The sequence below is a fragment of the Xyrauchen texanus genome, chromosome 22 (assembly GCF_025860055.1).
Source record: "Xyrauchen texanus isolate HMW12.3.18 chromosome 22, RBS_HiC_50CHRs, whole genome shotgun sequence".
Lineage (NCBI taxonomy): Eukaryota > Metazoa > Chordata > Actinopteri > Cypriniformes > Catostomidae > Xyrauchen > Xyrauchen texanus.
Window position 1 is genome coordinate 36,047,010 of NC_068297.1, and position 61,529 is coordinate 36,108,538.

Here is a 61,529-nt window from a genome sequence, read left to right on the forward strand (position 1 = left end):
GACTCCTGCTTCCCAGGTTCTCTCTGTTGAAACAGTACAAATCTCCTAATTCCCTCAGACCCTATTATCCAAATGCTTTAGCTGGCTTGTGCGCAGCTATATGCTGCTTTTATGTGCTTTTTGGAGCGTAAAAATTTTGCCACCCCTTCACTTACATTGAATGGACCTACAGAGCTGAAATATTCTTCTAAAAATCTTAATTTGTGTTCTTCTGAAGAAAGAAAGTCATACACATCTGGCATGAGAGTGAGTAAATGTTAAGAGAATTTAGATTTTTGAGTGAAATATATCTTAAATAGCACATGGGGGCCACGTTGTACTCATTTTGAGATACAATATTCAACATTGATTTAGTTCTTGTATCTTTTCAACCCAGAAATATTTTTGTTCTCATTCTAATGCATGATGCACGATTTTCTTAAGTTTGTGACTGGTGGAATATTCTGCTAAAACAACAAATAAATCCCATAAAGGAACGCGGACGGGTCGAAAAAAATCAAAGCCTGCGTACCCCATACATAAAATGAGAGGCAGAGACTCCACTGATAAGCGCATGCTCAGCCGCTATAGTGGCAACATTTAAGCAAACCCGGACCCAAAACGCTCTTGCAAAAAAAAGATGGCCAAAACGACGTCACTAACAGAGGCCGAACCCGATCCTCCAGAACTCTCTGCAGAACTGCGTGCAGCAGACTGATCAGTGGAAACATGAGGCCGAATTCGATCAGGCAATTGTAAAAAGCAGTCACTCTGAATGTATTTACAGCAGAGGATACCAGATAAACCATCTTCCCTAGCATAGAATGGGGAAGAATGTGCGAACATGGAGGGGCACTGAGACCAAGCATGCTCGCCACAATGGTTCAAGCTTTCTTATGGGGGGACAATGTGTGGTACTTATGTTCACTGTGTGTTTTGTGTACATTTGTGCTTGATGAACATCGAATTCTGTTATGCATGTCTCGAGACCCTCGGTCGTGGAGACAGAGGCTGAATTCAGGAAGTGGTTTTTTTATATAATGTATGCTCCCCAACAAGCTGTGGGGGAAAACTGAACCATATTCTGGTTGTCGGACGTTTGAGGCACGTACAATGGCGATTCTGACCAAAAGGCAAAAAGGAGAGAAACGGATATGTTTATACTGTCCAATTTCATTCACTGAATATGGGCTCATCCTTCATTACACAGCAAGCCCGACAGGCTTGTGTGTAGACCTATTTTTTATCATACATTGTGTATTACGCATGCTCCCTTGGTCATGAGACAGAGGCAAAACTCCAGCTGAAAAATATTCCATGCTTGTTCACCAGTGTAAATTACAGGGGAGACTGCGCTAAATTGGTGTACTGTAAAAACGGGTTAGAACTACCGGTCCCAACATATAATGGGGAAACAACGCATACACAGATAGGGTGAAACACCCTCGTGAAAAAAGCATGGCCTTGACCATCTCGTTTCTCAGCACAAGCTATTGGGGAAAAACAAGTGAAATTCCAAACGGAGCCGATATAGCGCAAAGTCATTCCTTAAAGCGATGCACTAGGTTGGACTGCAAAACCATTGTGTGTAGATCCAGCAGCTGACTGAAAAGAGCAACATCTATGTCGCCACCGAAAAATCAAGCAGAGATAGCAGACTCTTGTCTCGTCGAACACCCGTGTGGTCCACAAAATGTTTTTTTTTTTTTAAATACCTTGCATCTCTTGACAGCATCCCGAAAGAATAATGGCACTGACGAAACACTCACTGTTTACCATCACTTATCCCCTATGCTGCTTTGAACGGGGAGGAGAGATAGAGAAATGTAGAGGCCACTCCTTCATTACCTTATTCGTGTGCATTCACCCAGAACAACAAAGAAGACAATAGGGAAAATGGGGCCATTTTGTTTCCTTACCTTCAAATGATGAATTCTCTAATACAGCATTTTTAATAGTGACAGTTCAAGACGTGCATGGTAACTGTTTTGCACGCTTGTTCATCAGAAAATGGCCGCCTCAAAGCTTATCTGACGAGACTTGCGCTTTCACTCAAGGGAAGGGCGATATACAGGTGAAACTCGAAAAATTCGAATATTGTGCAAAAGTTCATTAATTTCAGTAATTCAACTTAAAAGGTGAAACTAATATATTATATAGACTCATTACAAGCAAAGTAAGATATTTCAAGCCTTTATTTGATATAAATTTGATGATTATGGCTTACAGCTTATGAAAACCCCAAATTCAGAATCTCAGAAAATAAGAATATTGTGAAAAGGTTCAGTATTGTAGGCTCAAAGTGTCACACTCTAATCAGCTAAACACCTGCAAAGGGTTCCTGAGCCTTTAAATGGTCTCTCAGTCTGGTTCAGTTGAATTCACAATCATGGGGAAGACTGCTGACCTGACAGTTGTGCAGAAAACCATAATTGACACCCTCCACAAGGAGGGAAAGCCTCAAAAGGTAATTGCAAAAGAAGTTGGATGTTCTCAAAGTGCTGTATCAAAGCACATTAATAGAAAGTTAAGTGGAAGGGAAAAGTGTGGAAGAAAAAGGTGCACAAGCAGCAGGGATGACCGTAGCCTGGAGAGGATTGTCAGGAAAAGGCCATTCAAATGTGTGGGGAGCTTCACAAGGAGTGGACTGAGGCTGGAGTTACTGCATCAAGAGCCACCACACACAGACGGGTCCTGCACATGGGCTTCAAATGTCAAACGTCTTACCTGGGCTAAAGAAAAAAAGAACTGGTCTGTTGCTCAGTGGTCCAAAGACCTCTTTTCTGATGAGAGCAAATTTTGCATCTCATTTGGAAACCAAGGTCCCAGAGTCTGGAGGAAGAATGGAGAGGCACACAATCCAAGATGCTTGAAGTCCAGTGTGAAGTTTCCACAGTCTGTGTTGGTTTGGGGAGCCATGTCATCGGCTGGTGTTGGTCCACTGTGCTTTATTAAGTCCAGAGTCAACGCAGCCGTCTACCGGACATTTTAGAGCACTTCATGCTTCCTTCAGCAGACAAGCTTTATGGAGATGCTGACTTCATTTTCCAGCAGGACTTGGCACCTGCCCACACTGCCAAAAGTACCAAAACCTGGTTCAATGACCATGGTATTACTGTGCTTGATTGGCCAGCAAACTCGCCTGACCTGAACCCCAAAGAGAATCTATGGGGCATTGCCAAGAGAAAGATGAGATACATGAGACCAAACAATGCAGAAGAGCTGAAGGCCGCTATTGAAGCATCTTGGTCTTCCATAACACCTCAGCAGTGCCACAGGCTGATAGCATCCATGCCACGCCGCATTGAGGCAGTAATTAATGCAAAAGGGGCCCAAACCAAGTACTGAGTACATATGCATGATTATACTTTTCAGAGGGCCGACATTTCTGTATTTAAAATCCATTTTTTTTATTGATTTCATGTAATATTCTAATTTTCTGAGATGCTGAATTTGGGGTTTTCATAAGCTGTAAGCCATAATCATCAAAATTATATCAAATAAAGGCTTGAAATATCTTACTTTGCTTGTAATGAGTCTATATAATATATTAGTTTCACCTTTTAAGTTGAATTACTGAAATTAATGAACTTTTGCACGATATTCTAATTTTTCGAGTTTCACCTGTAAATCACACTTCTGAAAGAATCTGATGTCCGTTCACACTCCAATCTTCTCAGAAATCCCAAACTGTCCCCGCACACAGAGCTGCAATCTACAGGCCGTGGAACAGGAACAAATGGGGATAACGCTTCAAGGTGAGAAATTGTGAGCCTTGAACAGCGCCACTGTCTCTGTTGGACTCTTATAATGTTTTGAAAAAAAAATACATAAATATTTCTCAGAAATTATGCTGTATGAAACAACGTTGCTTCTTAAATTCCATCCTGTGTTGCTACTCAAAAGGGAGAATAATAATGATCCTCGATTCGACGCAAGTCGTTGGTACAACATGGCAGGGCCGGCCCAAGCCTTTATGGGGCCCTAAGCAGAATTTGATTTGGGGGCCCCTCGGCGCCGCCAATATGATTGAATATTGTCAATGCTTGATTATTCGCACACTATAAATCTAACACACCCCTTATCAATTTTATTAGTTGTAGCTGTGTTGCTTACAACATACCAATGTCTGCCTGGCATGATTTTACCCTTCTATGATTTTAATTGTAACAGTAGCACACCTATATTTACACAATCTTGTTGTCCCTCTGTTACCAGTTTTGTGGACTTCCTAGAGAACAATTTGCAGCAGAAGCTGTAGACTGCATCATTTATTTTTGAATAAGTGAGCCAGCTCCACTTACATTATTTCCCCATTAATTAATTTTCTGTAGGTGTAGTGTAGTGGAAGCTTTGGCCATCAGGTTTTTCAGGGAATGTGAAGTTTTCCTTTATAGGCAGTGGCCCTCTGCTTACCAGATCAGTCCTTTCTGAGTCAGACAGGATAGATGACCACTCAGCTGGGTCAACTGGAGGAGCTGCTGAACCATGGTGTAGGCTGGAAGTTGCTAAGGGGGAAGATGTGACATCGATCCCAATGACCACAGAAGTAGAAGGACCTATAAGGAAATTACATTAATAATTATAATTAGAAATATTAATCTCATGATATTCTACAGTAACTGAACAAATACAAAGGCTGCTGTGCTATTAACTTGCCAAATCCACTGAGGTTGAAACAGACATGGAAGGAACAGCAGGATCAGTGGATGTGCTCCTCGCCTGCAGAGGATGGACCTGATGAAAGATGAAAATAATAATAAAAGCTAGCCATGTTAGATGTCATATTAGAAGGTAATGCAACTGTCTGTCAAAAACAAAAAAAAGGTCTCACAAAAGGCATGGTTTATCCATATAAATATATTGATCTGGGCTTGTTGAAAAATCATCATCAGCTGTAGCACTGGCACTTGGGGCAGGTGGCGTTGGTTGTGCCCCACCTCCAAAATATTTCAACACTGCTCCTAGGGAAGTTTCATAACAGTACATATTTGACAGAACAGAATGTTATTTTAATAACAAATTATTATACATGGCAACAAGTCATCTGTACACCTAAACAACAACTCTTAATCTATAACTAGCTAACTGAGGCATAATAATATTGGAATATAATAGCAAAGTCCCCAAAATGGTAGACTAATATAAATAATGTTAAGTTGTTATCAGTACCAAGTTTATGGAACAGAAGCTTTTTTTTTTTTTTTACAAAAATATATACCCAGGAAAGTTATTTTTACACAGAAGACAAAAACTTTTATCTAAAACTAGCAAAGTAATATGTTGTACTATAATATATTAAGATGTCAAGACTATTTACGGATGTTTAATCAAACTTTCCTAAAAAAGAAGATACATAGGCTATGTTAACTAATTAGCCAGCTAATGTTAGCTCATAACATAGCCTAGCTACTTAACATAGCCTAGCTACTTAACATACCTTTATCTTGCTGTTTTATTCTTTTTCCTTTTCTCTGCACCAGAGGGATATGTCCTTTTTTGTGACATTGCTGATTTGCTGTCTGAATGTGCTTGCATCCTGTGTTTTTGTATAATTATCATTGTCCATTGACATAGTATATCACAAAAACAAAAACAAAATCAAGCTGTCATTTCATGTGCTCTTGGGGGCCCACCTGGTGGCCCCGGGGGCCCTAAGCAGCCGCTTAGTTCGCTTATGCGTTGGGACGGCTCTGCAACACAGGCCAGACAAGATCATGCACTGACGAACAGAATATCTAACTTGATTGTGTGAAGCGAGCACCTTTATGGAGCTTCTGAAGTAGCTCCCTAGGGGCGTCACTTAAGCACCATCAGCCAATTAATTGGAGTGATTGTGTAAGGGCTTCAGACCACGTGACACTCAGTGTGTGTCCCAATGTGATTATGTAGCTCAACTTCCTACAAAAGGGAACCGTTCACAAAAAGAGAAACTAAAATTATACAGCTCTCTTTGGCATTTAACATATTTGTTATTAATATCTTTGGGAGAAAAGCACCTGATGTGCATTGCTTAATCGTCAGTCTCCACACAACATCAAGAAATCACACTTCTTGGCACAGGAAGACACTATCTTGCTACTTACACATGCTAACACAGGAAGAAGGGAAGTCAGATGGGCTCTCATTACTAAAACTTCCCCAGTTCCTCCATATCTCAGGAGGGTTAGTATTAGTTTGCATGTTTTTGCCCCACAAAAATCACTCTGTGACACCAAGAAGGGAAGTCAGATGGGCTCTCGTTACTAAAACTTCCCCAGTACTTAGTTTGGGAAGTCAGCCTTCTGGGACGGAAACACTTGGTTACCCCTAGTCAACAGCACTTGTTATCTTGGGATGGTTGGACTGGTGACTTTCCAAAGGTCTGTTACAAGTAAGTCAGAACAAAAGCAAGAGGCACTGCTCTCATTACATATTGGCCTTGAGTCTCATTTTCAGTGCAAAATAAATAAATTTTACTATGATATTATTTGGAACACTATTACACTACTAAATAGTAAATCATGAAGTGGTCATTGATCATTTTTTTATTCATTAATGGTTCTGACATTTAATTAAGTACAGTAGATATTCAGTTGTGCAAATGCCTTGAAAATGCAAATAAAGGTCAAGGTCTTGCAGAGTTCAATTACACAATCTACTAAGAGATTTTGCATGAATCAGTAGTGTGAGTAATTATTTGATTTGGCAAATAAAACAACAAGCATTACTCACATGTCCATTATTGACCAGATAAAGAGTTAAAGTTCAACTAATGTAAAATAATAAAGTAGATATATGGGAAACTGTAGGAGAGACTGGAAAATGGGATTAAGACATTACGTAAGCTGGATTTGAACCCATGAACCCATGAGCACAAAAGCTCATTGTGTGTTGTGAGCACATGCACTAAATTGGTAATTAATTATTACATATATATTTAATACTTAAATAGTCTTCAAACCCTTGGCTTCAAATCAAAGACTGCCCCCTTGTGGATATTAAAAACACACAGGGAATTTAAGGGGATCATCAAACTTTGCACAGTGGAAAATTGACACCATTAAATTGACTGAAAATAGATAGTTAAAAACAAAAGAGCAATTATGAAGAAATGTCTGAATTTATATATTGCTTAAAACAACGTTTCTTAAACTATGGTTTGTGACCCAAATGTGAAGTGCAGTACGGTGAAAATGTTTTTGGCACTTGAAAATTTAAATGTTTAAAAATGTTGTATCGTGAATATTAAAAGAAAATAATAATAATAATAATAATAATAATTACTGTTATGTTCCAGAACGTTACTTGTTTTGTAATATGTTGGGTGCATATATGTTTGTCTGTCTATCTGTCTGTTCTGCTCCTCTAGGATGAGTAGTGGCACCTGTTGCGAATCAACACGATTGACTCTTCTGATTGGCGCCGTGTGCTCTGAAATAAAAGCTCTCTAGTTTGGAGTTACAGGTGAGACATTTTACTACCATCTCTCTTGCTGAGTCCCTTTCTCTTCTCCCAGATGCTGGGTGTTTTCTCTCCGTGTTATATACTGTGTGAGGTATTGTACTTTTGTATAAAATTGTTGTAAGAGGGCAATGTTGCCCTGTTTGCAGACGGACATTCGCTGTTACCCCTGAGTGCAGGGCTTGTTGTAAAATCTTGTTTCTTTATTTAATTAATTCATTATTTTAGGAAGCTGTAGGGAAGTGGGCGCCAAATATTTTGCATATCTTTTTCTCCTGTTTATGGTTAGAGTGGGACTTAGGATTAGTATTGTCTTTTATTTGCATCTTTGATTTGTATATAGATTATTTAGTCGAACTAACACAAGTAGACTCTTTTGTTTGTTATTTTGGCATTGCCCCCTCCTGAGGTTAATTTATTGCTTCCCTGTAAGATTCCTAAGTTTCTGTTCCCAAAATAAATATTTTCAGTTCTATTCTGAGAAATTGTGTTCAATGCTGCTGGGATGGGAAAACAGGGGCTCAACAACGCTAGCAAGTAACGTTAAGCCTATTATATTATTTAGTTTCCTTAATTTTTCATTTTAAACTGTTCCTCCTCTACCCTAGACAGGGGAGGACATAACATTACATTAATAGTTATTGATTATTAATTAACTTTGTATAAATTTCAGTGAGCATAAAAAAAAAAAAGCTAAATGAATATTTTGTGTTATGACCCTTGCCATCAAAACCACATCAATTCTCCATGGTACACCTGGTACAGTTTTTCAAGGTTGTTGGCAGATAATATGTGAGAGGTCTCTTGTAGGTTTTGAAGGAGGAAGAGGGGGGCCAAGTAAACAGTCAACATACCTTTTTTATTCACAAGCTTTTCAGTCTCTACACAAATGTAGCCCAGTGTGTAAAGACGCTGATTACCACACAAGGAGTCACAAGTTCGAATCCAGGGTGTTCTAAGTGACTCCAGCCAGGTCTCCTAAGCAACCAAATTGGCCCCATTGCTAGGGAAGGTAGAGTCACATGGGGTAACCACCTTGTGGTCACTATAATGTGGTTCTCGCTCTCAGTGGGGCACGTGGTGAGTTGTGCGTGGATGCCGCAGAGAATAGCGTGAAGCCATCACGCGTGCTATGTCTCCACGGTAACGCACGCGCTCAACAAGCCACGTGATAAGATGCATGGATTGATGGTCTGAGATTCGTCCGTCGCCACCTGTATTGAGGTGTCACTATGCCACCACAAGGACCTAGAGCGCATTGGAAATTGGGCATTCCAAATTGGGGAGAATAGGGGAGAAAATACATTTAAGAAAAAAACAACAACAACAAAAAAACATACTAAACGATGTTTTTTAAAAGGTAAAAATGTGTGTGTGTGCATTTACATGGCCACATAAGCCACATTCCCCAGGAGATTCCTAGGTATTTAAAACCATTTTACTTTATCCCTTAAACAGTGTAAGGATTCTGCTTTCTGCAAAAACCATGGAATGAGCGGTTTTCTAATTTTTATGTAAACAGTCATTGGCGCTGTCTTCTTTTATAAGCATACATGATAGGAAACATGATTGTATTTGGTGTGTTAAAATTGTCTGAGTACTATTAAAGACAAACTATTTCATTATAGACAAATAAAAAAAACAGTTAGATTATAGTGTGAACTAGTATGAAGTTGTGTTATACTGCACAAGTGTCAATTTAAATAAATGTTGTTGGAGAGAGTACATCTGCCATTAAACCTTTTTTTCCAAAACAAGATTTGCTTCATTTGGTTCTTTATATTTAACTGTGAATAAAATATTTCTGCTGCCCCTTCCAATAGCGATTGGATGAAAGAGATTTATATTATTGAGCAATTTAACATATTATACTTTTTCACTGTCGTCAAAACCTCTATTCTATTCGATTGCCCATCAAGGGCTCTGTCTGTGAAGCCACAACATTAACAGGAATGCAAAAACAATATAATTTTTTTACTTTTTATTTACAGTACCACAAGTGGAAGCCAAAATATATCCAAATATTTACATGGTTTCCTAGAGATGGAAGAAAATATTCAAAACGGACACAAGCAACGTATCTATCAACGACAAATAATCTAATATTGAGCAGAAGCCGTGGAAGTTGCATTGGAGTGACATCACCTCCCCTCTTGGACTGATTGGCTAGAGTAGGAGCTGTCGATCAAGAACTAGTGGACCAATAGGGATGCAAAACAGCCCCTAATTTACATGAAAATCTACTCACAAGCGCAGATCTTGGAAACAAAAGCAAAGAAATATATAGCGTAAGTGTACAAAAAAATTTAATATGAGCAAAATTGTCAAAGAGCTCAAAAACAGTAATATGACCAAGGATGATTTTGGTGGCAATTCTAATGACCTTGCTTTATTTTTCTGTTTTTTTGCAAAATATTTTAAATGTGTTTATATATTTTTGATTCGTGCTTTTTATTTTTTGATCTGTGCTAATTATTTTGATCTGTGCTTTTTATTTTATTTTTGCACTTATTTTGATTTATATTTTCAGATCAAAACTTTCTCTTATATTCCCGACCTTCACAGTCACCAAATCACTGCGAGGAAGTAGTATTATAGTAAATATTAAGAGTAGAGACAGGAAACAGAATGGAAAAAACTGGGGCAAAGAGGGTAATAATCCGGTTTTCCATTTGAAAGAAAAGAAGAAAAAAAAAACACATCCACAGCATCTTTACACAATAAGCCATTAAATCAACACTTGGGGGCATAGTTGGTGTCTAATTTCATTGTTTACATCAGAATTTTTGAGTGCAAACAGCCATACTGTATGGCAGGTGCTATTTGGTTTTATCTTAATCAGAATGAGCTTTATTGCCAAGTATTCTTACACAAGGAATTTTTCATTGTGATAAAAGCTTCCAGTGCAAAGAAAATACAGAACAAGACACATATATATCAAATAATAATAACAATAATAATAAATAATACTGTAAATAAAATGTGGGTGTTGTGCTAAGGTGTTCCTCCTGAAGTACACTATTATCTCCACTATTTTTTGTCCACTATTATCTCTTGATGTTTTGACTGCACCAGTCAGCCAGCTGTGCATCCTCCCTTCTGTAGGCAGACTCATCTTGGATGAGGCAGATGACTGTAATATTGTCTGCAGACTTCAGGAGCTTGACAGAGGGGTCTTTGGCTGTGCAGAAATTTGTTTACAAAGACTATTGTGAAGAGCACACGTCTCTGGGGGCACCTGTGGTTATTGTACAGATTCTGGATTTGAATTTACCAGGTCTTCACCAGGTCATAAGTGTCAATTTTGGTGACAACTGGACAAACTTTGTAGGAGCAGCATAGCAAGAAAACAGCATGCTATTCTGTTCAAAATGGTAGAAAGCCCTATGCAAAATGAAGGAGTTTTTTATATATTTGGTGGCTTGAAGCTTGCATTTTGGCCCACTAATTCTAAAGTTAGAAAAAAAAAAAAGTATATTTTTATTCTGGTTTGGACAAACTTTTTATATAGCACTTTCCTGATACTAAACTCAAAGCACTTTACACAGTGAACAGGGGACTCTTCTCAACCACCACCAGTGTGCAACATCCACGACGGCATCCATAGTGCGCCAGTACGCTCACCACACAGCCAATTAATGGATGGGTATTATTAGGAGGCAATGCTTGATAAGGGCCAATGGGGGAAATTTGGCCAGGAAACCCATGGGTAACACCCATACTCTTTACGAGAAGTGCCCTGGGATTTTTTAGGATCTCTGTTTAACATCTCATCCAAAAAATGGTCCCTTTTTACAATACAGTTCCACATCATTATACTTGGGGTGCATCCTGTTTGATGTCCTCATTGTCAAACTTGTGAAAATTAAATATATATATATATATATATATATATATATATATATATATATATATATGGTCTACATCAATTTTGCTTAGAGCTGTTGGTGGTGCTAGAGACTTTGAAAGAATGACAACATAATTAATTTAAAAAAAGTTCAGACCCTCTCCAATCAGTGTGCCAAATTTTACCATTATATCTGGTTCTATGGGCTGAAATAGACTAACTAGCCAGATGAAGAATAATAATAATATAGAGCACTTACAAAAACATTTAATGCCTACACACCTTCTGTGCCTGGCCCAAAATAAATGGCACACACCCAGCTTCCCAAGTGATTAGCTATAGTATTTACAATATGTGCAAAGTAATTATGTTGAATTTAACTATCATAACATTTTATTTTCCATTATTTATCAAATTTATCCATTTTAGGTGTGACTGGGTGTTTAAAACAATGCCTATATAAGTTTAGACACAGTGTTCTTAAAAACTGAAGGTCAAAAGGACTCCCTAATCTTAGAGATAGTGATAAGAAACTGGCTCAGGCAGAAATGTAGACATAACCCAAATAATGACAACAAAGTCTTTAAGAGCCATGAATATTGTCACAATTTTTAATGTAAAATATGAGTGTTGAACATCAATATTTCAATTCTAAGATATATGGCAGAATACAACATTAAATGCAGTGCTTTTTTTCCCTCAGAAACTGTAAAATGATCTCTACAGTATATGGCTGCCCAACAAAGACATATGGCATGCCTTAAATAAATGTGAATATAATGTTGACATATGTAGTGAAGCTTTTAGACTTTTATCAATCCTCACAAACACAAATATTCATCTTCAGTAGCTTTATAACCTTGTTTTGGCGCATGGTCTAAGGTTGGCCCAAAGATTTATTTATAAGAAGTTAATATTTTATATTTATACAAGACTGTTAATGTCTGGTTAAATATGAGTGTGGCCCACAGATGAGATAAAGACAATATTGCTTTGTCACACTTTTCAGTATCTTATAATCGTCATATACATTTTGTTAATTGTGTGTATAAAAATAACATGCGTGATATCCTAAATTAACATTACGTGCCTTACAAGAGTCCATAATTAATACAAATATTTTATTTCATTTAAGAAACTCCAAAAATTAAATTTTGGGGAATAATATTAGTATTTGGTTTTTAGTATTAAAGTATTAGATTGTAAAGCAAGTCCTTGGTCATCACTTGGTCATGTTGTTTTGGATTGTCTAAGAAGTTATTTAAACTATCTACATTTAAAATCGAATTTAATAGCTTAAAGAGAAAGCTAGCAAACTTTATCATATTGACAAAGTTTTTAGATTGACTGATTCCATGAAAAGTGAAAGTAGTCAGTGAAAACCAACTGCTGAACATGAAAAGTGTGGCCAGCTACTTTTTTTTTCTTTTCCACTGAATCAGTGTTCATACTGGTGTCAATGAGTACGAGAGGTGTGAAGGGGTAGAAACAGATTATCTGTTCAAGAATGTTCAAGTCAATGCCAGAAGTTTAGTGCTGAGTCCAGACTTTGTCTATGCTGCAACCGAACTTAACACAGCTGAACTTGCAAGAGACATTAGATCAATTTAATGACGTCTCTTAGCTTTCCCCCAGATATATAGTCATAACTTGTTTAACATGACTCAGCAAATCATGGCAATTTTTAAGTAGACAGAATGGAAAGTTCTCTGACTAATTATATTATGGCAAACACTCAGTCAGTGTTTATTTTGTCACACAATAACACATAATAGCAGTGATGATTCGGCAAACAGGAATACAGATATGCAGAAACAAAGTTACAGAGGGAAATTAACTACCTGAATGACGTGTTACATAACCTGTTACGGTCCGATTTTTTATATGAAAGGAAACACATTTACAAATGAAAACTATATAGGTCTGGTTTTGGAGAGTGTGGCAGGGCAGGGGCTGGCCATGATTTCGCACACCCAGTGCCTGAGAGGGTTAAAGGTGACCGGAAAAGGCAGTGCTACAGAGAGAGAGAGAGTTACGGGCAACGGCCTGATACCTGTGTGTGTTTGTCTTTTTGTTTACGTTTTTTATTCAAATATTATTTATATTGATATGCCGGTTCTCGCCTCCTCGTTTCCATTGAAATGTGTTACACTGGTGCCCTGCCACAGAGAGCTTTCATAAACAGTGCTTACACTTATTCATCTTGCAGACATTTTAATCTAAAGAAATGTACACATTGTTATACATATGAATACAACTTATTCCAGGTATACATTTTATCAGTATCCTTCATCACTCCTTTATCAGTTCCTTGGGAATCAAACCGACTGGTAACGACTATAGTCGGCAGGGCACCAGTAGCGCTTTGTTCTACCTGCTGAGCTCAATTAATAACGCAGCAATAAAATGGTCTATAGGTTTCAACCATACAATTTCAAAGACAGAAAAGGTCATTAACAATGAATTAATTAATTTAGAAAATGCAATGTGGAGTTCATCTTGATGTATTTTTAAATATAATTTTGAAGATGTCGTATCATTTCAATCCATTTTGCAGCCATGTAATCATGACACTAAGGAAAAATCTGATGAAATTCAGGTCAGGGTGTGTTCTCCAAACGTCACAACTAATGAAAATGTAGGCGTGAGTGTATACGCTCATCCGATTGGTCAAAAGTTTCACTTTTAACACGGACGTTATATAAATCTCCATTCAGACGTCGCAAGTATGAGCAGAAACCAAATCAGTCGAGGACAGAAATCACAGAGTAGTTTGTTTCATATCAGGAAGACGAGAAGGTTTACATAACGTGGTGTTATATTTCAGCATGGTGGACAGTGTTTACCGCACACGTTCTCTTGGTGTGGCTGCAGTCGGTCTTCCTGATCAATATGCCGACGGGAAAGCAGCGAAAGTGTGGCAGTTGTACATCGGTAACACTCGGAGTAGGACAGAGGAGTATAAGAGTTGGGTGCTGTCCCTGCTCAGAGAACACGGGGTTCAGATGGTGCTGGATGTTGCATGTGGCACAGGGTATGACTTCTATTTAAAATAATAATATAATAATAATAATAATAAATAAAAACATGTAGGATGCGTTGTCTCTCTACAAATAAAGGCCGACCGGAGATAAATGTCAGTCTTGTTTACAGACACACTCCGCCACATGCTGGGATATTTTCACAGGGTGGTCTTACAAGGATATCCATTACATCTGTAAAACTATTTGATTAGTTATTAGACATTACCATAGTTGTATTATAGTTAATACAATAATACTGCGTTGACTTGGCATTTGCCACCACTGTCATAAAGAAAGAAAGGAATAAATATACTGAAAACGTCTTACATGGTTTGAAGGAGATGCATACAATTATTGTTATGTATTATGGTTATACAATAGTAATAATAACTGTGGTAACAATTTGTATTGTAAACTCTATCAGGCCAATATTTGTGTTATTATTATCGGTTTATTCTTTTTACCCTATAAAACTATTTTCAGTTCTAAAGCAAGACAGACATGGTGGGTTGAGCTTACATAGTATTTGGTATTGCACTAATCTCGGCCACGGGGTTTGACAGTGAATCTCTTTGAGGCCGAATGCAATTTTGATAGTGTAGCACAAAAGCCAAGTTGCAGTCAGAGAACAGATGATGAAAACATGCTTTTTTTTGTTGTTACTGTTTTGTTTTTTGCTTTTTATTAGCTTTGTTGCATCAGAGGCTTTCTTTACATGCTGAACTGATAGAAACGACTTTGCCATAAATGCACAGAATGGTGATTCTAAATCCGCCTTTTCAATGCAGACGATAGACCGGAAGTCATTCATTTTCAATGGAGAGTCGCTATGTAAACAATACTTTCTGTCTTCCCTAATTCAGCAAATATGAATCAGAAATACATAGATGTGATTTTAAATATGTAGGTTTTGAGTGTGCAGAAATAAATGACACACGTAGTCCTATACATTTAATCTCACGTTTACTGTAATTAAAAAAGTGCTGAATTAGGGTTGATGTTGCTGTTAGTTATCATAATATTAACTAGAAAAACAGTAATAATTATAAATGATACTATTAATAATAAATAATGAGTGAATATTAATCCTGAATTTTATCTGCTTAATAAAATCACACACAGTAGGCCTAATGTCATTCTGAAAATCCATTGCGAGCAAAATGACAATTCATCGCGACTGCCACTAGGAGGAGAAATACGACAGTCATATTCGAATGTCGGATACAGTGAAAAGGCAGCTTAAATAGAGGACACTGACTTTTTTGAACTTTCATTCAGATAGTGTCCTTTACATTAAAGCTTTAATTTCTGTGCCACTATCGTCACCAAACTGAATTAAAATAAAAAAATGTAAACATCCTTCCCAAAAATACTTCTCTGTCTTCATTACAAAAGAACAGATTGTCCCATCTGAAACTGATGGCAATGGTTAAAGGGATGAAAAATCTGAAAAATAAAAAATATCTTATCATTTACTCACTCTCATGCCATCCCAGGTGTGTATGACTTCCTTTCTTCTGCTGGACACATTTGAAGAAAAATATTTTAGATAAGTAGGTCCTGAAAATACAGGTGGATGGTGATCCGAATTTTGAAGCTCCAAAAATTACAGCCAGTCAGGGTAAACATCATCCACAGGACTCCAGCAATTAAATTAATGTCTTCTAAAGTGACACAATCACTTTTGGTGCAAAAAAATATCAATATCTAAGTATTTTTTAACTATAATGGATCACTTCCAGTCAGCGGCAGTATGCGTGTGTGACGTAAACGTGTTGGCACGTGCGACACATCCGGATGAGCATGAATGGTGTACAGAAGCTTTGTTGGTTTTGGTTTACATCTGTATTTGTATCTGATTGTTTACTCACAATGGCACGCTTGTGTGCTTATCCTGGATGTCTCAACCGAGAGAAAAACGTGAGATTACGTTCGTGAAATTCCAACGAGAATACGTCACACGAGACCACGTGAACTCGGCGCTCAGGTGACTGGAAGCGATCGTTTATAGTTTATAACTATTTATTTATAACTTAAATATTTATCTTTTTCACACTAAAAGCGATTGTTTTGCTTTAGAAGACATCAATTTAACCACTGGATTTGTGGATGACATTTTTGTTGACTGTGATTTGGAGCTTCAAAACTAGGATCACCATCTACTTGCATTTTAAGGACTTACAGAGCTAAGATATTTTTCTTTTTTTCTTCAAATGTGTTCTGCCAAAGACAGAAAGTCATATACATCTGGGATGGCATGAGGGTGAGTAAATAATTAGAGAATTTTCATTTTGTGTGAACTATCCCTTTAAGACAATGTTGCTGTTTCAGTATGGCCAGGACGCTCAATAAACAGAAATGCAAGATAGTGCCACAGTGTATACACTGTTTTTGGGGAAATCAGCCTCCAAATGACTTGATTTTAGTTGTCTGCATATTAAGCTGGTATAGGATAAAGTACTTTGAGTATGTTTAAATGCACACCAATATGCTGATAACTACTAAAAATCAACAAAAAAAAAATCAGACTAAGCAAGTCTAAGTATTTACATGAGATTTGAAATAACCAGGCTATTCTCTGCTTTTGACATCAAATTGTAAATTGGAGCCGGTAAGTATGCTGGTAAAGGTGTTTACATGCAGGGGGAAAATCAGAGTAATGGGCACTGATAACTATTTTGTCAGCTTTAACTGTTTATACTGTTACATTTACATTTATGCATTTGGCAGACGCTTTTATCCAAAGCGACTTACAGTGCAATTATTACAGGGACAATCCCCCCAGAGCAACCTGGAGTTAAGTGCCTTGCTCAAGGACACAATGGTGGTGGCCATGGGGTTAGAACCTGTGACCTTCTGATTAACAGCCCTGTGCTTTAGCCACTACACCACCACCACTACTGTTGCATTGTACACATGCTTTGTTGGTACGGCGTAAGGAGGCGATTGTTGATCACACCCGTTCTAAAATTAGGGCCTGCTTGTGGTGTGGATGTTACAAATAGATCATGATCCACTGAAACGTGTGCTCCCAGCCAATGAAACGCTTGCACACTAACCTGCACTAATAATATCTTCTACTGCTGCTGGACAGTGGCGAGTAGCAGCTATTCACAGGGCAATGTCTGGATGAAGGATTGCTGACTCAGCATAATCTATGATTAACCTATGAATGGCTTACTTATAGTTGTCTCTGCATATTAAGATGGTATTGGAGAAAGTATTTTAACACTGAAGAATTTACATACTTAAACATTTTGTAATTTTGGCCACATTGGAGCATTTATTTACAATATGTAGGATTCTTGTGCAATTAATAATGAATGATGATCAAGGTGCCAGAAAGTCATGACATATTTGTTTGTCAATACAACCATGAAAGTCCACTTTACAAAGTTTTTTTTAATTTTTTTAAGGGTGGATTCCATCATGTTAGTTGAGGAGGGATTCAATGTGGTTAGTGTGGATGCCAGTGACAAAATGCTCAAATATGCTCTTAAAAAGAGATGGGAGAGAAGAAAAGAGCCATCCTTTGATAACTGGGGTAAGTAAAGATTCCTGTTTTTATGTTTATTGCTGGTATAGAGTCTGTAAGATCACTGTTACAGTACATGAGATTCAATTAAATGTTTCTGTGTGATCTGATCTTTTCCCTTCAGTAATTGAGGAGGCCAACTGGCTTACATTACCTGAAGATGTTCAGAAACCTGGAGATGGATTTGATGCTGTTATCTGCTTGGGGAACTCATTTGCTCATTTACCAGACTTCAAAGGTAAGAATATCAAAGCAAATTAGTTTCAGTTTTTTGCTAATTTCTTTTTACTGTAACTATTGACTGACCTCTTTCAACTGCATACCTATATTTCAAAGGGGACCAGAGTGATCAGAAGCTTGCCTTGCAAAACATAGCCAGCATGGTAAAACCCAATGGTATCCTGATCATTGACCACCGTAACTATGACTACATCCTTGAGACTGGCCAAGCGCCCCAAGGAAAGAATATTTACTATAAGGTATAAACCCAAATGTATTATATGTTTACTTAAGGCTACATTGCCTTAAGGAGCAGAGACATCATGGACCTTTATCTGCATTGTCATGTATAGCCAGTTCACTTAGATAAATGTTTTTGACAAAAATGTTTTTGTCTAAAGATCATGCACCAATATGTCTTGTTTTCCAAAGTGTTTCACATCAGGGCTTGTCTTAGTCCTCTCAGTACCCTTCTTTAATTTCATTGCCCAAACTTCAACAAAGATCTTCCCCTACATTCAGTGTAGAAAACATGAAAAAATAGTGCAGATTCTCTTTGGGCCTACTGATAATTATTTTGTTAGCATTAGCTGCATTAACATAAATAGAATATGGTAAAATCGTGTATTAGTAGACACAGCACTGATTTACATCAGCAAAACATGCCACTAGAATGCAACACTAAATATAAGTTACAGGAACTAATAATTATGGCATGTTAGAGAGTGCATTTTCTTTTGACTATAGGTTATATTTTTTCTATATTCTATAATTTTTCTAGTTTTGCATGTGAAAGTGAAACATAACACTGTTGTATTTTGAGTCTCATACACATAATACTTGTGACCTTCAGAGTGACCTGAAACAGGACATCTCCACATCGGTGCTGTGGGTTAATAGCAAACCTAACATGATCACACTGGACTACACCCTGGTTCTGCCCCAGCCAGAGGGCATTCAGACTCTGCCTGAGACAAGGTACTCTGACCTGAGCTTCCAGCTGGGTCAGTTTTTGTTTAGTTGTAAACTTGCAGGGAAATCATGTCCTGTGGGCATTTTCGAATTCAACTTGAATTTATCTACATAAACCAGATGCATTTTTGATATACATGCAAATTAATAAATAGTTACCATTTGGGTAACTATGGTTTTAGATGTTGGACACCTACACCAGTTTCCTGAACAGGTCTTTCAATACCTCACCACATTAATTTTATTTTATTTTTTTACAAATGGAATCAGTATGTATCAGAAGTTGGTTATACATGAAGTTCTTAAGATGATTTCTTTCTGTTTTGTAGTAAATTCCGGCTGTCATACTACCCCCACCGTCTGGAGAGTTTTAAGGAGATTTTAAGAGGATCATTTTTTGGAAAATGCAAACACAGTGTATATGGTGACTTCAAGCAGTACACTCCAGGGCAAGAAGAGGTGCCCTGTTATTTCATCCATGTCGTTCAAAAGACTGCTTAAGGCCACACATTTTCTGTCATTTCCCCTTCACATAGAAATGATGTTTTCGTGTACTCCACTCACATATTTGCTGTTGTCTCGTTTGTTTAAACTTTAATCAAAATAAAGAACCAAAGTGCAAGATGCAAATATCTGCACCCTTTGACTCTGACTGGTGCCTGAAAATAATGACACATCTAGAGGCAGCCCTTACTGCTTAGTTGTCATGCTTTGAAAGTGATTTTAAATTTCATACACATCTTTGTGACTCATTTGAATTGATAAAAGGCCTGCATACTCAAAGGTTCCATTCATTATTAAGTGCTTCACTTAACTAAAATGAAAAATCACTTTGCATTTTGTTTCATTCTCATTTTTGTCATAGCAAGTGTGTGAGAATGTTGTTGAAACACTCTTCCAGACAGTTTCTACAGGAGCTACCTCTTGTCTAAATGTAGAACCACTTTACTTGCCAACAGCCTTTGATTTTGTTTTGATTTTGACACATTAAAAAAAAATAATAACCTACATAAACAAAGGCTTGGTCCCAGGACTGGATTGGCTAATTGGGAGCACTGGGAGAATTCCTGGTGGACCGGTCTGTTTTTTTGGCCACGAGGGCCGGTGTTGTCATGGCACTGGGTTGAAATATGGATACTGTCCCTAGGCTGCCTGCACTCACAGCAGCCCACTCTTTTTTATGTTTTTATTATTTTTTTGCAGCTTTAAAAAAAACATCACTTCGTTGAGGTTGATGGAGGATATAGGCTAAAATGGACAATAGAATGCACAAAGACGGCGCTGAAAACGCAAGATTAAAAAAAAGAAAGCTCTTCAAACTGACACCGCCAAATCTACAAAACTGAGCAGCTTTTTCACCAGCGCACCAAATGAAGACGATAAGAGGGCAGGTAAGCTAACTTTAAGCTAGTTAGGAGCAGTGCAAGATGCTAGTGGCTGTGCAAAACAATGTTGAGTGCAAACCACCGTATGTGTTTATGTATCAAACTTTTTCTTTAAGTTTTTCAGCAGCAGCAGCCTGCAATAGCTCATTGAGTGAATATAAGAATTAGAAGAATTATTGTTAATGAAGAGTATGGTGTAGAGCTGAAACGATTAGTCGACGTTATCGACAACATCGACAATAAAAAATTGTCGACAATAATTTTCGTTGTCGAATTTGTCGTTTGATCTCATTAAGCGTAAAATGAGATCACGATAAACTGTAACGAGCAGCACTGCAGTTCGCGCCTGAGTCTGACTGAGGAAGAATTACACAGATCACCGTCCAGATGCACTCTAAACTTTCCAAACGGCTTCAGGTGATGTAGACCCCAAAGTATTGGGGCATTATAAAAAAATATCCAATAAGAAATACAGAAGCACTCTTGTTGTGGAATAAGTGGAGTGGAGCTGGGGTTCTTTAAAGGAAACACCATGGCGTTACATCTTAAATGCAGATATATTTAATGCGTTATAGCTTTATTAAAGTTCAAATAATACGGAAGCAGGTCTTGGAGTTAACTACAAACTCCAAAACTGGCATTTCTCTATGCGGTCAGCTCCTCTTCTATGAGTTGTGCGAATGTCCCGATCAAGGGGGAGAGATTGAATCTGCACCCGGCTGAGAGACACACATCCCTCCAGCCCGCACTTGCTAAAGCTAGATTATAATATGATGGCTCACGACTTATTGAATCATAATATATGTGTCATTGTGCATTTCTTATTGTGAAAAAAATTGCAGCTTTATTACTAAGAGAGAGTTTATTTGTTTGTGAGTTAAAGATGGATTGAAGTGAACAAAAAGGTGAGAGAGGAAGTCTTCACCCCATTATAAACTGCAAAAAAAATATGTTTTGTTTTGGCTTGTTTTCCAATAAAAATATCTAAAACTCATTTAAAACAATGTAAATTTTCTTTAGCAGCTATACTGCAAATAATTTTTTTTTATCTGAGAATGTTGAATACAATATTAAAAATACAAATATTTAAAAATATATAAAAATCCTTTTGAAAAAGATTAATTCACATGAGAAGCAGCATATGAGATATTTAGTCTTGCCTTCAGAGTATAGACCTTGAATATAAGTATAATTTGTCTTTACTGCACTTGCAGAAGTATAACCATGTGGAAAAAATACACTTATATACAAAATACACTTACTGTATATTTAAGATAAATTCTCTTAAAGCCTTAAAGTCTATCTTATATGTTGCTTCTCACGTAATTGTATCTTTTATTAAGGATTTTTAGACTATTTTAAATGGAAAACAAGGCAAAAACACTTGATAGAAATAGGGTTTTTGCAGTGAATTTCTTTACTGAATTAAAAAAATTAAAAAAGTATTTTTCCCCTTTAATTCAGTGAATGTCATTTAGAGGTATTTTTAAAAGATGATTTTGTCCTCTTTATTGTTAGTAAGCAAGTCAGGACACAAGCTGAATAATCAATTAAGAGCTAATGATTCATCTTTGCAATAATCGCTGAATAGTCGAATAATCATTCTAATAATCTTAAGATTAATTGATTATCAAAATAATTGTTAGTTGCAGCCCTAGTATGGTGTACACATGCTCAATGAAAAACGCCCTGAGATAATTAATGATACCAGATGATTCAGCACTACATTAATGAAACTGACTTGATCAGAAAGCTTTGTAAAAAGGGGAGATTTGTGGTGAGAAATATGACAATTTGTAAAATTTGATTTAGTGTCAGAAGCAGAGCCAGGTCCCAGTTGTAGGCCTATGCAAGAGATTGATGCTCTCACTGTGGAAGACACAGATAAGCTGTGTGAATAAGCAAACATGATCACATTAATTACACTAGGCCTATAAAAACTGTCTATGCCCAAGTGTTACTAGTGACCCATTTAGCAAAAGATAGGCCTAGAAAAAATACAACGAATTACAAGGCTGTAGAGAACAGTGCACTATTGCAGACTTATTTAATGAGGTTTTAATTACATTATTTTAATAGACAGTCGTGAACTAAAGTGGGCCGGTCTAAGGCATGAAACTCCAGGGCTGAAAAATGAGTCACACTCCGGCCCTGCTTGGTCCTTTTTATTTTAATATCAAGTCAGAAATAAAAATGATTTCTTGTCTGACGTCATCTTTGTGCGAGTCTGTCCTTTTTTTTTTAATGATTTTATTTTTTATTAAGCAAACATCAAAAATATTACAACAAAATGGCATTCAAATTACATTCAACTTAAATTTTAACATGGGCTGACACACAAAAATAATAATATAATAAAAGACAAAACATTTTAATAAAACAAAATAATAAATAAAAATTACAACATCATATGAAGTCACCAGGGTACAAAAAAAAATTATATTTTTTTATAACATATTATATTCTTCAATTGTATCTATCAAAATCACAGCTTTTTTATTTTTTATTTTTGATGGTTTTTAAGTATTGAACCAGATAATTCTTGAAAACTACAAACAGGGGGGAGATTTAAAAAAATCTACATTTATGTATAAAATGTTTGGCCAACAACAAAATACTGATAATCAAAAACCCTACTTTGCTGCCTTCTTCATAATTCCCATATTTAATATCTACAAAATACAGTGCATTAACTCTGCACTCGATCCCAAAAAGCATGTGAGAATTTACAAGTGAAAAAAATGTGATCAGTATTCTCTGTGAAGGAATTACAAAATCTACAAAGAGCTTTTTCAATATTAAATCTAATATTTAGAAACTCACTAGAAGGATAAATATCAGCTAACATTTTTAAATGAGTTTCTTTGACTTTAGGATGAATCGGAAGTTTTAAATAGGTGGTTCTAATATATTTAAGAGTTTGCTTGTCAAAAGTTTCTCTTCCCTTTTCGATACTTACCCATCGAAAAGGGTAGAGAATATTATTAAGGTTTTGTCTAATATAACTATTAGAGCATTTTTCACTTGTAAACTAAAATTTCCCAAGGAATAATGATGGTAAACAAGGGGTGATTTGTCCATAACATAACAAACCTTTGAATAATAATTTGATTCCAGAAGGTATGGCAGATATTACCATAAAGATTTGTTAAGGATGGCATGTAAAAAGGGAAGGAGGTATTGCCCCAAGTGAAGGTGTTCAAGTACCTCGGGGTCTTGTTCAAGAGTGAGGGGACAATGGAGCGGGAGGTTGGCCGGAGAATCAGGGCAGCGGGGGCGGTATCGCACTCGCTCTATCGCACCGTTGTCACGAAAAGAGAGCTGAGCCGAAAGGCAAAGCTCTCAATCTACCGGTCAATTTTTGTTCCTACCCTCACCCATGGTCATGAAGGCTGGGTCATGACCGAAAGAACTAGGTCGCGAGTACAAGCGGCCGAAATGGGCTTTCTCAGAAGGGTGGCGGGCTTCTCCCTTAGAGATAGGGTGAGGAGCTCAGTCATCCGTGAGGAGCTCGGAGTAGAGCTGCTGCTCCTATGCGTCGAAAGGAGTCAGTTGAGGTGGTTTGGGCATCTGGTAAGGATGCCCCCTGGCCGCCTCCCTAGGGAGGTGTTTCAGGCACGTCCAGCTGGGAGGAGGCCTCGGGGAAGACCCAGGATTAGGTGGAGAGATTACATCTCCAAACTGGCCTGGGAACGCCTCGGGGTCCCCCAATCAGAGTTGGTTAATGTGGCTCGGGATAGGGAAGTTCGGGGCCCCCTGCTGGAGCAGCTGCCCCCGTGACCCGACTTCGAATAAGCGGTTGAAGATGGATGGATGGATGGCATGTAAAACCATGTTTAAGAGTAAAAGTATTATAATCCATTAACTCACCAGAATCCATACATTTATTATTCCAGATGATGGCGTTGTGTATGTGTGCTAGTTTCCAACGTAACAAGACTTGATGAAATGCAGATAATTTTGGCAGACAATAAAACTCTGCCAAAAATAGAAAGGTCTCTTTGTAACCAATTATTTAAAATTATTTTGGCCTTTTTTTTAACTTATCTATTAAATTAACTTCCATGCATCTCTCTGTGTTTCTCATAATTGTAATACCTAAATATTTAACCGTACCCTTAACAGGGATGCCATTGATTGATGTAAGGTCACAGTGATGAATGGACATAAGCTCGCATTTGGACATATTTAATTGAAGACATTAAGCTTTAGAAAAAAATTCAATTAAAGAGATAGAAAGAGGAATCTGATCTACGTCCTGTAAAAATAAAGTGGTATCATCTGCTAATATGTGTGCAAACATTTTATAATCTGTATTTAACAAAGTTATCGGACGCAAATTATCTATAAACCTGGAGTCTTTATCAGGTTTGGGTAGTAATGTAATTAACCCTTGTCTTTGAGTAGGGCTCAAAAAAGCCCTATTCAATAGACTCTACGAAGGCCTTAAACAATAAACCTTTTAATTAATTCGGACCCGGCGATTTATTTAATTTAAGATTTTGCATAGCCCTATCCATTTCTTCTATTCGCAAGACCTCATCACAAAGATCTCTAAAGTCCACATCAATGCGAGGAATAAGCGGTTGTATTCTTTCAAAAAACAGATTACAATCTACTTGTGAAAAATTGGATATGTATAAATCCTTATAAAATGTAAAGATTTCTCTGCTTATGGATTTTGGGTCCGTAATTTCTACACCATCAATCATCAAGGACAATATAGCATTTTTAGCTTGCCTTGTTTTTTCAAGTCTATAGAAAAAAAGAGACTTTTTTTCTAAAAAAGAGACTTTTTTTCTCCCTCTTCAATCCATTTTGCTCTTGACCTAATATATGCTCCTTCTGCTGTCTTAATATAAATGTTATCTAACATTGTTTGTAAAATAATAATGTGATTTTTCTCATCTTCACTTAATACCTCTTTGATACAATACTTATTAATCTGTTGAATAAGAGAACATTCTTTCTGTTTCCTTATCTTTGCTAGTAATTTGCTATAACTGATATAAGTTCCCGAATTTTAAATTGAAGATATTCCCATCTATTTATATGAGAGACAAATGTTGTATCATTTGTCGTTTTCTCAATTAATTCCTTTATATAAAAAAAAACCATCATTAGTCAATAAATCAGCATTAAATTTCCAATAATTTTTATTTCTTAACATCTCAACTAGCGGTTTAAAAGAAACTGCTACACTACAGTGATCCTTGAGTGGAGGCCGAAATACTACAGTCCCTAACATACGCAGTCAGGTGGTCTGACACCAGATTTGTTGGATCCATGAATACGGTTTACAAGAGGCGTTAAAATGTCTCCATACATCTAATAAATAAAATTTCGCACAAAATTGCGAGATCAGTGCATTGACCCAATGACCCAAAAAAAGTTGAGAGGTAAATTTACATGGACATCAATCATTAGCATCGTCTAGAGAAACATTGAAATCCCCTCCCAGAATAACGTTTTCGGTTTGGATATAACGTCTCCAATTCTAAAATCAACGAAGAAAGTTCTGAAAACATGTGTTGGTTAAGCTTCAAAAGTTGGCGTGGTTTTACCACATGGTGGTGGTATAATACAAAAATGTGAAATTGGCTGTAACTACACAACCGTTAGTGTGATTGAGTTGAAAATCAGCATGCAGTGTCTTTGTCCAAGGTGCCATAACTGTTTATGAGGAAATTGGTGTATCTAAAAAAACTTGAAAGAAATCACACACAGAGTGATGCTAACAAGTTTTACGCCTCAGTAATCATGCTGACTTTCACACATAGGCACAATATGGATATCGTATCTTAGATCTCCTTATTCTGAACAACTTTGCCTCAAGTAGCACTGCTGTCAATCACATTTTTCATTTAATATTCACAATTATGTAAAAAACATACTTTTGGAAACTAATCCTAGGTTTTTAGCTCAAACTCAAATAAAACTAATGCAGTACAATTCTCTGGACTCTCTACGTCAATAATTATAATTTTTTTTTTGGAACTTTACCCTTTGGATAGCTATAACAGGATAATTAATAAAATGGCCGTGGCAAAATATACTCAAAAGCCTATAAATCCTAAAAGAAAAGTCAAAACATCACGAAATAAGGTGAGCACATGCAACATATAATTGTAAAGAAGAATGCAATATTTTATGGAGATTGGAAAATAGGTGGTGCTATAACTGTTAAAAGCTTTAAAAAAACATATTTCCATAGTAAATTAACCGTATTTGCTGTAAATTGTATTTTCCATCTATGACCTAGGTGGTTACATGCTTGCTAAATAAAACTAATTCCTTTTTACGAATGTGTGTAAAGGCTTTAAACCGCTTGAACCCCGTTAATTGCTGCTGGCAGCTATATTTATTATTTTTATTATACCGCCATAAAACTGATCGGGCAGAGCAAACCATAAAGCCTAGAGACTTGAAACTCAGTCAGATGGTAACAGTATTGCTCGTTACTCAGAAACACGGACTCAGCCAAATCGGTCAATGGGGGGGCGCTACAGCGATCAAAAATGCGTAACTGCTCATAACTCCTAGACCGGTTGTCGTAGTCTCAAGTGCTTTATATCATTAGAATTCTAGGCTCAAACCAAACAAAACATATATCCCTGATTTAATTTCCGTCTATAAATTTTATACGCCATTTTGGATTTTTCATAAAACCTACTTTTGCGAACTAGTCCTAGGTTTTTATTCTGATCGGGACCAATCCAGTGACAAACAATTCTATGGTGTCTCATTATCAAAAGTTATCGAAAAAAGTTTGAACTTTCGACTCGAGATGGCTATGATATGCGAAAATATCGGAAGTGGGAGTGCTTATGTAAGAGGTCAATTTTTAGATGTGTGGAAAAGTTGGTGTGGTTTTACCACATGGTGGCACTATAATACCAAATTAAATAACCATGAAATTGGCTGTAACTACTGATTAAGTTGAAAATCGGCATGCAGTGTCTTTGTCCAAGGTGCCATGACTGTCTATGAGGACAATGGCGTATCTAAAAAAACATGGCCGCCAACGGCCAATGAAGTTTGAGCACCTATTAGACAAGGTTAATAGAGGCCGATCGGCACAAAACTCGATGGGCTTGTTTGAATCCTGGCCCTAGATGTCTGTAAGAAATTTGAAAGAAATCAGACACCGAGTGGCGCTAATGAGTTTTACACCTCAGTAATCATGCTGACTTTAACACATAGACACAATATGCATATCATACCTTAGATCTCCTCATTCTGAACAACTGTGCCGCAAGAAGCACTGCTATCAAATCGTTCATTAAATATTGTAAATTATGTATGTAAAAAACATACATTTGCGAACTAGTCCTAGGTTTTTAGCTCAAACTCAATAAAACGAATGCAATAACTATCCAATATTGCATGCTTGATAAATAAAGTTAATACATTTTTACAAATGTGTGTAAAGGCCTTAAACCGCTTGAACCCCGTTAATTGCTGCTTGCAGCTTTATTTATTATTATTATTATTATGCCCTAAATTGATCGTGCAGTCCAAACCGTAATTCGTAGAGAGCTGAAACATTCAGGGAAAGTAGTCCCCCAGAGTACTACAGCATTTAAAATTTAGGCCTGATTGGCCTCAAGGTGGTGCTATAGTGATCATGTTTACATTTTGGCCCATAAATACTAAACCGTTTGTTGCACACTCAATTGTCTTAAATCATTGGATCATATCTACAAAACGAAAAGGCCAAATGTTACAAAACTTGATAAACATAGACAACAGGACATTCCGAGGAAGCACACAATGTCACGAAACATTCCGGCAATAGGGGGCGCTACAACAAAAAATGCTAATAACTCCTCTACCACATGATCAATGAAGTTTAAAATTGGAATGCATCTTGTAGGGGCCAAACGCTAACATATCCTACAATATCAGTTGGACAAATATAAAACAACTGCCAGCAGCCAATCATATTTTAGCAGCTAATAACATCAAATATGAATTGCCGACCATTAAGAAACTTGACATATTTGTAGGCAGTTTTAGATTGAGGCTGCGTACCAAGTTTTATGAAAACCGGCCACAAGGTGGCACTATAACAAGTACATTTACGTTTTCATCAATAACTCTGATACTCTAATAAACTGAATTTAATAATCTCAAAATTATATTTTCCTCTAATTACATTCACCAAGACCTACAAAATGTATATCTTCGTTTTATGACATTTTATCAAATATTTCCACTATTCTAATTTTCTAAAAAAGCTACTTTTTCAAACTCCTCCTAGGCCATATATCTGATTCTCACAAAAATTGGTGTGTGTCTAACATGAACCCTCTTGACGAAAAGCTATCAAAGGAATTTTGATTCGTTGAAGTGTTGCAAAGATATAAGCCAACAAATTAGTCAGGCTTCATCCATTTTGTGCATATTCACCAATATCTACCAAACGAAAAGGCCAAATGTTGTGAAAACTGAAACACATGTACAACAGCACATTTTGAGTCTCCATACAAAATCACGAGAAAATTGCCTATAGGGGGCACTAAAACATAAATAAATGCTCATAACTCCGCAACTCTATTATCAATGAAGTTGAAAATTGGTACGCTTCTTGTAGGGGCCAAATGCTTACATATTCTACAATATGACTCAGACAAATAAAAACATGGACGCCAGCACCCAACATATTTCAGCAAAATAGCTGTATAAATGGTGTGTAAATTATTGTATATTATCCAATGTTACCTGCTATTGTGAACTACATCTAGGACTCCCTAGTTCAATAATTATCAAAGAAAAGTTGAACTTTAGTTATTTATTTAGGGGTTGCATTTATCATGTGGGTTTGACCAAGTGTATCCAAAAGCCTATAATTCCTAAAATAAATATTCAAATTTCTAAAACCTTTTTGGTGATTGGGTGCTTTGTGGCTTTATAACAGTTAAAAAGTAAAACTTATACCACCATAACAATTATCCTGTTTCAGGATTATTGAACACAAGACATCAGTCATAATTAACAAATTCAGCAACTTACAAAGTACATATACATATAAAATACATTCCTTTTTTACATACTTTGAAAGTTCTTAAAAGGCTTGAACCCCGTTAATTGCTGCTTGCAGCTATATTATATTATAATTAATAAACATCAACATTATACACTTTGTATAATTACACATAATAAATGTACAAGGAGTGCACAGAAGAGAGGAAAAAAGTACAAGGGGGATGTAGGGATATACTGTATTAAATAACACAAAAATACATATAGAATTCAAATATAAATATTTCATAAAACTGACTAATCTTTATAAGTCCTATTTATAAGGCCTATTTATTCAGAGAGTCTCTAATACTGTCAATGTATAGTTTTACTTCACTTAATAAAACAAAGTTTTTTTTTTTATTTGAGTAAATTTGCATTTATGAATGTAAAATTTTGTCAGTATTATAATTAAATTAATAAAATAAAAGCAGAATTCTTCTTCTTTTGGACAATTGGTGAAGCCAAAAAGTATTCCCACAATAGTGAAAAAGGACTTGGACACTGAATATTGTAAATAATCAATTTCTTTACATTTAGCCATAGAGTAATCGAATTGTCAAAATAAATGTAAATCAGTTTCTTCGTGGTCATTGCAAAACACAGTTTGTATGTATATATTTTTTGAATTTCAGCAAATAACTATTTCTTGGATAGAATCTGTGTAGTTTATATGAAACCTCTTTCACCTTGTTCCTGATATGATACTTCTGAGGAAGTAACCACACCTTTTTTCCCCAGCATTTTACTTTTCCATGTAACAAAGAGTTTCAATATGACTCAACATAAGGCATAGAGATAATTTATCTTTGAAAAAGTGTGCGAATTGCCCTGTTATTATTTTTTAGCACCCATTGATAAACACGTTTTACCAACTAAGGTTTAAAAAATATAAAACGAGATCAATTCTATTAAATGGTATTTGCTAACACTTATAAACAACATCAAGTCAAGTGTTTTTTATTGTTGTTCAACCATATACAGTTAGTACAGTACACAGCGAAATGAGACAAAGTTCCTCCAGGACCATGGTGCACGACAAACACAGAACCACATGAGACTACACAGACTAAATAATATTTCTACATAAAATTTCTACCTAAAGTGCTACCAAAAAGTTACTAAAAGCAACAGGACAATGGATACAGTAAGAGACAGTGCAGCGCCGACCAGTACACATTTGTAATGAATAGTGCAACAAAATGCCAAATGTAAACATATCATACTATGAAATAGTTTTCTATGGACATAGCAGTTATTGAGGTAGCAGCTTGGTATACAGTGACAATAAATTAAAGTGCAACTCTGGACATGTGCAAAATTTGGATGGTGTACACGTGTGTGTGTGTGTGTGTGTGTGTGTGTGTGTGTGTGTGTGTGTTTGTGTGTGTCTGTCAGTTCAGTCTCTGAGTATTGAGGAGTCTGATGGCTTGGGGGAAGAAGCGGTTACACAGTCTGGCCCGAATGCTTTGGTACCTCTTGCCAGACAGCAGGAAGGTGAAGAGTTTGTGTGAGGGGTGTGTACGCACAACCTTGAGGCGGATGGGCTACAACAGCAGAAGACTCCACCGGGTACCACTCATCTCCACTACAAATAGGAAAAAGAGGCTACAATTTGCAAGAGCTCACCAAAATTGGACAGTTGAAGACTGGAAAAATGTTGCCTGGTCTGATGAGTCTTGATTTCTGTGGAGACATTCAGATGGTAGAGTCAGAATTTGGCGTAAACAGAATGAGAACATGGATCCATCATGCCCTGTTACCACTGTGCAGGCTGGTGGTGGTGGTGTAATGGTGTGGGGGATGTTTTCTTGACACACTTTAGGCCCCTTAGTGCCAATTGGGCATCGTTTAAATGCCACGGCCTACCTGAGCATTGTTTCTGACCATGTCCATCCCTTTATGGCCACCATGTACCCATCCTCTGATGGCTACTTCCAGCACCATGTCACAAAGCTCGAATCATTTCAAATTGGTTTCTTGAACATGACAATGAGTTCACTGTACTAAAATGGCCCCCACAGTCACCAGATCTCAACCCAATAGAGCATCTTTGGGATGTGGTGGAACGGGAGCTTCGTGCCCTGGATGTGCATCCCACAAATCTCCATCAACTGCAAGATGCTATCCTATCAATATGGGCCAACATTTCTAAAGAATGCTTTCAGCACCTTGTTGAATCAATGCCACGTAGAATTAAGGCAGTTCTGAAGGCGAAAGGGGGTCAAACACAGTATTAGTATGGTGTTCCTAATAATCCTTTAGGTGAGTGTAGATGGAGTCTGGGAGAGTGTCCAGATGGTAAAATAACACAAATAAATACAAATATAGCTGCAAGGAGCGATACCGGGGTCAAGCCAATTATCGGCACAATAAGCAGCACAAGATGAGGAGTTAGAAAAAGTTAACTTTCAATCACAAAAAAAACATTTATTTTAAAAATAACTAAAAATAGCTTGTCTTTAGAATTTTTGTCCAGTATGTGGCATTGTTGAGGATTCTCGCGAGCGCCCCCTTTGCGCCCTCGATGCGGCCTTCGCCGAAGCCTGCACTGATCCGGGGAGGGCACTTCCGCATTGGAACGTGGACACCGTCGCGCTGTTTTCTTTTTTGGCTCGAGGATTGTCGGCGGGAGAAAGATGGCGAAAGAAAAATTCCGTGGTGGGTCTGGCGACGACTGTGATGTGAATAAAGAAAATTAAGGAAGTAATGTAGATGGAGAGGAGAATGTTGAAGACATGAATAGCGAAAAGTGGTCTCAGATATCGCAAAAACGGAAAAACAGAGGATCAGATTCCGAGAAAACCGTAGGAGAAGGAGGAGAATCGTTAACAGATGAGGTACTAAAAAATCAGATAACAAATGAAAAGGTAACAGATGTGAAAAGATTGACATCAAATAGAAATGGGAAAAGAGAAGTGAGTACAACAGTGATGATAGTAGTGAATGGTAAAATACTACAAGAAAATGTCAAAATTGGATATGTGTGCTATCCAGTATGTCCATACATACCTGCATTGAGATGCTTCAACTGCCAAAGATTAAGACATGTGGCAGAAGTATGTAAAGGAAAGAAAAGGTGCTGTAAATGTGGAGGAGAACATGATTATGGGGAGAGTGGAGAACAAGTTGGACCGAAGTGCTGCAATTGTGGAGGCCCACATAGTGCTGCATACTAGGAAAATACAGCATAAAAACAAGCAATGGAAGTTATGAGGTACAAATCAGATTAAAATGTATCATATGCACAAGCAGTAAAGAATATTCAAAATGAGCAAGGAAACAAGATAAGTGATGGGAACTCTCATAACAATACAAATGAGATATCAAACAAGGGTACAGATATGGATAAAGCGAATATTGACTAAAGTATGCTCATGGTTAGTAAAGTGAGTTTCATTGCATTTATCAAAGAAGTCATTAACTGCAAGGCACAAACAAACAAAAGGACAGAGAAACTGAAAATAATCATATCTGCAGCAACACGTCAGCTTGGTATAACAGAAATAACAGTAGAGAAAATTCAGACACTCTTAGGCCAATCTGAGAATAATGCAAATTCTCAGTAATTACCAGACAATCAAAGGTTAAACAAATAATATGACATTCAGGACAGTACAATGGAATGCCAGAAGTCTGATCGCGAATTGCCAAGAGTTCAAAAGAATACAGTAGTACATAAATTAACAAATCCTCCAGATGTTATATGTATCCAAGAAACATGGCTTAAACCATGATTAAACTTATTAAACTGTTATTCCAGGGTACTTATCCATGAGAAAAGATAGAATAGAAACATTTATAAAAAATGGGGTGGCTTATAGGGAAGTAAATATAGAGAACAGAAACATTTCTAAAGAATGGGGTGGCTTATAGGGAAGTAAATATAGATACACAATATGAAGGTACTAAGGTGGAAGTATGGACACAGTTAGGAAAATTAATAATAATAAACTATTACAATCCATGTGAACAGTTATCCTTAATAGAATTAAACAAAATTTGGAGTAAATAAGAAGGTATGGTGATATGGTGTGGTAATTTTAATGCGCAAAGTGTTACATGGGGAAGTTTAAGCACAAATAAATATGGCATAGTGGTGGAATAATATATGGAGGAGAATTTATTGGTACCCTTAAATTATGGGAGTGGAATAAGGCTCAATATCAGAGATTCAACTAAGTCATGTATAGATCTAACAATAGTATCAGCAATAAAAGCACTAAAATGTCAATGGGAAATACTAGATCAATCAACAATTGGGAGTAATCATTATCCAGTAACCTGCACAATAGGATTAGAAATGCAAAGGAATGTAGTAGCAAAACAACAAAGATGGAAATTTGAGAAAGCAGATTGGGGGAAATATAATAGCATATGTAAGACAGAATTGATGAATTTAGGGTTAGGGTTAGTATTAATGCTTTAGCTTGCATGACATCTAGTTTATTTAGCATAGTTGCAGACGCAGATTCATATACAATACAACCATAGCCTGATCACAGAAGTCCAACATACCTTTTAATGATTGTTTGTCTGCACCCCAGTCTTGTCCTTCAACCTCTCTCATCAAGTATATTACTTTACAACATTTCTTTATAATATTCTCTATATGATCTTTTCAAGTTAACTTTTCATCAAACCACATTCCCAGATATTAAAACTTTACTTTGTTGATGTCCCATGTAATTTAAGTTGTTTGTTCTCTTTAATTTTTTTCTTCTTTGTAAATATCTGATAACATGTTTTGGATATTGAAAATTTGAACCCCCATTCTAAAGACAAATTTTCAACAATTCCTATTGCTTCTTGAATTCTCTCCATATTAAAGGATATACTCCTCCCTCTTTTGGGGTGTCTGATGACACTCCTTCAAATATGTCATTAATCATAATATTAAATAATATAGGGCTTATCACACTCCCCTGAGGTGTTCCGTTCTCCACTCTTACAATTTGAGACAATTCATTACTCGAACTTGGATAGTTCTTTAGAATAAAAAAACCTAAAACCCAATTATAGATTCTTCCCTCTATTCCAATTTTAATAATAAACCTTCTTTCAACCTCATGTCTTATGCCTTCTCAATATCAAAATAATCTGCCTCATTCATTGCTATTGCTTTCTTAACATCTGTTTCCAATTTTATTAGTCCATCCAATGTTGATCTACCTTTTCTAAAACCATTTTGATAAGGCGCTGACAATCTCTTAAGCTACGTACACACTGCCAGCGACTTTATCGCTGCAGGTCGCCAGTGGCTGGCGGTGAAGTCGCTAGTGGGTGTTCTCACTACTGGTTGCCTAGTAACGTTTATAAATGACATTCACGGATGTCATTCCATTGCTGTTGACAGCGAATCTCTTTTCTTGCCACTAAAAACAAACATTTTGTAGGGAAAAGACTAAATATAAATGGAATCAGTACATAAAATGCTTTATATCAAAGATGAATGAGAAACAAGGCGTGCTGTTTGCCAGAGCGGCTGTTTATCTGCGGCGAAAATGCAAATGTCGGTCTGTATGGGTCCATAAAATCCCCGCGATCTCAGATACACCTTTCCACGCAGTATTTTTCTTTAAAATGTCCTTGTACGTGGGAAGAGACATATCATAGAGCACTGGAACATTTCTAACAGCAAGAATTAGCCTTTCATCCATCTTTCCGTTACTGCAGGAGCTGAGAGAAAGAGAGAAGGATCACGTGAGCTCTCCCGTCGTCTCTCCTATTGGCTGTCGCTTCCGTTAGTCGCTCCAAAGTTGAACTTTTCTCAACTTTGTCGCGTCGCTGGACACGCCCACATCTAGCGCCAACGGTCGCGACAGCTCGTATCGCCGGAAGTCGCTGTGCTCGCATTGAAAATTAATGGTATTGAGTCGCTGTCGCGTGCGATGTCGCTGGCAGTGTGTACGTACCTTTACTCTCCAACACATAATACAGCCTATTTACAATAATTTTCTCCATCATTTTACATACAGTAGGTTAGATGTAAGTGCTATTGGTCTATAATTCCCAGCTATATATACATCTTTCCCCGGCTTAGCTATCAGAATTATTATGGCATGTTTCCATGATCTTGGCAGCCTCCCTTCTACCCATATCATATGGTCCATATAAGTCCAGTACTGCTTTAAGTATTATGTTGTCTACATATTTTAGCATAATATAACATACCAGACCTTTTCCTGGCACTGTTTGTTTAATTTGATATAATACTCTTTTAAGTTACCATATTTCAAATGCAACATCTATTGCTCCTCTCCCATCAGGTTTGTTATTATACATATATTGAACAGCTTTGACAAATTAAACATTCTTACCATCATGTAGACACCACAGGAATTCCCTGAATGGTGATGCTATCTCCTGACATAGATAATGCTAAAGTGATAGTGACACTCTGGGCACACATAGACACACACAGTCCCAGAAACATTACATTATCCACATCTCTAAATAAACAGTGTAACAGTGACATAACAAGAGCTATAACAAGAGCTCAGAGAATCAGAATCATAGCAAAGAAAATACATCAGCCTATGCCTAGGTCTAATTCCGATAGTATGTCACTAATTAATTTACCTTTATTATTCAAATACAAACCGTTTCATTAAGAAGTTTCATCTTATTGACTCTGGTGTCGATGTCATCTTCCGGGTCAGCAACTTCAAAATCATCTCCCATGGGACAGGTATTCATGACCTCTGGCAGACGTGGGTGTAGATGGAAGAGGAGGAAGTAGGGACTGTGTCTAGTGGAGTACTGATCACATAGGAAGCTTCCCATTAACTATTACATTTGTATTGAAGGGAAAAACTCCACCCTTGACATTACATATTAAATAAATTCATCAAATCAGTTTTAACATTGACAACTAACCGTAGATATTATAAATATAATAAGTAAGCATGTTAAAACACAACCTGCTTTGCAGTGTTGATTCCATACACCACAGCAGGAAGGTGGAGGTCCCAGTCATGGTTGTCATTTACATACTTCCTGAGAGTACGCTTGATTTTCTGATTGTTTCTTTCATCCTGTACATATCAATGCATTTATAAAGTTTACGAATAACCACAAGACAACGAAAGATCTTACAGAACAGATATCTAAAGAGTTATCTGTCCGTTGGTCTGGGGATGGTAAGCACTGGAGACAGCATGTTTGATTTTCACCGTACTGAAAATGCTGTTGTTGAGCTTTAGAGGGATTATCAGTTAAATTTGCAAGACTGGAGTAATTGTAGACAACAACATACATGTAGAGACTAGAGTAGGGGGAAACAACATAATAAAACCTTTACAAAACTTCACCTTGTTGACAAACTCCTTCCCTTGGTCTGTAATGATTTTCCTAACCATGCCGAACAATTACAACTTTGTGGTTATTTTTGCAGACATCTCAGCTGCTGTCTTATATTGCATGGGTTCTGCAATCACCCACTTGGTGTACAGGTCTGTCATGTAAGGACATACTTGTTGTTGCATGCTGTTTCTGGCAGTGGTCCAATCAAATCCAAACCAAGCACTTCCCAAGATTCTTTTACCTGCATGGCACAAAATTAGCATCAGCCAAATGCTGGGAAAACTGTACACAAGCTTGAGACTAGCTTGTTAGTCTCATCAATATGCTAAATTATTGTAAGCAGTACCTTATTGGAATGAAAGACTGGCACAACAATCTTGATGGGGTCATTCAACTGGCAGCGGTGACAAGATCTGACCTAAAAAGCAAAAAAAATGTTTTAACTAAATGTGTAGAAAAATATCCAGTTGATACAAGTTGGTGATGACAATAAATATAACTTCTAAATCAAGGAGGTATCGAACAATCAGAGGTGGCAAAAATAGACACATTCTTAAGTATAGATACTTGTAAAGAAAAAAAACTGGAAAAAGTAGAAGTAAAAGAAAAAGAAGAAAGTAAAAGTAAAGTACCACCAATGTAGTACATTACCCATTCTTTCACATCCTGGATAATTGTAGGCCAATAGTAGCCAGCAATAACCCTGTTGAGTGCCTCTGACACCACTGTGATTGCCAGTCCCAGGGTTATTGAGGCACTCCATAAGAACAGACCTCATCTCTTCCTCTGACAGGAAGAGAAGAGTTTTTGTTTTTTAGATGAAAAAAGAAAAAGTTGGAAAAAGTAAAAAGTCTACATTATATTCACTTTTTTTTTTTATAATACACAGATACGTGAGCTGAACAAGTACAGTTAACGTAGCTTAATATATTAGCTTAATAAGATATTTTAAACACAATTTGTGAATTAAGCACATGACCCTGGTTCCAGACAGTCAGTTCTCTTTTTTCATTATAAAATCTCTAGGTATGTAGTTACCTTTAATATTAAAATTCGTAGATGCCCGTTTCACCTTCCGACGCTCTGTGAAATTCTTGAATTTGTACATACGACACAAAATAATCCATATTCAGTCACTCTCCATCGCGACTCTATAAATCGAGAACATGCGCATTACAAATCGTGACAGTAAAGTCCATAGACATAATAAAGTATTTATTATGTCTATGGTAAAGTCGACCTGTAGAGCAGACTGTCGTAAAAACGTTGGCGATGACAGGAAGTGACATCAAATATGAGTTTTCGCACATGCGCAGTACCAATCGTATTTCCGGTACGGATAGAGTAGTGACGGAATCTTTTTTTTATTTTTTTTTATTGCATTAACATTAAACATATATATACATTGAATAGCAACAGTGGGGACATGTTGCTAACAAAGGGACAAATAAAAACAATACATAAGATATCACATATAAAGATTACATTTTCAATGTGACATCCCTAAGGATGTTATAGGTTTTTGAAGCCTGCTGAAAAATCCAGCTAAAACCAGCCTAAGCTGGTTGGCTGGTCTTAGCTGGTTTAAGATGGAAGTAGCTGGTTTTAGTTGGTCTCCCAGCCTGGCTTAGCTGGTTTTAGCTGGTCTCCAGCCTGGCTTAGCTGGTCAAGCTGGTCTCCCAGCCTGGACAAGTTGGTGGTCAGCTGGTCTCCCAGCCTGGTTTAGCTGGTTTTAGCTGGTCTCCCAGCCTGGCTTAGCTGGTCAAGCTGGTCTCCCAGCCTGGCTTAGCTGGTTTTAGCTGGTCTCCCAGCCTGGCTTAGCTGGTCTTAGCTGGTCTCCCAGCCTGGCTTAGCTGGTCAAGCTGGTCTCCCAGCCTGGCTTAGCTGGTCAAGCTGGTCTCCCAGCCTGGCTTAGCTGGTTTTAGCTGGTCTCCCAGCCTGGCTTAGCTGGTCAAGCTGGTCTCCCAGCTAAAACCAACACTGACCAGCTAAGACCAGCCTGACCAGCTAAGACCAGCCTGGCCAGCTAAGACCAGCCTGACCAACTAAGACCAGCTAAGACCAGCTAACCCAGCTAACAAAGTACCAGTTACGTAATTTTTCTGTACTTTTTGGTAATTTCATGACTTACTAACTGGTAACTTAACTACAACTTCGCAGGCCCGTAATTTCATTACCATTAAATTACCAATTCACAACGTTGTCATTACGGGCTCCTAATGTTGCAAGATAACCAAGAACGTTTCAGTTACGTAATATATTCGTAATTTTGTGTGCAATTGTATGACTTACTGGCAATGAGACTGCAATGTCCCAGGCCTGTAATTTTACCATCTTTCACGTAATAACTCAAGACAAATTGCATTTGTTTGTTTGTTTTTGTTGCTGTAGCATAACACCAAGTGTTGTACATCTGGAATACAGTTACATTTTGCAAAAAGGGGTCATATGAAATAAAATGTTAATAGTAATGTATTTCATGCTGAAGGGTGAGGGTCGAAATCCCTTGTCTCTTCAGATATATCAATACATATATATATATATATATCCTTTTATATCAATATCTATCTATATTCTGTTGCTTCTTTAATAAAATGATGAATTAACTATATGCATGATCACATAATCAATTTTATTTTTCTTATGCATAACTGAAATATACTTTGAATCATATGTGTGTTGGAATGTTAACTAGTGTCTTTTAAGGAACATTCCAGAGAGTCTCTCTCTCTGTCCTACCCGTAGTCTGAAGGTCCTTTGGGGATAAGCTTAGCTGTGATGAGAGGGGGCAGGGAGAATGTTAAACATATGTTCCAGATGTATTCTGTGGTTGATTTTTACCTGTCCATGACTAATTATATGATTTAAAATCCTATGTGATAGCACTTGAATAAGTAGAAGTGTAAATTTTCTCTTATTATCTCTTTAAGGGAAGGAATGCATGTTAAATCTTTCTTCTCCTTTGCCTGAGGGGTGAATATTTCGTATCTCACTGTTTTGGTTAAAATGACCTGATAAATGTGTGCTCTGGTTCCCTTGTGCGCAGAGAAACACTGTCGTTCGTCAGTGTTTCGTGTGTGCGTATTGACCTTCTACCCAGGTTTTGAACCCAGAGAGACACAGCAGGCAGACTCGAAGACGCCCGAGACCATCTGCGAGGTCACTTCAGATGTAAATCTCGGGCCAGGATGACAATTGCGCTGATTAATGTTGATGTGATATAGCTATCTATATGTTGTGACTTTATGCTCTGTTAGCAATCAGGAGTGAAATAATAGAATGTACTCCTTGCAAATGGTATAATTGATGTAAAATTTTGTGTAAGGTATGAGTTAGCTTTCGATCTCCTCGTGAGACTTTGCCGCTGGCTGTACCAATTTCACTGCAAACTATTCTTCAGTAAATTTTGGATTCTTTGATTGAACTTCTGACTCCTGGTGGTTTTCTTTCTCCATATCTGATCGGGTCATAACTGTTATACCCCTAACAGTTTGGTGGAGGATGCGGGCAATCACTCCGTGGTGGCATCTCTGGCAAATCAGCAAACAAGGTAGGAAGCTTTTTTTTTTTAATTGTTAGGGCTGTCTGACTGGAAGAGATTTTGAAGGGGAGCGGGAGAGCTTCACTCTGACGAGGCGTGTGAAGAGTCATTTAATTATACTATTGAGAGTATAAGAAGTCGCTGAGAGTGCTGTTTAAGTGGCAACAGCAAACAGCGCAAGTGAAGTCGCTGAGAGTGCTGTTTAAATGGCAACAGCAAACAGCGCAAGTGAAGTCGCTGAGAGTGCTGTTTAAGTGGCAACAGCAAACAGCGCAAGGGAAACGTGCTCTGTGAGGGGGCCCAGGTGGGCATGGGTGAAGCACCACCCCGGCAGAGTGCGTCCCTGGACGAGAGGTCCAGTGGCACCGTAAACCTGCTCAGTCTCTTCCAACTCAGATAGGGGTACCCCGAGCTTAGTGAATCAGGCAGTTAGGGATTCAGATATTAGTTATAAAATAAAATAAAATACAATAGGGATTGTTTTGCCAGGGATGCATCAGGAGCGGTCCCAAGTAAGTAAATAAATGGTGACCCTAATTGGTATGGATCAGTATATGTGACCAAGATGTTTGTGAAGAATACTTTGTGGTGAAATTGGTAGAAATCCAGTATTGTTGCTGCTATAGTTAATTTATCCACGTAAAATATTTGCTGCCAAAATCTTTTCGGTAGTGATTTTCAACTGTGACCAAGAAAAATGTCTGATAAAGGGAATTTTCTGAGTAGTTCTGACCAAAACGAGCAGGGCACACGCTGTAAACAGCTCTGCTCTGACGAGCTCAAATCGAAGAAATGTGCATGAAATCAAAAAGTTAACCCTTAGCAGACTGGACAATGTTTATTCTTGGGCTGTTCTTTTCTGAGAGGGAGCAGCTGTTGAATGGACATGTGTTAGATCATAACTCCTTTTATATCAAAGTGATGAGTAAGAATATTTAGATTATAAAAGGAGTGATCACTTTAAAGCGATTGAATTGTATTTGGGAAATCACATTTTCTGGACAAACAATAAAGCTTTGAGTGTATTGCGTTAAACTGAAGTCAAATAAGTTATTGAATTTTAAACCAAGGGTGTATTTAAGATAAGTGTTGTTATATTTAGGCTGCAGAACAAAAAAGGCGCTGATAGGGCCAAATATTTATCCGTGTTTGCCTATTCATGGATTTGTAAACTGGGTGGTGTACCCTTAAACCATGAAAAGGCAATTCCAAATATGATGGACGGAGGTCTAGTTTGATTGCCCAGCGTGATAGAGTGGCAAAAATTATTGGGCAGGAAGTCGGCTGTGATCTGTGTAGTTTGAGTGAGGGTCTCGAGGCTGTTTGTGAAAAGGCAGAAAAATGCTGTAAAAAAATTCACAGTGCCCTTAGAGTATGAGTCAAAGGAGAAGGGTAGAACATTTAACCATGTGTTTTTGTGTTCACCATCTTGTCCGGTACCTCTAATGGCCAGAGATTTAATGTGTGAATTAAATTTGACCCTTACTTCCTTTGGAAGTAAATATGTTGTTCTAAATTTGAACCGCAGTGGGCTTATGAATGGTGTGTGAAAACTGAGACTGTGAAATTTGATAAGATTTTCTGGGAAAAAGTGTGTGTGCTCTCAGCTTGCCTGACAGAAAAACAAATGCAGTTCTACTTTGATAGCAGGGAACACTGAGACACTTTATCAGTGATCAAGGCCAAAGAGCATTCAGTCTCAGTCACCATTCACTTTCATTGAGAAAAAAAACACAATGAAGCTGAATGTGGTCTGCTGTGAGCAGATGTGGGCCCCTGTGTGAGAGAATGCATTAAAGCAACAGATTGGGCTAAATAAATGCAGGCGTGAAACACAGCAAAAGTATAGGAGCATTTATGAAGATGAATGTGGTCTGAGGTGATCAGTCTCTAGCAAGCTTCTTAACATTTCATTTTGTATTCCAGCTAGCCGATGATGAGTGTGAAGGATGCCTTATTTTGATTGACACGGGCGCGACTGTATCAATTACAGATCTCGATCTTGAGATCACTTCTAACACTGTGTAAAAGCCACTGTATTGCATACTTTGCAGATGATAAGTGCAGATTTAACAATTTGGCTCATTGTCTCTTTAATTATGAATATTGACTGGAGGCATTTTGAGTTTATTTCTCTTTATTATTCTCTGTGGGTGCTTGGCTGCAATGAAACAATTCGCTTATCTCAGTCGTGGCCACCTGGGAGCTGGCGTTTGACCATTGATTACACTTCTCTGAATTCAGTGTCTGAGAAAATGCACCCTCTGGTGGCCAACCCCGCAACAACTATCTTACATGAGATAGGATCTGAACATTGTCTTTTTACTGCTTTAGACATATCTAACGGTTTTTGGACTTGTCCCCTAGCCAAGGAGGACCAAGGCAGATTTGCTTTCACCAGCAGGGGTCGCCAATGGACATGGAGTCGTTTGCCACAAGGTTTCTGCAACTCGCCCACACTGATTCACCAGGTACTAGCATCCTTCATCGATCCGGTAAGAAAACAAATTGAGTGTGACGGATCTGTTGTCCTACAATATGTGGATGACATTTTAATTGCTAGTCCAACCAAGTTCAAACATTTGACTGCTGTGCAGACTGTTTTGAATGCCCTCCAAAACGGGGGATTCAAAGTAAACTTGAAGAAAGCACAGCTAGCACTGCCTGAAGTGACTTATTTGGGGCAAATTGTGGGTGTGCACGGCAGACGCATCACTCCTGAACGAGTTAAAGCTATCATTGAACTTCCAAAACCAAACACGGTTACTGGTCTAAGGCAAGTAATGGGTCTTTTGAATTACTGTCGCCAGTATGTTTCTGAATACACTGAACTTTCTAAACCACTCACAGAGGCGCTGAAAGGAGGAAAACCTGGATCGGAGCAGATCGACTGGACTGAGGAGATGGAGGAGGCGTTTGTGAGTATCAAAGAAACTCTTGCTTCCTCCCCAGCATTACGTCATGCCGATGCCAGCAGGCCAGTTCCATCTATGGACATGGAACTCGATCCTATTCAGCGGCCCTGGGTCAAAGGGTTCCAAGAAGAAACTCCTATGGGATGGTAGGCTATTACTCAGCTCCTATTCCTGTTTCAATGGCAGGACAGCATCCGTGCCTGTTGATATGCGACTGTGCAGAGTGGGCCGTAAAGATTACAGAGGACATTGTGACTCATCAGAAGGTGATACTGCACACTAGACACCAGATTTTGAAACTGTTAACAAACACTCGTTTAGGCTCTATCTCTAATCAAAGACGAGCTAAATGGGAGACCACTCTCTTGAGTAAAAATGTGGATATAAATATTGACATTGAATCTGCTATCAACCCTGCCTCCTTACTTCCAGAAGAAGGAACTGCACACAACTGTGCCCGACTGATCGAGACGGACAGCCAGAGCCCTCTTCAATCTGAACCACTTTCTGATGCCATGAAGTTGTTCGTGGATGGTTCCAGCTTTCATGAACAGGGAAAAGGTTTCAACGGCTGGGCGGTTGTAAATGAACATGGTGAAACTGTTGACTGTGGTTCTCTTTCAGGAGGAGGGGCTCAAGTGGCCGAGCTGGTCGCATTGACACGAGCATTGCAGTATGGCCAGGGGAAACGAGTCAATGTTTACACTGACAGCCGTTATGCATATGGTGCGGTTCATGACTTCGGCCCTGTGTGGAGACGCAGAGGATTTCTAACCACTGCCGGTCTGCCGATCTCTCATCAACAGCAGGTAAAAGAACTTATGAATGCCTGTGATCTTCCTGCAACAGGAGCAGTTATCAAAGTCACTGGACATGCAACGGACAATTCTCCTGAGGCCACAGGAAACCGAGCTGCTGACACAGCTGCCAGAGATGCTGCAACACGGACTGAGACTTGCGTGAGTGTTATGGCTCTTGCTCCTCAGGAGAGTGAGACCCCCAGAGACATTTTTAAACTCTATGATGAGGATGACCCTGAAGAGATAGAACAATGGACAAAATTAGGAGCGCAGAAAAATGCAGAAGGACTGTGGAAATGTAATAAGCGTTTTGTTTGTCCTGTTTCTGCTAGAACTGAACTAATGTCTTTGTATCATGGTTTGGCACATGCAGGTCCTGAAAAACTACATGCAATGATTTCCAAAACCTGGTGGTGGCCACGACTGAGGGCTTCTTGCAATGATTTTTGTAAGAGATGTCTAGTATGCCTTAACGTTAATTCTTCTTCTAAGCTGAAAATTCCATTAGGACATGCCCCTCGACCTCAAGGGCCATGGACACACCTCCAAATTGATTTCATAGGTCCACTGCCCCCTAGTGGAGGTTTTACATACATTCTAATGATTGTTGATCTGTTTTCCAGATGGGTTGAGGCATTTCCACTGAGAAACTGCACAGCAGATGCAACCGCCAAGATTATGTTGAATGACGTTTTCCCAAGATGGGGTTTGCCCTTACAAATTGATTCAGATCAGGGTACACATTTTACTGGTAAGGTGATGAAAAATGTCATGAAGTTGATGGGGGTGAGGCAACACTTTCACATTCCATTTAGGCCCCAATCTAGCGGATCTATTGAACGCACTAATCGTACGCTTAAAACTTCATTGAGAAAGAGATTGTTGGAGTGGGGGAAAGGGTGGCATGCGGCTGTCCCAGCGATTTTGTTAAGCATGAGAGCCAGCCCTAACAAGACTACACAGCTCAGCCCTTTTGAGGTAATGACAGGTTGCTACATGCGGCTGCCCTGGGATGCCCCTTGCAACATGAGGGACCATCCGGGCCTTTGAAAGACGCTTTACAAAATTATCTGAAAGCTTTGGATGACAGTCTGCGAGACACACGGGTTAGTGTTAGCACACGACAAGCAGATCGAGATAATTTTGAGCAAAAAGACATGCCTGCTTTGCCTGAAATAGGTGACAATGTAATGCCACGGCGGGAGATAGTTTCCCCCTTAGGTCCGAAATTTGATGGGCCTTATCAGGTGGTATTGACCACTAACACCTCTGTTCTACTGGACAGGGGTGTTTTGGGTACAGTATGGAGAAATTGGTCACAGGTGAAACCACTTGAAAAGTGTAACAACGTACTACCTCGGGATCATTAAATGTCTGTCGTGTATGTTAAAATTTTAGAATTCTAGAACAAATGTTTTATCATTACAGATGGCTGAAACCGACGACATACTGAAGCTGCTAATTCTTCAAGAAGAAGTGCGTAGTGCGAGACGACTGATAGTGAAACGAGCTTTCATCCGATTGGTACTTCCGCTCTCGTTGGTATTTTTAATTCTGATCGCTTTATCATTTTTGATGTGGATTCAAATTTCAATTTGGACAGGGAGATTCCATGCGTTTTCAACGCATTGGGATTGCGAGGAGATCGATAACCGTCCATCATGGGTACAATACCCATGTCTAAATTCAACGGAGGGTCTAAATTTAATTCCGACTATGTACCAAAAGGTAAATGATCGTTGTTATCATCTGGACGGAAATGAGACAGTGACCTATTGGCTTGGTCACTCCCCAAATTATCCCGATACTACCCTCATTATGCAAAAAGGTCGGTGGATGGGGAGTGGGTGTCCTCTGTCTGTGTGTGTGGATGTGTGTTCGTTTCTGTTTTTCTTATGTATGCAGGTCTGCTTGCAGTAACTTGAACCCTTCCGAGGAGGAAAACCGACTGAGAAAACTGACGACAGGCTTGGAAGAGAAACTTAAGAAGGATAACATCAATGCCCTGTTGTGAGTGGAAGGGGGGAGAGCCTTTGCGTGGGGACTGGGAATTTTTAGTATCCAGCATGTCCGCAATGAGGCGAAGAGACAAGTGTGACCCGTCAGGGAAGCATGCGTTACCACTCCACCTTCCGTAGTGACCTCACTTGGTAGACCAGACGTGGCGGTATTGGACCCCACATTGGTCTAAAACGGGGGACTGAAGGGTGAGCGTCGAAATCCCTTGTCTCTTCAGATATATCAATACATATATATATATATCCTTTTATATCAATATCTATCTATATTCTGTTGCTTAACTTCTTTAATAAAATGATGAATTAACTATATGCATGATCACATAATCAATTTTATTTTTCTTATGCATAACTGAAATATACTTTGAATCATATGTGTGTTGGAATGTTAACTAGTGTCTTTTAAGGAACATTCCAGAGAGTCTCTCTCTGTCCTGCCCGTAGTCTGAAGGTCCTTTGGGGATAAGCTTAGCTGTGATGAGAGGGGCAGGGAGAATGTTAAACATATGTTCCAGATGTATTCTGTGGTTGATTTTTACCTGTCCATGACTAATTATATGATTTAAAATCCTATGTGATAGCACTTGAATAAGTAGAAGTGTAAATTTTCTCTTATTATCTCTTTAAGGGAAGGAATGCATGTTAAATCTTTCTTCTCCTTTGCCTGAGGGGTGAATATTTCGTATCTCACTGTTTTGGTTAAAATGACCTGATAAATGTGTGCTCTGGTTCCCTTAGTGCGCAGAGAAACACTGTCGTTCGTCAGTGTTTCGTGTGTGCGTATTGACCTTCTACCCAGGTTTTGAACCCAGGGAGACACAGCAGGCAGACTCGAAGACGCCCGAGACCATCTGCGAGGTCACTTCAGATGTAAATCTCGGGCCAGGATGACAATTGCGCTGATTAATGTTGATGTGCTATAGCTATCTATATGTTGTGACTTTATGCTCTGTTAGCCAATCAGGAGTGAAATAATAGAATGTACTCCTTGCAAATGGTATAATTGATGTAAAATTTTGTGTAAGGTATGAGTTAGCTTTCGATCTCCTCGTGAGACTTTGCCGCTGGCTGTACCAATTTCACTGCAAACTATTCTTCAGTAAATTTTGGATTCTTTGATTGAACTTCTGACTCCTGGTGGTTTTCTTTCTCCATATCTGATCGGGTCATAACTGTTATACCCCTAACAATGCATTCTTTGTTTTGTATCCGTTTGCTTTACTGTCTCAGATGATTAATTATTTGGACATTACATTTTTTAATCCTCTGCAACAGAATACAAACCACAATTTGGGATCCTGACATGTCAAATTCCTATGCTATGTGGAGGTCCTCTGGATAAAGACAACACACACATATATTCAACTTTATGAAGGCACTTTATTTAGACCAGGATACACAATTTCTGTATCAAACAGGCTTCTTAAAGGTTGCAATATATTTATCACTTGATATGATCCACATATTAATTTGCTACAGGTGTGTAATGCTTTGTAGTAACTTGTAAAAAAAAATGGCCAACTTAACCCCCTATTGTCTGACCTAAATTTAGGCAACGTATCGGATCTTCACACTGACATTTTTTCCATTCCCCCACACATTAACTTTGTGTGGGGGAACAAAGTTGACTTTGACATTAACTCTCAGGGATACAGTAGGACATTTAATGATAACAAGGCAGTAAGTATACTGTATGATATGACATTTTGAAAAGGAACCACGATGCACAAAATTGCTATGTACACAAATTTACTTAAAGGGATACACTTTAATGATTGCAGGATCCGTACCTAACCGTACGTTCACACCAGAGGCAGCGAGAGCGTCAAATCGACCGGAAGTCATTCATTTTCAATGACAGCCAGCGTCTCTCCGCGGCGAGAAGCAGCGCGGCGAGTCTTGGGCGGCGTGGGCGTCAGATGGAAGTTCAAGTGCAGTCAACATTATGGTAATGAGCTGTGACGCATTTCGGCGGCAACCTATTGGAATATAGAAGTGCTCCGCTCTAGCTAAGTCTAGAGAACACAACCGTGTAAACTTTGGTTCCCACCAAGCATTCGTTCCGAAGATAAAATGGAGGAGAAACGAATTATTGCCGTGACGGGTTTCCCTGTAATATATGACCAAGACCACAGTTATTACTACAAATGTATTTTATTTTTTATAACAAACAACTATAATTTTAATTACTTACTGCCATCGATCGATTAATTATTTTCACATTTTAAAGAGTACATGAGGATATACGCTACTTGTGATAGGTCGGCAAAAAGTAAATGGTCGACATGTCTGGATGTTTAAATTGCGGCCCCTTTAAAAATAATTCACAAAACAAAGCATTCTGAACAAACGTTGCCGCCTATTTCAACTACGTCAGAGCGTCCACGAGCGTCCTTGAGCGTCGAAGGCAGGGCAGCCAGAGCGAATTTTGACGCTCTCACCGCTTCTGGTGTGAACGTACAGTTAATGCGCTTACGCAGCACAGTCTGCGCATGCGCATTGTCTTGTGACGTTAGAGACATAAATAGATTTAAAAAAATAAAATGCTTATAGAATCCAAAAAAAATAAAAATAAATAAATAATGTAATGCAAAGGAAAACAAAATATCAAAATTTCCGTTCATTAAAAAAAGCAGCTTGATTACGTCGTTTAACTTCTTTTTTTTTTTTTTTTAAATAACCGTTGCCTGATGCGGGAATTCCGACAGTGACCACACGCTGGAAGACACAAGGCGATTATGTTCGCGTTCATTAAATGGGTGGAGGATGAGAAATTCCCAATTCTGCCCACTGAACATATTAGAAAATTTTATGAGGATGAATACACAGCGGGAATGGACGAAAATTACATTTACTTGGTGGAGTTGCGCCAAGGCGTCAAAGAGCCGAAAGGGGGGTGGGTGGCCGGCCTATGAGGCCTCCATCATCAAGATAGCAGGTGCCTATTTTTATTATGCTATTTCCAATATAATACTCTTATATTATCATCTATTATTCTGTATACCGTTTGTAGATTTATAACAAAACGTCAGTAAACTATTCATTTTGTTATTTTTTATTTTAGATAACATCAATTAATAGGTAGTAGGCCTATGTAGCGTTATTCTACCTCCTCAGAAAGGGAAAGAACTTTACAAATGAAACTTAAGGAAATTGAAGAACAGCTACCCAAGTCAGACACTGAAGAGAAAGAGTAAACCTTCAATGAATCTCATAGAGGCCGCAGAGATGAGAGCGGAACCAGCAGCTAAGAAAAAGGTTAGTGTTGGTCAGAACGCTGTGTGTGTGTGTGTGTGTGTGTGTGTGTGTGTGTGTGTGTGTGTGTGTGTGTGTGTGTACATATATATATTTACATAATTATAATTACATATAATTGTACTTGTTTACAGTCAATGATGTATGTTTAAGGTACACCTCACAGACCTACCAAATGATCTAAAGGTATGGAATGAAAGAAAAATTCTACAGCGTGTGATAAATCAGCCGAGAGAAGAGAACACGAATCTAAATAAAGAGAATGAGAGGCTGAAAAATTAAATGCTTGAACGTAAGTACTGTACTAATAAAATTTTATATATATATATATGTTTGTGTGTGTGCGCGCTTACACTAACCACAGTTTGGTCTTTCAACTGTTTTTTGTTTTGTTTTGTTTGTTTTTAAAAAAAAATCAAAATATATTCACATTTAATTTTACTTTCACTGAAATCCCAACTCTCCTTCTGGCTATAGACCACTTAGGGAGGTTAGAATTGTTTACATAATATAAAGCACAGACTAATGACAATGTTCCACATTTCCTTGCCTTTTTAAACTTAAGACCTTTATAGAGTTTTTTGGTTGCTCAGTAGTAATATTTCTGCCTATTTATTTCAGCCCATGAAATCAAATGCAGATGTCCCTGAAATAAGATTTAAATCTAATTCATTAATTTGTTTGTCATTGTTGTTGTTGTTGTTGTTGTTGTTGTTGTTGTTGTTGTTGTTGTTGTTGTTGTTGTTGGTGGTGGTGGTGGTGGTGGTGGTGGTGGTGGTGGTGGTGCAGTTTACAATAGCTTGTGGAGTCTGTTGCAGATGTTCATGATGTACATTTTACATGTTGTTCATATCTATGAACATATGATATAGATAAAAAACAAAACAAACTTGTGCATTGTACTCAGGACCACGATCACGAATGGATGGATGGGGCGGGACCCTTGCACTGGGGCCCGCACCATGCTTGTGACGTCCCTGATTGTTCTTGCATCTGAACAAGGAATAGTCTGCTTTCTAAATGTTTTTCTGATGTACAGTATTAAGTGACTTGTTTCTAATATATGAATTTCTCTCTTACAAATGTCAAAGATTCCATCTCATGTTCCCATCTCACATGCTCATAAAGTAAGTATTTGCTGCTTTTTATGTAATGTCTGTGCCACATGCTATTATGTCACATACGAAGCATAACTATTAAAATAATGACTGTTTTCTTGAGATCATTAGATAAACTTATATTGTAACAACAATTGTCCAGTACTATTGCTAACATATATCCATTTACTGTATTAATTTTAGCCTTTGGAATCAAATGAAGATTTCCTTGATGTAAGTTATGCATTTTTAACTATTGTTTTTATTATAAATATACTTGTACAAGTTAGGAACATTATTCATAGCATCCTAGTGATTTGAACATGACTGTGGTAGATAAAGATTAGTTCACCTAAAATAGATACTCTCATCATTTACTCACCCTTGTGTTGTTTCAAGTTTGTATGACATTTTTTCTTCAGCATAACAGCAAGATATTTTCTGATGGAGATATGGTGAGTATATGCATATACAGTGCATCTGGAAAGTATTCACAGCGCTTCACTTATTCCACATTTTGTTATGTTACAGCCTTATTCCAAAATTGATTAAATTAATTATTTTCCTCAAAATTCTACAAACAATACCCCATAGTGACAACGTGATAGAAGTCTGTATGAAATCTTTGCAAATTTACTAAAAATTAAAAATAACAAAATCACATGTACATAAGTATTCACAGCCTTTGCTCAATACTCACCTTTGGCACCAATTACAGCCTCAAGTCTTTTTGAGTATGATACCACAAGCTTGGCACACCTATTTTTAGGCAGTTTCTCCCATTCTTCTTTGCAGGACCTCTGAAGCTCCATCAGGTTGGATGGGAGCGTCGGTGCACAACCATTTTCAGATCTCTCCAGAGATGTTCAATCGGGATCAAGTCTGGGCTCTGGCTGGGCCACTCAAGGACATTCACAGAGTTGTCCTGTAGCCACTCCTTTGTTATCTTGGCTATGTGCTTAGCGTTGTTGTCCTGTTGGAAGATGAACCTTCGCCCCAGTCTGAGGTCCAGAGCACTCTGCATCAAGGATGTATCTGTACATTGCGGCATTCATCTTTCCCTTGATCCTGACTAGTCTCCCAGTTCCTGTCACTGAAAAACATCCCCACAGCATGATGCTGCCACCACCATACTTCAATGTAGGGATGGTATTGGCCAGGTGATGAGCGGTGCCTGGTTTCCTCCAGACATGACCCTTGACATTCAGGCCAAAGTGTTCAATCTTTGTTTCACCAGACCAGAGAATTTTGTTTGTCATGATCTGAGAGTCTTTCAGGTGCCTTTTGGCAAACTCCAGGTGGGCTGTCATGTGCCTTTTTCAGAGGATTGGCTTCTGTCTGGCCACTCTACCATACAGGCCTGATTGGTGGAGTGCAGCAAAGATGGTTGTTCTTCTGGAAGGTTCTCCTCTCTCAACAGAGAAACGCTGGAGCTCTGTCAGAGTGACCATCGGGTTCTTGGTCACCTCCCTGACTAAAGCCCTTCTCCCCTGAACGCTCAGTTTGGCGGGGCGGCCATCTCTAGGAAGAGTCCTGGTGGTTCCAAACTTCCATTTACAGATGATGGCGGCCACTGTGCTCAATGGGACCTTCAATGCTGCAGAGATTTTCTGTACCCTTCCCCAGATCTGTGCCTCGATACAATCCTGTCTCGGATGTCTACAGGCCATTCCTTGGACTTCATGGCTTGGTTTGTGCTCTCACATGCACTTCTTCTTCTTCTTCTTCTTCGTTTTTACTGGCGACTTGCAACCATATGGAGCATTATCGCCACCTACTGTATCTTAGTTACATTTGTTTAAATCCTTATGTTTATTCCAGTTTGTTGTAGATACGATGACACAATTTTAAGCACCATCTTTCCGGAATTATTTGAGAAAATATTTGTAATATCCATTTGTTTGATTCCTTCATGTTCCAGTCCATTCCTTAGAGCCAGTCTTTGATTTGAGTATTTAGTGCACTCAAACAGCACATGTTCCACAGTTTCTGTTGACTGCATATCTCACACTTTCCCGTTGGATGCTTCCCTATTATGTGCAGAGATGCATTTAACCTTGTGTGACCTAACCTGATTCTGCTAATCATCCCCTGCTCTCTCCTGTTCTTCCCCAGAGTCTTTCCTTCCCCACCTTCTGCTGTATTTTAAATAAATGTCTTCCTTTACTTCCATTATCCCATAATTTTTGCCACTGTATCTTAATTTTGCTTCAGTACGTATGATTTAATCTCTGCTTTGCTAATTGGTACTGCCACTTCTACCTGATTTATCTTTAACCCTTCCTTAGCTAAAGAATCTGCCATCTCGTTTCCTTGGATGCCAATATGTGCTGGGATCCATAAAAACTGAACATCAATCCCCAGACTATTTACACGATATAGTGATAACAAACTTTCAAACATAATATCCTCCCTACATTTTGATGACGCACTTTTGAGACTTTCCAATGCTGCTCTTGAATCTGAACAAATTAGTATTCTCAAGGGTTTGACTTCCTCTATCCATTGTAATGCAAACATGATTGCCATCATTTCTGCTGCATATACTGACAAATGATCAGTTATTCTCTTAAACACCTTAATTTTTAGTTCAGGAATGTAAAATGCACAGCTTGATTTTCCATTCTCTGGATTTTTGACCCATCTGTGAATACATGTACATAATACCCATATCTCTCATGCAGCACAGTATTCACACAAGCTTGCATACTAAACATGCTTTTGCTTGAACTAACCTTTTTAATAGAGAAATATCAACTCTAGGTTGAGGTAGTAACCATGATGGAACAGCTGGTATTACGGCAGTTGGACTAATTACCCAATTGTTGATTCCTAGCTCCTTAGTTATCTCTATAATTTCCCTACTAAATACCTCCTTTTTAATTTTACTGCTTTCCCAACTTTCGTTTAAACTTCTTTTTGTTGGGTGTGTTTCCTTTGACTTTGTAAGTTAGCCCAATAATTTGCCCTCAACTGTTTCCTTCTCAGAATTAATGGCATTTCCCCAACCTCCACTTGAAACGCTGATATTGGAGTTGATTTTACTGCTCCACAACATAATCTCAATGCTTGAGCTTGAATTTTGTCCAGCCTTTTTAAAGATGAACTAGCAGCTGAACCAAAAACAATACATCCGTATTCTAGAACTGATCTAATTAATGCAGTATAAATATTTCTTAACGCCACACGATCTGCTCCCCATACACTGCCTGTTAAACACCTCATAATATTCAATACTTTCTTACACTTATCTTCTATTTTATTAAAATGATTTTTCCACGTAAGCAACATATCAAACCATAACCCCAAGAATTTAAATATTTTCACCCTTTCTAATCTTTGTTTATACAATTTCAGACAAATATCTTCTTTGACTTTCTTTCTTGTGAAAAAGATGGATTGAGATTTCTCAACAGATAACTTAAATCCCCATTTCAAAGACCAGTCTTCCACCACATCAATAGCTTCCCTTCCTCTTTTCCATTTTCCAATAGTACTACAAAATTCTCTCCAGTATTTCTTTTTTGCCCTTTTGATAATCTTCCTTACTACTGCCTGAGCCCTTTTATAATTTAGCAAATTCAACATTGCATGTTTTCTTTTCAGTTCTCTAAACATTTTATTTCTATTTCTGATGGCTTCAGAACATTCTTTGCTCCACCATGGTACCATTTAAACTATTTTTTTACTAGTACTCTTTCCAATTGATTGTGATGCTCCGTTCAACATAGCTTTGATAATACTTTCATTTATTTCTTCCACTTCCCCTGTCATATCAATCCTATTAAACTCCTCATCACAAACACTTGCAAATTTACTCCAATCTGCTTTATCCAATTTCCATCTTGTGACCCCATCAAGCTCAATCCTGAAATTTTCCTCAAAATGAATTAAAATTGGAAAATGGTCACTTCCTACACTATTATCACTTTTCACTTCCCACTTACTCCCACATGCTAACTCACTGGACACCAATGTTAAATCCAATACTGACTCTACTCCATTATTTAGATTGACCCTAGTGCCTTGTCCATTATTTAGACATACCAATCCTTTATTCTCAATTAATTCCTCCAATATCAATCCATTATAATCTGTAATTTTCCCACCCCAAAATGTATTATGAGAGTTAAAATCCCCACACCATATTATTTTGTTTCCTCGATCAAACTTCATTAAATCTTCAATCTTCATTCTTTTACATGGATTATACAAATTAACAATTACTATATTTCTTTTATTCACCCAAATCTCAGTAGCCACTACCTCTAAATCATCATTATAATTCATTGCTACTCTCCCATATGAAATACCTTCTTTAATGAAGGTGGCACATCCCCCCCCTTGTCCGCTATCTCTATCCTGCCTTATAACTTTATACCCTCTTATGCTAAAATCCAGGTGTGATTTCAGCCATGATTCTTGAATACACATAACATCAGGTTTTACATTTAGCTGTTGTACATATCTCTTGAATTCTTGTCCATTTGCAATTAGGCTTCTAGCATTCCATTGAAGGATAAGGAAACCCATTACGAACTTAATCACTAACCTGAGATACTCCTTCATTAGGTGCTAATATTTCATATAATTTATCTACAGTCATATCAGTGATACCCAAATAATCCTTTGCTGCCTCAACAATAGTCCTCAGCCTAGACCTTTTCTTCGTCTGCTGCATTGCTACATTCACTACCATACCTATGAAAGCTACAAATTTATACTTATTTACTATAAGAGTATCGTCTTTTACTGCACACTTGTGTGAACACTTTATGGTACTCATGTTATGCATTTGTGGAAGTTTAGGGAAGTCTTTTGCTGAGAATGTTTTTTGACCCACTTCTTGAGTATCTACTGTCATTCCCAATGTGACTTGTTTTGCTGCTTCAGCATATGTTACTTTATTTTGTATTTTATATCTCTGAATTTCTTTTGCTCTTTTTTGTACCTCACATCCCTGATAGGCAGCACTATGTTCCCCCCACAATTACAGCATTTAGTTTTAGTACCTTCTGAGCAGCGGCCATACTCATGATCTCCTGCACACCTGGCACACCTTGGCTTAGACTTACACTGATCAGCCACATGACCCATTCTCTGACATTTAAAGCAACGTAATGGTTTAGGTATAAATTCCCTCACATTAAAGCACATGCATCCAATCATTACTTTTTGTGGCATATCTCCCTCAAATTGCAGTAATACAGATAGACTTTCCACTAATTTCCCCTGATATCTTGTTGGAAGACGTTTCACTGCCGATACTCTATCTCCTTTTATTTCTTTCTTAATTTCTTCAGTACTTATATCTACTGGAACTCCACTAATTACTCCTCCAACCTTACGATTATCTCCAGGAATGTGGCTTTTCATTCGCACTTCATTCAGTGACTTCATTTTCAAAATCTTTTGCTGTTGTATTCTATTAACTGCTTCAATCAGCATCTTGCCTTTACTAAGAAATCTAGCTTGTTTAATGTGCCCAATTTCGTCATGAATTGCCTTAGTAAGTTTTACTGGATGTAACTTGCTACTAGAAACTTCTCCAAACTCGATCACCACTTTCCATTCTTCTGTCACATTTGATTTCTTCACTTTTTTCATTTCATTCTGAAGTTCTGACTCACTGTGGCTTGACTCAGAATTCTTCTTTCTTGTTCTCTTTGAAGTAACCTCATGCCATTCTCCTTGCTCGCCATCCGATTCACTTGCCATACTCTCAATATTTCCGGAAAGCTCTACTCCCGGGCTCAAAGACGCCATTCCCCTCCTTTCCTCTCACATACACTGTTAACTGTGGGACCTTATATAGACAGGTGTGTGCCTTTCTAAATCATGTCCAATCAACTGAATTCACCACAGGTGGACTCCAATCAAGTTGTAGAAACATCTCAAGGATGATCAGTGTAAACAGGATGCACCTGAGCTTTTGATTGTCATGGCAAATGCTGTGAATACTTATGTACATGTGATTTTTTTTTTTTTCTTCTTTTTTTCTTTTTAGTAAATTTGCAAAGATTTCAAACAACCTTCTTTCATGTTGTCATTATGGGGTGTTGTTTGCAGATTATTTAGGAAAATAATGAATTTAATCCATTTTGTAATAAGGTTGTAACATAACATAAAATGTGGAAAAGTGAAGCGCTGTGAATACTTTCCAGATGCACTGTAGACATACAGTCCTAGTGCTTAACACATGCAGAGAGCACTAGGTAGAACCAGGAAGTTATTTAATTAATCATGATCATTAAGTTGATTGCTGATGTCAAGATTTAGAGTAGAGGTATATTTTGGAGGAATGTTTTGGTCTGTTCTCACCCAAAATCATGAAGACATTTGCTTCAGAACACATTTATTAAACTACTGGAGTCTTATGGTTACAATTAAGCTTTTTGTCTTTTTCAGAACATGAAACTCCTATTCACTTGCATTTTATGGGTGTATTCACATCATACATCCATCAAAATATAAGTCACATGACTTAAAAGCAGTAATGTTTAGATATTTGGGCAAAGTTCTGATATTCTGATACTTCTACAAAGATTTTATGATGCTCAGTGTTATGTGTATTGTTTTTAATCTATCAATATTTTGCTTCACAGGTGCCAAAGGCTCCATCCAAGTCTTCTCTGTCTGGTTCTGCCAAAGTATTTTGTTTTCACCTTGCAAAAATACATTGTGCAGTTACATCAGCGTCATTGCTTTGTTGATTCTTAATAAAGTGTGTAAATGTTTGTAGGTAAGCTTAAACTGTCCGTCTGTAATAACATTTAATTTTATTATTTTTTATTAGTGTTGCAGTGATGCTAATTATGTAAGTACTTTTTGCTGAGGATTTAGGTCTGTACATACAGTTCCCCTTCTGTCGCTCTCTCCACGTTGTGTCAGAGAAGCGACACTAGGGGTCTCTCTTGAGCGCCGATATTCACCTCTGAACTATGAAAAAAGGCCAATGAGAGTTGGCAACCAGTATTTGCATGTCCGCCCCGGACATACGGGTATTTAAGTGGCGCAAATACGGAGTTCATTCAGAAAATTTCTTCGAGCCGATGGTCGTGTCTGCAACTGCTGCATACTACACACCGAGTTCCTGTCATCCCTCTGCTGCATAACTGTTGGATTCCACGCGCACAACAGCGGCTTTCTCCTGTTTGCACGGCTGTGTATTCCTGCCCCTGGGCGATCGACAGTGCAGATTTAAAAACTCTCACAAGTTTTTTCCCTAAAAGAGTGATTTTATTTAAAAGAGTAATTTCCTCTAAAAGAGCAAAACACAGCGGCGTTGAATGTCCTTTTAAGGACGCGTCTTTATAAAGATGCCCTTCCGCCCCTGTGTTGTTTCTGGATGCGGTAGAGTGCTCTCCGCTTCCGACGGCCACAGGCGCTGTCTCGTGTGTCTGGGTAGCGATCACACCGAGGCTGCGTTTGTGGATGGTTCATGTTCTCACTGCGAGAACATGACCATGACAACGTTGCGGTCGCAGCTTGCTTACAACCGTGAGCAAGCCACTCCAGCCGCCCCCCGTATTGCTCCTTCTTCCCACGGGATTGAGGACGATGTGGCTGGTGATGGAGGCGATTTGGGGATGGCTGCGGGTGCAGCTCCGCCGGGTATGCCCCCTTGGACCACCCGCGCCCCAGCACGCTCGTTGATTCCCGTCCGTGCTCGAGGCGGCGGCGACTCGCCTCACAGCCAGTCAGCCGACCCTCTTGCGATGGAAGCCAATGAGCTCGCCGCGACATCGGAGGGCGCGGCATCTGATGCAGAGGACTCCCTGGGCTGCCGCCTCGGGCTTGCACGCCCAGGCTGAGGCTGACGCACAGATGTCCGACATGCTTTCCCGGGCAGCCAACAGCGTGGGCTTGGATTGGAACCCTCCATCCTCCCCACAGCCATCATGGCTGGATGACTGGTTCCTGGGGTCTGCGCGCCACTCACAGCCTCGCCCCCCCCCCCCCCGGTTCCGTTTTTCCCGGAAGTGCATGACGAGCTGATGTCTTCGTGGAGAGCACCCCCCTCCACTCGTCACACCGCCACAGGCTCGTCCGCCCTTGCCACCCTCGACGGCGGAGCGCGCACGGTACGCCGGGCGATTCCCCAGGTGGATAGGGCGGTTGCGATCCATCTATGCCCCGGTACCCCTACCGCCTGGCGAGGTCGCCCCGTACTCCCTTCCCGGACCTGTAGAGCAACCTCCTCGCTGACAGCGAAGGCCTACAGCGCCACCGGACGCGCCGCTTCCGCCCTGCATGCCATGGCTCTCCTGCAGGTCCACCAAGCCAAGGCACTCTGCAACATGCATGGGGGTGGCCCTGATCCCGACACGCTGCAGGAACTGCGCTCAACGACCGACCTCGCCCTGAGAGCGACGAAGGTCACAGCGCAAGCGCTCGGGCAGGCGATGGCCACGCTAGTGGTCCAGGAACGTCAACTGTGGGGCGTCTGAGGGCGTCCTCCCGCGGCCAGAAGACAAGCTCCTGCTCCGCCTCAACCCGGGCCCAGCTCTCAGCCCCAGCGTCGAGCAAACCGCGGGAAGCGCACGCCCCCTGTCTCACGGACCCCCTGGAGGACCCGGAAGGCTCCCAGGCGCTCCTGAGACAACGCACCCAGAGTCCAAGAAGTTACGCCAAGTTGCCTCCCGACGCCACGTTACCTGTTCCGCACCGCTGCGCATGCCCATTCCCTGCGCGAAGAAATCGCCTCCCTTCTATTAAAGGACGCGATAGAGCCTGTCCATCCAACCGAAACGAAGAAGGGTTTCTACAGCCCTTACTTTGTTGTACCCAAGAAAGGCGGCGGCTTACGACCGATCTTGGACCTGCGAGTTTTCAATCGGACCTTGTCCAAACTCCCGTTCAAAATGCTCACCCAGAAACAAATTCTATCTGGCGTCCGGCATCTAGATTGGTTCGCAGCGGTAGACCTGAAGGACGTGTACTTCCACGTCTCAATTTGCCCTCGACATCGACCCTTCCTACGGTTCGCGTTCGATGGTCAGGCGTATCAGTACAAAGTCCTCCCCTTCGGCCTGTCTCTGTCCCCTCGCGTCTTCACGAAAGTCGCAGAGGCAGCTCTTGCCCCGCTCCAAGTAGCCGGCATATGCATACGCAATTACCTCGACGACTGGCTCATACTGGCTCACTCTCGAGAGTTACTATGCGCACACAGAGACCAGGTGCTATGGCACCTCAGCCGTTTGGGGCTTCAGGTCAACTGGGAAAAGAGCAAGCTCTCCCCGGTCCAGAGCATCTCTTTTCTCGGTCTGGAGTTAGACTCAGTCTCAATGACAGCACGTCTCTCCAACGAGCGTGCTCAGTCAGTGCTGAAATATCTCGCTTCCTTCAAGCCAGGCGCCGTGGTCCCGCTAAAACGTTTCCAACAGCTCCTGGGGCATATGGCATCCTCCGCGGCGGCCGCGCCCGCTGGGGTTGATGCATATGAGACCACTTCAGCACTGGCTCCCGGACTCGAGTCCCGAGACGAGCATGGCGCCGCGGCACGCACAACGTAAAAGTTACCTCTGCCTGCCGCCAGACCTTCAAACCCTGGACTGACCTTTGCTTTCTAAGGGCTGGAGTACCCTTGCAGCAGGTGTCCCGACGCGTTCTGGTCACGACCGACGCCTCCAAATTGGGTTAGGGCGCCGTGTGCTACGGGCGTGCAGCCGCAGGCCGGTGGAACCGAGGCCCGCTGCGCTGGCACATCAACTGCCTAGAGCTGCTGGCTGTTTTTCTGGCCCTGCAGAAGTTTCTTCCGTTAATTCGGCACAAACACGTCTTAGTCAGGACAGACAGCACCACGATCGTAGCCTACATAAACCGCCAAGGCGGAGTACGCTCCCTCCACATGTCACAGCTCGCCCGTCGTCTCCTCCTATGGAGTCAGCAGCGACTGGAGTCATTGTGATGGCGGACATGCTGTCAAGACAAAGCTTGCCCGGCGGAGAGTGGAGACTCCACCCCCAGTTGGTCCAGCTGATTTGGGACCGGTTCGGCAAGGCCCAGGTAGACCTGTTTGCCTCCCAAGAAACCTCCCACTGCCCGCTCTGGTATGCCCAGACAGAGGCTCCCCTCGGGGCAGATGCGCTGGCACACAGCTGGCCCACGGGGCTGCGCAAGTACGCATTTCCCCCAGTGAGCCTTCTTGCACAGATGCTATGCAAGGTCAGGGAGGACGAGGAGCAAGTCACTCTGGTAGCCCCCTACTGGCCTACCCGGACTTGGTTTTCGGACCTCACACTCCCCACGACAGCCCCTCCCTGGTGGATTCCCCTGAGGAAGGACCTTCTTTCTCAGGGACGGGGCACGCTCTGGCACCCGCACCCAGACCTCTGGAACCTCCACGTCTGGCCCTTGGACGGGATGCGGAAGATCTAGCCGGCCTACCACCGACCATCATAGATACAATCAATCAAGCCAGAGCCCCCTCTACCAGGCATCTCTACGCTCTAAAGTGGCGTCTGTTCGCGGACTGGTGTTCTTCCCGAGCCGAAGACCCGCAGAAGTGCGCAGTTAGGTCAGTGCTCGTGTTTCTTCAGGAGAGGCTGGAGAGGAGGCTGTCCCCCTCCACCCTCAAGGTGTATGTCGCTGCTATCGCGGCCCACCACGACACGGTAGACGGCAAGTCTCTTGGTAAGCACGACTTAATCGTCAGGTTCCTAAAAGGTGCCCAGAGGATAACTCCCTCCCGGCCTAACCTGTTCCCCTCCTGGGATCTCTCGGTCGTCCTTACGGGCCTCCAGAGACCCCCTCCCTTCGAGCCGCTTGACTCAGCTGGACTCAGGACCCTCTCTCTCGAGACTGCCCTGCTGATCGCGCTCGCTTCCATCAAGAGGGTCCGGGACCTACATGCGTTCTCTGTTAGCGACGCTTGCCTGGAGTTCGGTCCGGCAGATACTTTCGTGATCCTAAGACCGCGACCGGGCTATGTGCCCAAGGTTCCTACCACGCCCTTCAGGGATCAGGTAGTGAACCTGCAAGCGCTGCCCCGGGAGGAGGCAGACCCAGCCCTTTCACTGCTGTGTCCAGTACGTGCTTTACGTATTTATCTGGACCGCACACAGAGCACCAGACGCTCTGAGCAGCTCTTCATCTGCTTTGGGGGACAGCAGAAAGGGACTGCTGTCTCCAAGCAGAGACTCGCCCACTGGGTTGTCGACGCCATTTCC

At 39.4% G+C, this 61,529-nt stretch overlaps 2 protein-coding genes and 2 long non-coding RNA genes across 10 annotated transcripts; 3 read left to right on the forward strand and 1 right to left on the reverse strand.

Moving 5' to 3' along the window:
* The first annotated feature begins 13,974 nt into the window (after positions 1-13,974).
* On the forward strand, positions 13,975-19,648 carry gnmt (glycine N-methyltransferase). The gene is made up of 6 exons (XM_052153443.1): positions 13,975-14,303; positions 17,709-17,836; positions 17,952-18,065; positions 18,164-18,306; positions 18,900-19,024; positions 19,348-19,648. The coding sequence occupies exons 1-6, from the start codon at positions 14,098-14,100 to the stop codon at positions 19,517-19,519; spliced, it is 888 nt and encodes a 295-aa protein (XP_052009403.1). The 5' UTR covers positions 13,975-14,097; the 3' UTR covers positions 19,520-19,648.
* Positions 19,649-28,682: 9,034 nt separating this feature from the next.
* LOC127662309 (uncharacterized) lies at positions 28,683-38,009 on the reverse strand. Of its 2 annotated transcripts, XR_007972871.1 has the most exons (4): positions 37,973-38,009; positions 37,771-37,883; positions 37,079-37,150; positions 28,683-36,973 (listed from the first exon to the last, which is right to left on the reverse strand). It is a non-coding gene; the product is annotated as an uncharacterized LOC127662309 (long non-coding RNA). The 2 variants fall into 2 exon arrangements; XR_007972870.1 differs by having other exon boundaries at positions 37,771-37,991.
* Positions 38,010-43,184: 5,175 nt separating this feature from the next.
* Positions 43,185-46,325, forward strand: LOC127662307 (ribonuclease H-like). Of its 6 annotated transcripts, none has more exons than XM_052153436.1 (2): positions 43,185-44,739; positions 45,417-46,325. In XM_052153436.1, the coding sequence occupies exons 1-2, from the start codon at positions 43,332-43,334 to the stop codon at positions 45,422-45,424; spliced, it is 1,416 nt and encodes a 471-aa protein (XP_052009396.1). In that variant the 5' UTR covers positions 43,185-43,331; the 3' UTR covers positions 45,425-46,325. The 6 variants fall into 6 exon arrangements, with proteins under 6 accessions (XP_052009396.1, XP_052009397.1, XP_052009398.1 ...); XM_052153437.1 differs by having other exon boundaries at positions 43,185-44,462; positions 44,612-46,325; XM_052153438.1 differs by having other exon boundaries at positions 43,185-44,436; positions 44,612-46,325.
* Positions 46,326-48,507: 2,182 nt separating this feature from the next.
* Positions 48,508-50,588, forward strand: LOC127662171 (uncharacterized). Its single transcript, XR_007972862.1, has 5 exons — positions 48,508-48,944; positions 49,071-49,264; positions 49,415-49,553; positions 50,353-50,388; positions 50,563-50,588. It is a non-coding gene; the product is annotated as an uncharacterized LOC127662171 (long non-coding RNA).
* The last annotated feature ends 10,941 nt before the right edge of the window (positions 50,589-61,529 follow it).

Excerpts from the sequence above, each read along its gene's own strand:
- gnmt (XM_052153443.1), top strand. The coding sequence starts at position 14,098 with ATGGTGGACAGTGTTTACCGCACACGTTCTCTTGGTGTGGCTGCAGTC. Across the intron at positions 18,307-18,899 it reads GAAAGAATATTTACTATAAG|AGTGACCTGAAACAGGACAT; the intron begins GTATAAACCCAA and ends TGTGACCTTCAG. Across the intron at positions 19,025-19,347 it reads CAGACTCTGCCTGAGACAAG|TAAATTCCGGCTGTCATACT; the intron begins GTACTCTGACCT and ends TCTGTTTTGTAG.
- LOC127662307 (XM_052153436.1), top strand. The coding sequence starts at position 43,332 with ATGGTAGGCTATTACTCAGCTCCTATTCCTGTTTCAATGGCAGGACAG.